At 45.4% G+C, this 72,089-nt stretch overlaps 1 protein-coding gene across 1 annotated transcript; it reads right to left on the minus strand.

Moving 5' to 3' along the window:
* Nucleotides 1–27,246: 27,246 nt before the first annotated feature.
* LOC143933990 (trypsin-like) lies at nt 27,247–54,494 on the minus strand. The gene is made up of 5 exons (XM_077457216.1): nt 54,340–54,494; nt 53,345–53,507; nt 52,008–52,267; nt 44,123–44,259; nt 27,247–27,451 (listed from the first exon to the last, which is right to left on the minus strand). Exons 1-5 carry the CDS (start codon nt 54,377–54,379, stop codon nt 27,302–27,304), a joined length of 750 nt encoding a protein of 249 aa, XP_077313342.1. The 5' UTR covers nt 54,380–54,494; the 3' UTR covers nt 27,247–27,301.
* Nucleotides 54,495–72,089: the final 17,595 nt, after the last annotated feature.

A 72,089-nucleotide genomic window follows, 5' to 3' on the forward strand; every position in this document is an offset into this window, starting at 1 on the left:
TAAAAACTTTTCATATAAATATTGGGAATTAACTCTATTAATTACATCCGTTAGGTGCTTGCAAAGTGTTCCATGCTTTAGCAATGGATAATTTTGCAGCTATAAGAATATGCAAGATTATGGTAATACATTTTACAGGGAAATTATCTATAACTGTGATTTAAGATATGAGAGAGAATACCATATTCCAAAAGCTTCGGAAGGACTTGCAATCCCATAGTATATGCAGTAAATTTCCAGTAAGGCCACATTGCCGCCAACACAAAGGGGAGGCATCAGAGTAAAATTTAGATGTGAATATAGTGTTAAGTATCCTCGGTATAGAATTTTAGGAGCCTTATCCAAATCATTAACGCAGTGGGTTACACTAATATTATTAGGTAAGGCATGCTGCCACTCAGTATCCGAGAAAGTTTTGCCAATTTCTCTCTCCCAAATTACCATGTGGGTTGATTTACTAAAGGGGTTAGAGTATTGGGACCAACTTAAGCTATCTGACTTATGAAGATATTAGTAAAAAGGTAATCACGGTTTGTTCATTACCTATAGCGATTAAAATACAGGTGCGTAAATTGTTTCCACCTGCCTCCTGGGTCGGGCCTTTTGGCTGTGACCGGGGGAAATCTTGATTTCTGGCCAGAGGGCATGGTCATGGTTTCACACATGACCACTCTTCATTATCCTCTCCACTTCCTTCTTCCCCATTTTCTTTTTATTTAAACCCATGTTTGTCACTTTCTGTATTTTTATGTTTGTACACGATTTTATGTGTGTGACCGGTAGGGTTCTCGGGCCTGCCATGAAAGTCTTGGGAGGGGGTGGACATGGCCTTCTGGCTTAGTTTTCCCTCTCTCATGGGATCTCCCTTCAGGGGAGCCCCACCTAGTACTTGGATGGGTCTGTTTTGGCAGATCCTCCAGAGAAAGGGGTCCATCTGGTTTTGAGCAGATGGATCAAGTGTAAGTACCCCAGTCCCGTCTGGTGCTTAACAGGGCAAGGCCCTCTGATTTTAGAGGGCTTGTGTACACCTGTTGCACTTTTTTGTGTTTCACTCTTTGTGTGTGCACATTTTTTTGCCTTTGGCTGGAGTTTTTGAGTGCGTTTCACACACCATGGGCGCTCAAAAAAAAAAAAAAGGGGGTTCGAGTTTTAAAGATATTTATAAAACCATAACAAGCCACCTTTGCTGGATACTGGCTGCTGTAAGTATTGCCACATTTTCGGATCGACTGTAATGTCTGTAAGGGGATGTTTTTGATGGAAAGCCTGTATCCGTCGGTAAGTATAGGTGTATTTCCCCGCTGTTTGTGGGTTTAGGTCTTGAAGGGAAGTAAGGCCCTTTTGAGTCCATGGGATAACTGTAACTGACTGGAGCAGGTGTTCGTAGGCTTTTAGTGGGATTCCTAGATGCTGAGTAAAGTGTAAGGGATTAAGGTGATCTATTAAGATCCTCCAGGCTTTTCTAGTGAGGCAGAGATAGAGGTTAGCAAAGGTTTATGAGTGGGATTGGAGATCATCTTGGCATAGAACGAGGATTGCAAGTCGTGGTTACTTGTCATGGCCCTTTCAATGCTCACCCAATGCTTATCCTGAGGTATAGACCAGGCTTTAATCTGGTTGAGTAATGCTGCATAATAATAATTGGTTAGCACTGGCAATCCTACCCCTGTGTTTAAGTAAAGCAGAAAAGGGAATCTTAGCCTTATTACCCTGCCATATATAATTATTAAGCATTCCATCAACAGTGCAGAAAAAGATTTTAGGGATAGGCACTGTACAGAAATAGTACAATATCTTTGGCAGAATCAACATCTTAAATGCGGTTGCCCAGCCATGAGAGTTCAAATGTTTGCAATATTAGAAAATCCCTTGGAAATAGACTGTAATAGTGTCTTGTACTTAAGCTTGTATGTCTGGGAGGTGGGGACAGTAACACAGATGCCTAGATATGTTAAACTATTAGTTTCCCATTGATATTGAAAACAAGTCTTAATGTCCATTAAAAGTTTTTTAGGTAATCCTATGTGAAGAGTGGAGGATTAACCTTGTATTAGGATATTTCACTATACCGATTTAGGACAGATACTACTGCCCTGAGAGAAGTTAGTGGATCTGTGAGGGTTAGGATCACATCATCTGCAAATAATCCTATTTTATGGGGATGGTTGCCACCATAATTCCCTTAATTGAGGGGAGAGATCTGATTAGGGCCGCTAGAGGCTCCATTAGTAGGGAGAATATCAGAGGGGATAAAAGACACCCTTGGTGGGTCCCATTCATAATTAGGAAGAGGTCAGAGAGCGCATTAGATGTATAGACTTGTGCAGTGGGGGAGGTATATAATGCTGCATTAGCATCCTTAATTAGACCTTTGAAGCCGAATTTTGTTAAAGTGGCATGGCGGTATCCCCAGTGGACACTGTCAAATGTTTTTTCTGCGTCTATCGCCAGAAAAACCGTAGGGAACTTGCGCACCTCCGCTATTTTCATAAGGTTGAACATCCTCCGCATGCCATCAGCTGCTTGCCTGCCCTTAACAAAACTTGTTCAGCTTGAATTAGTGTGGGAGTAACATTCAAAAAATTATTAGCAATGATCTTCGCATACAGTTTCAGATCAGTATTCAGTAAAGAAATTGGATGGAAGTTTTGAGGCCATTCGGGAGTTTTCTCCAGGTTAGGCAGAGTAACAATGATCACCCTAAGTATTTCAGGGGGAAAAAGGTCAAGGTCGCTGCCTTATTAAAAATCCTGCTTCCGGTTCCGGCGCCGCATGAGCTAGCTGCGTCTCAGCTTAGCTCCCGTCACAGAGCCTCCCGAATCGGCCTATAAAGCCACCGCCAGCGGACACAGAATCCTAATTCGGACCAGTGCGTCCCCCACTCGATCCCCGTCAACATGGATCGTTTTGTAGAAAAAACGGGGGCCCGGTCGTACGCGGCCGCAGTGGCGCCACCCGAACGGCCGCAAATCGAGCCCCCGGCTTGGGCTTACTCCACTCCGGCGCCGCAGGCCTCGGCTCCAGATCTCTCAGATGCTGCCATGGAGGTAAGCGGGCCCACCTCTCACACATCCCCTGCCTTCACCGGACCCCCCCAATCTCAGGGACAAGCCACAGGGACCCCGCACATTACACATGGGGATGCTAATTCGGCGTCCCCTGGTGAGGACAGCCATACCAAACGCATAGCTCAGGCGGTGGTGGCCTTGCTGTCCCCTATGATCACTGCCACGGTGGAAAAAGCCATCCAGGCTGGTATGAAGCAAATCAAGGCCCAGCTCACAGAACATAGTACCAGGCTCAATGAACTTGAGCACCGAGTTTCTGAGGTGGAAGATGATTTATATCAGTCTCAGGCCACAGAGCGGTCCCAGGTAAAAACAGTACAATATATCATACAGAAATTAGATGATTTGGAGAACAGATCCAGACGATCCAATCTACGATTTGTCGGTGTCCCCGAGGCTCTCCCCACGGCTGAATTGAACGACTTCTGCTCCAAACGTGTGCCAGAGACCATGGGACTTTCAGGCTCTTTCATAGTGGAAAGGGCGCACCGCATGGGCGCCTTCAACACTGACCGCAAAAATCCTCGCCCAATCATTGCCAAGTACCTTAATTATGCGGATAAAGCCGTTATTCTTCAAGCATTCCGGCAATCTCCATCCTTACTTATTGATGGTGTCAAAATTCTTATTTTTGCGGACTACTCTATTGAAGTGTCAAAGAAACGCAAAGCTTTTCAACCGGTCTGCTCGGAACTGTTTAAAATGCAGATTAAATTCTCCCTGGCATTCCCCGCAGTGCTCCGTCTCAAGTCCCCTAAGGGGGAACAACTCTCCTTCCAGGACCCCTCAGAAGCAGAAACATTTCTGCGTTCTCTCCGCTCAGACGCGCTGCCAGTTACACCCTCCAAACCGGCCTCATCACTCCGTGCTCTGGATCAGAGGAGCCCCAGGAAGGACTCACCAAAGCGCTTTAGAGCATCTGCCCCGGATCACCGACACCGCAATATTCCACGTTGAAGTCTCTCCTGCTCCCCAATGCTGACCTATCTTTTTTTTTATTCTTCCTCCGCCCGGGTCATAAGGCCTGTTATTCTCCAGTTCCGGGAGATGGTTTCCTACCGACCATGGAGGACTCAGACGCTGGGCACTGCAGGCCCCCTGTCTCTCTGCCCCACCTTCATGGTTCTTCTCCGAGCTCACTAGGACCACTCAGGTTATGTTTATTAACGCATTTTGTATTGTTTTATACTATGCTCGTTCATGTTTCTTTTTTATGTATAGTTCTGCTAAGCCATACATTACTGTGGTTACTACAACGTAACAGTTCTGGCATGACTCCACTGTGTATTCCTTCCCCACCGCTACTTCTCGGCCGCCACGCTGCGACTTTCGTCCCTAAATTACTTGCTTACTGAGCATCTTCGAAATGAACCGCTGGCACTCCATTTTCTTCCTGGGGCTCTGTTTGAGGAGCGTCCCTCCCTACACAGTGAACTCATGCGGAAAAAAGTGAAGTGTGTGTTTTTGTTTATTCGTTTGGTTATTCATTTATTTCCACTGTTTTACCCTTTCAAGCCCCCCAAACCCCCCTCCCCCCCGCTCCTCTTCCTTGCTTACTGGGGTTCCCCCCCCCTCATCCGTTTAGGACTCATGAACGAGGCTTACCTCTTCTGATCCATATTTTCTACAACCCAGGCCATCTAATCTCTCCTGCACCTTTCAGCCAGAATGCCAGCCTTCCACACCCCCAACCAATGCCTATCTTAGAGTAGTCTCTTGGAATGTCAAGGGCCTTCGCTCTCCTCATAAGAGGGTGAAGATCCTACGGCATCTTAAACGTCTCAAGGCAGATATTGCCCTTCTACAGGAAACCCACTTACTTGCATCCGACTTCCCGCGCATGCAAAAAATGTGGGTGGGCTCAGTCCATGGAGCTGAATCTTTGGGCCGGAAGGCTGGTGTCCTGCTTTTAATAAACAAAAACCTCCCATGCACTATCCTATCCACCGTCTCAGACGATAAAGGCCGTTTTTTTACCGCAACGGTACGGATAGGTACTAAAGAGTTGTTCATCACCAATATATACGCTCCTAACAACCCCACTACACAATTTTATAAGGAACTCTCTACATGGCTACTTGACTTCACCCACCTGCCTCACTTGGTAGGTGGTGACTTCAATGACGTCATGCATCCCTCGTTAGACAGATCCTCTCCAAGACCACTGATATCGGGCGCGGCTGTTTCAAATCCCACCCTATTCTCGTCCACCATGGACTCACTACACATGACGGACCTATGGCGTCTTTCGCACCCCGTTGACAAGGAATTCACATTTTACTCTAACCCTCATAGATCTCTAGCGAGACTTGATCATTTCTTTGGGTCGGACGATATCATAAACTTCATTTCTGACACCGAGATACACGACATTGCAATTTCGGATCATGCCCCTGTGGTAGTCACCCTAGATAGACTGGATCTCCCTCCTTACCCTAACCTTTAGCGCTTCCCCGCTTTCCTAACCAATAACTCAGATTTCCGCACATATCTAGACAAGGCCTGGGCAGAATACATGTCTGCGAATGCCACCCATTCCGCTAATCCTAACCTTTTCTGGGATGCCGGAAAAGCGTATCTTAGGGGTCGCATTATCAGCTATGCCACATCATTTAAACGCCACGCTCTCCAACACTACAAATTGGCCAGTGCCAGACTTCATTCTGCCCAACGGCAGCTGTCCTCCGCCAGTTCCCCTAAACACCACGACGAATGGGTCTCTGCCAAGTCCAATTTTGACAACTGGGCGAACACCCTTGAGCGCACGAAAAAGGCTCACCTAGATGCCACCCTCCACAGGTACGGTAATAAGGCTGGAAAACTTCTTTCCAGATTATGTAAAGGTAGTCATCGCCCTACACACATCACCGCCTTATCTGACCACACGGGCCGTACACTCTCTTCCCCACAAGCCATCAATGAGGCAATGTTAAAGTATTACACTAATATGTACGCTCCGGACCCCATCGTACAACAGAAGGCTCAACAATTCTTAGACACCTTGTCCCTCCCCTCTATCTCTCCGGATCAATTGGAGACACTTAATGCCCCCCTCACTCTCCCTGAGATAGAAAACACCATCCGCCATCTCAACTCACACAAGGCCCCCGGCCCCGACGGCTTTACTAGCGATTTTTATAAAAACCACATCAACATGGTGGCTCCCACTCTCCTCTCCGTCTATTCCGCTATCTGGGCGGGAGGTCCATACCTCCCCTCGGGGAACCAAGCTATCATTAAACTGCTTTCCAAAAAAGGAAAGGATCCATTACAGCCCGGATCCTACAGACCCATTTCCCTCCTAAATTTAGACGTAAAAATCCTCTCAAAGATTATTGCCACGCGTTTAGCTGATATCGTACCTCACCTAATTCACTCGGCCCAATCGGGTTTTACCAAAGGGCGAACAGCCACTTTAAATATCCGCAAAGTTTTACTAGCTCTTGAAGCAGCCAAACAAAACCCCAAGGGTTCCTACGCCATTATCACGTTAGATGCAGAGAAAGCCTTTGATAATGTTAGTTTCGATTGGCTCTCTCTAACCCTCTCCAAATTAGGTTTCACAGGCCCCTTCTCCCACCTCATAAACTCTATGTACGCCTCCCCTTCCGCCAATCTGGTGGCGGCTGGCCTCCTCTCACCCAGCTTCACGTTGCACAAAGGCACCAGACAGGGCTGCCCTCTATCCCCTTTACTTTTTAACATAGCCCTTGAACCTCTATCTAGACACCTGACCTATACTGCTCCACTCCACGGCATTGACATAGGGGGCAAGGAGCTCCGCACATCTCTGTTCGCAGATGATGTACTTATCTTCACATCTAATCCAGCAGCTGACATTCCCACTATTAAAAGTGTCTTTGACGAATTTAGGCTTTGCTCAGGGCTCCGCATTAACTATTGTAAAAGTGAGATTCTTCCTATTGGCTCCCACTCCACCCCCTCCTGGGCCGCTGGCTCCTTATTTTCGGTTGCCCCTTCTTTCATCACATATCTAGGCATTAAGATTGGGAAGCTACCTTCCTCGTTGTACCAGTTGAATTATCCTCCTCTGCTATCTAAGATTTCCCAAGAATTGACCAACTGGATGGATCTGCCCCTTTCGCTCCTGGGAAGGTGCCACCTTGTGAAAATGGTCAGCTTTGCCAAACTCTTATACCCTATGCAAACTCTACCACTGTTGCTTAAACATAAAGATGTTACTTTTTTGGATTCTGCTATCTCAAAATTTTTATGGCGCGGAAAAAGACCACGTATTGCCTACAGAAAATTGCACCTTCCCAGGGGCAAAGGGGGTATCAGTTTACCCAATGTTAGATTGTACTGTTTACTCAGAACTAGCCTAGATTGGATCACCCACTAGTCCAGGTACTCCAACTTTGATCTCGAAACTGCTATGGCCCACCCTTACTCCTTGACTGCCCTGCTGCATTGCCGCTGGAAATCCGTTCCCCTCCCTCACCAACACAACCTTGTTCTCAGAGACACAGCGATAGCCTGGAGGGAATCCAGGAAACTGGCCAATCTCCCACCCTTCATTTCTACACACCTGCCTATTCAAGGAAACCCTTGCTTTTCTCCAGGCCTCCACTGCAAGGCTTTTTCGTCTTGGTCTGAACGGGGTCTATCCCTTTTCACCTCATTGTGCGACCCGGCTACTGGCAGACCTCTTCCTTTCCACTCAGTGATGAAATCGTTCTCCATACCCGCATCGCACTTTCTGCACTACCAACAGTGTGTCAGTTTTATCACTCAAAGTTGCAAAAAAGAGCTCCTTCGTTTCCAACCCAGTTTCATGGATCACCTGCTACGGGACAAGTGTTTTAGGATCTCAGATATCTACAAACCCCTTCTGGAACGCTCAACGCCTCCGGCCTCCAGCACCTCCATTGCAAACTGGTCTTCGGCCTTCCCAGACCCCGACATCGTCTACAAGATTATGCTGGGTCTCAACAGAGTTCTGAGACTTACGCCCAACGAAATTTGGAGGGAGACACAGCTTAAGATTGCCCATAGGGCCTACATCCCGTTTTTGTCTCCCAAAGTAAAACAAGATGGGGCATCCTGCCCTCACTGTAAAGACCCAAAGCCATCCCTCTCTCATCGCTTCTGGTCTTGTCAGACAATATCTACATTCTGGGACCAAGTCATTGCATTTATTTTCGATATCACTCTACTGAAATTACCCAAGGAACCTCTGCTTCTAATCTTTGGATATTGGGACCCATTGCTGCTGCCATGGTCCACTCTACCGGGTGCTGGACCTATTTTAGGGCCCCATTCCCAGCTTGCTACAGTCGAATGGATCTTGTTATGTCTACTTCTGGCCCGTCGCCTTATACTTCGTTTTTGGCTTTCGCCTCCAGGCCCCTCGGCCTCCCAACTTCTCCAGGACCTGCTATCTCTTATGCATAAGGAGAGGCTTCTGGCTGACTTCTCTCATGCCTCCCAAAAAGCTGCCTTTTTCGCCAAATGGCGTCTGTTTATCAACGCATCCATGTCATCACTTGATCAACGTGCATTGGACCAACTGTCTTTTATTTACAATGACTTGCTCCACTCCTAACATATCTCCAGGATCTACTTAAATGCCTAGGCTGTTATGGTCCTTGTCTGCTCCTCAGGTTTCATCATTGTGATCACTGCATATGAACCCTTCCTTACGATATTATCCTTGTTCCTAGCCTGCCTGCTCTTCCCCCCCCCTGTCCCCTCCCCCTTCCCCCCCCCCCTTCCCGTGTCCCTCCCTACCCTCCCCTCCCCCCCTCCTATCCCTCCTACTTATCTGGATCTATATAATGTAATCTAGGCTTTTGCTCCGCTAGGGAGCCGGTATTAATACCTGCTTTACTTAGGGTTCAAAACAGTCCCCGATTCATCCGGTTGGTCCCCACTGTTTTAAGCTATTACTGTTCGCTGAACTCTTTGGTGTACCATGGTTTCCCTCTGCCCCAGGGCATGCCCTGGATATTTACATATTTTCTCCTTATCGCTGTTTGTGCCTTTTTGTATGCCTTTGTATGTCCTTATTTCTTTTCTTTGAATAAAATTTATTTAAAAAAAAAAAAAAATATCCTACTCAAATAAGGGAGAAGTATGCTGGAGAATGTTTGGTAGTACTCAGCCGAAAAGCCAAGCAGCTTTATTTTCTTTCTTAATTGAAACCAATTGAGAGTTTCCTTGGCTTTTTGTTTGGGATCATTGTGTTGCTGAAATGTCAACCCTTGTTTCATCTTCATCATCCTGGTAGATGGCAGCAGTTTTTTATCAAAAATGTCTTGGTACAGTTATCCATTCAGCCTTCTTTCCATTGATATGAAGTTTGCCAGTACCACACACTATGATGTCCCCACCTCCAAACTTTCCATGTATTTGTCTTATCCTATCCTTGTTACATCCAGTCCCCTGTCAGAATAGACCTTAGTGCTGAGCAGCAATTTAGCCTCCACTTAGTGCAGGGGTGCCTAACCAGTGGCCCGGGGGCCACATGTGGCCCGCGGAGCCCTCTCATTTGGCCCGCAACCTCCTGCTCTGGGATGGTGGTTTGGCAAGCCCAGATTGCAGGTTGCCTACCTGCTATGCCAGAGCATTAGTGTTGTAAATGAAGCCAGCGGTAAAGAAAGCAAGCAGCTGCAGAGCAGAGCCGCATAAGCCAATACTTCCTGTATAGCACGGGCTCCTGTCATAGGTGGAGTGATACCAAATGCACTCTGCCTTATTACTAAAATCAGTGTATATATGGACATATCTTTACTGCATTGGTTACTGGTCTGCTTTCAAACTGATCCACAGGTGTAGTGCAATGCACCTGCGGCTTACCTGAACTCAGCCATAAACTTCTGGTTTTACCTGTGGATTTGGTGCACTTTCAGAAAATAATAGAATTCTATGGCAAAGTACAGGTAACCTGCAGGAAAGCCACAGGTGCGCTGCATCCACTGAGTTGGTAGACGCAGACCATCAGTGTAAAAGTAGCCCTGGGCTTCTTTAACATGATCTGTCTGACCCAATCGGAAGTTCCATTCACCTCTATGGAGCAGCAGATGTAAACAGACTTGTGTCCGTTTACACCTGCCTATTTCCAAGCCGATCGGCTAAAAAAACAGAAATGGTTCTGTCCCCTTCCATTTGATCCGATGAGAGGGCTTATAGAGTTGCGTGGGCTGTGTCTGTGTCCGCTTTGCATACGCAGAGTGGACGCAGACCTGTCATCTCCACATTGTGGGCCACGACTGGTTACTAAGTTGCTTAAGTGGCCCTCGCTCTTCAAAAGGTTGGGCACCTCTGACTTAGTGCAAGCAGAGTATTTTAGGTAACACATAAATCCAGAAATGCAAAATAAAAGACATACTAACACCTAGGTTCTAAGGGAGTCTTAGCTGGTCACCTGCTCAATTCAGCGTATAAATAATTTGTGCCCAATAAAGTGGATTGCACTTATTAAACACGCTAACTGAAATGTATTTAATACGTCATACAAAATCCTTTGTTGGTAATGACAGCTTCAAGATGCCTCCTGAATGGAGAAACTAGTCGCATGTATTGCTCAGCTGTGATTTTGGCCCATTCTTCCACACAGTCCTCAAATCTTGACGGTTCCCTGGGTCTCTTCTATGAACTCTGATCTTTAATTATTTCCATAGACTTTCTACTGGATTCAAGTCAAGTGGTTGGCTGGACTTGTCTAGCAGCTTTATTTTCTTTCTTTAAAACCAATTGAGAGTTTCCTTGGTTTTGTGTTTGGGATCATTGTCTTACGGAAATATCCACCTTTGTTTCATCTTCATCATCCTGGTAGATGGCAGCAGCATTTTATCAAGAATGTCTTGGTATATTTTTCCTTTCACCCATTTTGTTACAGGAAGACCCTACAAATGCAACAAACACACATCTGTTCAAGTGTGTCGGACAAGGGACAAGATCTTTTGGAGGACCTCCGCATACAACACTACACATGCTCTCTGAGTTGAGGGACAGCCTAAATGTTAGACTTTCACATAACCGTGGCTCCTGCTTGGTACCGGGCATTGGTGTTATCCCTGTGCTAGGATGAGTGACCCAGTTCTTTGCCTGGGGTAGCCCAAAGAACTCACCCTGAGGTAGGCCTCCAATGTGACCCACACTTGACACTCAACAAGGTAATGGGGAGCATGAAGGTGTCACCTGGCTGCCTTACAAACACCCCTGCATAATATCCTATGTGTCCGTGCACAGGAAGGAAAAAAAGAACACCGCTAGCGCATCCAGGAGCAGCAGCGTTTTAGCAGGAAAAAAGCACCTACACACGTGTAAACACTTCTAAATGCTTGTTAACTTTTGCTTGTTAACTAGCTTGTTAACGCTTCCTTGTTCTACTAAAATCTTCCACAAAAATGACAAGAGTGACAGAGAAAGCGTGAAAAAAACCAAAGCCTTTCAAGGAACGAGAACAATAAACCAAATACTAAAGAGCACTCCTTTGAAGTCAATCTGTGCTTTGCAGGGCACAGCAATAGACTTCTCTTAAAGTGTATGTAAGTTCTAACTTTCCTTTTTTGCTCTTTTTTTGGTATTATGAAAATAAAACATACATAACAATGCAAAGCATTTTGTTATATCTAAGTGTAAAAAAATTGATTTGTTGAAGTGAATTAAGAGCTTTCCTGTGTCTTTTGCACACTTCCTATGTTAACTCAAAGATCTATTTAGCTCTGCCCGTTTTAATGTTGATGTGGGTTTCCAACTTGTGCTGATTTATGGTTAATAATCTTAAAATTTCATGAAGGTATATTTGCTGTTACAAATCTAGAGTATTTACACTGCTCAAAATAATTAAAGGAACACTTTGAAAACGCATCAGATCTCAATGGGGAAACATACGCTGGATATTTATACTGATATGGACTGGGTAATGTGTTAAGAACAAAAGGATGCCACATCTTTTGATGGAAATGAAAATGATCAACATACAGAGGGCTGAATTCAAAGCCACCCTGAAAATCAAAGTGAAAAAATGATGCAACAGGCTAGTCAATTTTGCTGAAATTTCATTGCAGCAACTCAAAAGGGTACTCGGTAGTTTGTATGGCCCCCACGTGCTTGTACGCATGCCTGACAACGTTGGAGGATGCTCCTGTTGAGACAATGGATGTGTCCTGTGGTATTTCCTACCAAATCTGGACCAGGGCATCACTGAGCTCCTGAACAGACTGAGATGCAACTTGGTGGTGTCAGATGGACCAAAACATAATGTTCCAGAGGGTGTTCTATTGTATTTTGGTCAGGGGAGCATGGGGGCCATTCAATGGTATAAATTCCTTCATCCTCCATGAACTGGCTTTATAGTCTCACCACATGAGGCTGGGAATGGTTGTGCACCAGGAGGAACCTGTGACCCACTGCACCAGTGTAGGATCTGACAATGGGTCTAAGGATTTCACCCCGATACCTAATGGCAGTCAGGGTGCCATTGTCTAGCCTGTAGAGGTCCCTCCATGGATATGTCTCCCCAGCACTGATACACCACCAAACCAGCAATGCTGAACGGTGTTACAGGCAGCATAGCATACTCCACGGCTTCACCAGACCCTTTCACATCCACCACATGTGCTTAGGGTGAACCTGCTCTCATCTGTGAAAAGCACAAGGCGCCAGTGGCCGACCTGACAATTCTGGTGTTTAATGGCAAATGCCAGTCAAGCTCCACAGTGGTGGACAGTGAGCACAGGGCCCACTAGAAGATGTTGGGCCTTCAGGCCACCCCTGTTTCTGATTGGTCAGAGACATTCACACCAGTGGTTTGCTGGAGGTCATTTTGTAGGGCTCTGGCAGTGCTCATTCTGTTCCTCCTTGCACAAAGGAGCATATACTGGTCCTGCTGATGGGTTACGGACCTTCTACAACCCTGTCCAGCTTCCTAGAGTAACTGCCTCTCTCCTGGAATCTCCTCCAAGCTCTTGAGACTGTGCTGGGAGACACAGCAAGCCTTCTATCAATACCACATATTGATGTGCCATCCTGGAGGAGTTGGACTGTCTGTGCAACCTCTATTGGGTCCAAGTATCGCCTCATGCTAGTAAGACAAAAACAATTCCATAGCACAATTCACCAACCAGTCTGCTGACCAACCAAATTAGCCTGTCTGTTAAAAGCAGGGGTTTCGTTTGCACACATTTGCAAACGCATGTGAAAGCTTCAAGGCCTCACCACGGCACCCTGTGTTGCTTGCAGTCCTAACACTACAAATTTATAAGTGTCTCCACAGTGGAAGCACATGCATGGAATTGATAGATGTGGGACAGGTGAGCCTGGAGGCTGCCCATGCCACCTTAACCACTTACCGACTGCCGCGCGACGATGTATCTCCCTTTTTTGAAGAGGGATATCTCGGTAACGGCAGCAGCTACTGCCACAACTGGGTTATCCATCTCTTCAGGCAGCGGTTCGAAAAACGATAATGGTGGTCTCTATGGCAGATTCACCGCGAGATCACCGTTATCGATGGCAGGAGAGGTGCCACCCCCCGCCACTCTCCCGCGCCCTCCACCACTTACCGGAGCTGTTGGCATCGGCGGAAGCGATCGGGTCCTGTCACGTCCTTGGTATGGAGACGAGTGAGGCTAAGATGGCCCTCACCTGTCTCCATACCATAGGAGGGTGCTTTTTTTCTATTTCAAGGGATGTTTACATTCCTTGTAATAGGAATAAAAGTGACCCAAATTTTTTTTTTTTTTTAAACAGTGTAAAAATAAAATAAATAAGAGACTTTTTTTTCTCTTATTGTCTTATAGGAGACATAGGGCTCCTCCCTCCGGGACAAGAAACACATTCACCCAAATGGTTAAAAGGAGGTCCTCCAGGCCTTCCCCTTCAGTTTCCACAAGAACCGCCGGAAGGCTCTGAAAGACATAACACACTGGCACAACATTAGTATATCCCCTTTTGCTCCAGCTATAAAACTCTGGGTGGGAAACCAGGCTGTCCTGGAAGACTCCTAGAAGCGAGTTACCGTTAAGTCTAACTTCGGTTTTCTCTTATCGTCTTCCAGGGCAGCCTCTAAGATGATAAGCAAGAAACTTACTCTGTTGGGGTGGGACCACTGCCTGGAGGGCCTTTCTCCCCAATGCCTGATCCTTACCAGCAGACAGGTCCAAGTGGTAATGCTTTGTGAACGTGGAGTAGCTGCACCACGTCGCTGCTCTGCAAGTCTCCTCTGGAGTGGCACCGGCCTTCTCTGCCCACAAAGCTGACACTGCCCTAGTTGAATGTGCCTTAACTAGAGGTGCTTGCCTCCCTGCCAACCTGTATGCTTCTAAAACCATCATCCTAATCCATCTGGCAATGGTGGATTTAGATGCCTTAAGTCCTTTGCATTACCCCGCAAAATTCACTAACAAAGATTCTGACTTCTTAAAGCCTTTGCTAATTTTTAACTAAACTAAAAGGCTACGCCTAACATCAACTATACCGAGTCCTCCTTCCTCATCACCTTCTGAGGAGGAGTAAAATGTTGGCAGGATAATGTCTTGAGTTCTATGAAAAGTAGAAGAAACCTTGGGGAGGAAACTAGGATCTGTTTTAAGCACAACCCTATCCTCCAAAATCAACAAAAAAGGCTCTCTAATCGAGAGCGCTTGCAACTCACTCACTCTTCTGGCTGAGGTAATTGCAATCAAAAAGGCTGTCTTTAAAAATACCCACTTAACATCAGATTTCTCCAGAGGTTCAAAGGGACTCCTTGTAAGAGCACTAAGTACCAAGGCTAGATCTGACCTTCACTGGCCTGGACCTGGGCCTGGAGAGGGCTTTAAAGAAATTCTTTACAAAACGATCTTGCTGCAGGGGAACCTGAAGAAAGACACTTAAAGCGGCAGCCTGTACCTTCAAGGTGCTGACAGAAAGCCCCAATTCCACTCTTGCCTGGAAGAAGTCCAGCACTTCTGGAATACCTGGATCTTCCTGCCCCTGTTCTGCCAAGCAGGAATTGAACCTCTTCCACACTTTGGTGTAAATGGCCCTGGTCACTGGCTTACAACATTCTAAGAGAGTCTTGATGACCCTTTCTGAAAAACCTTGGGCCCTGCTGTTCCTCAGATACCATGCTGTAAGTCTGAGGGTCTCTATTTGATAATGCCGGATAGGACCCTGTGTAACCAGATCCTCCCTCCTCGGAAGATGAATCAGAGGATATATTGCCAATCTCTTTAGGACTGCAAACCAGGCCCTTCTTGGCCAAAACGGGCTATCAGAATGAGATCCGTTACCTGGGTCTGAAATTTCTGAATGACCGGTGCAACCAGCCTTACTGGGGGAAAGGCATAGCACAGGTTGAAGTGCCATGCAGTGGAAAAGGCATCTATCCCTCTGGCTTCATCCTGCGAGTGCAGGGAGAAGAACTGAGCAACCTGCTTGTTGCTTTCTGAGGTGAAAAAATCCACCTCTGGTATGCACCAAGTCCTCACCACCTGCTCGAACACTTCCTGGTTGAGTGACCCATTCGTTCTGTTTCACACACTGGCGACTGAGAAAGTCCGCCAGCGAGTTCTGAGCCCCCTTTAAATGAACCACTGATAACAACGCTAGATTAATCTCGGCCCAAGAGAAAATTTCTCCTGCTATCTTCTGCAAAGCAGGGCTCCTGGTCCCACCCCTGCTTGTTAATATAGGCAACAACAACTGCATTGTCTGACCTTACTTGGAGGTGTTGTCCCCTTATTTTTTACTGGAAGGTTACTATCGCCCTCTGTACTGCCAGCAATTCCCTCTGATTTGAGGTCTGTCTGGCTTTCACCTGGGACCAGGATCCTTGAGCCAGACCTTTTTCCAGGTGTGCACCCCAGCCGAAAGAGCTGGCGTCTGTTGTCATCACCAGAGCTGTTGGTCTGAACCACAACAAAACCCTGTCCAACTTGTGACTGGTTCGCCACCACCACAAAGTCCTTTTGACCCTGGTGGGTATCAGCATGGGTTGATCCAAACCCTGCTGGCTGTCATCCCAGCAACGCAGAAGAGCAGCCTGCAGTGGGCGCTGGAGAATCCTTGCCCAAGGGACTGCTGGAAAACAGGATGTCATTAAGCCTATCACTCTCATGACATCTCTGACCTGAGCTTCCTGATTGGTCTGAAGCCGTGCTACTGCCAGACCTACCCTCTCCATCTTCTCTGATGGGAGAAAAACCTTCCCTTCTACAGAGGAGATTCTGTAACCCAGATACAGTACTTCCTGGGTTGGGATCAACTGGGACTTATCCAGATTGATCAACCAACCAAGAGAACGCAGGAAGACTTGCACCTCCTGTAGATCCTCTTCTAGCTGCTGGTAAAACCGGGCGACAAACAGAAGATCGTCCAAATAAAGGATCACTGTAATGACACTGACACGCAGCAGAGCTAAGGCTTCTGCCAGGACCTTTGTAAAAATCCTGGGAGAGGATGCTTGGCCAAACGGAAGCGCCCTGAACTGGAAGTGGAGAATTTCCAAGTCCACCTTGACTGCCAATCTGAGGAATTTCTGGAATTCCTGTTGTATCGGTACATGCAAATATGCGTCCCTGAGGTCGATTGTTGCCATAGAGCAATCGGGAAATTGGAGGTTTATTATCGTAAAGATAGACTCCATCCTGAACCGCTTGTACCTGATAAACACGTTCAGGGGCCTGAGATTGAGGATCAACCTGAATTTGCCTGATGGCTTTCGAAATACTACGAACACGTGGGAATATACCCCCTGTCCTCGTTCCGCATCTGGTACTCGGCTGATGACCTGTTGATCTAACAACTCCCAACAGCAGACTCAGAGCTTCTGCCTTCTCCCGGTCTCTGGGTAACTTGGTTACTAGGAAGGTAGGTGAGGGAATGGCACTGAACTCCAACTGTTTTTTATTATCTCCAATATAAACGGACTTGAAGTTGCGTTGGTCCATTGTGGGAGGAAATCCCCCAACCTTCCTCCCACTGGAACACAGGAGTCACTGGGACTATGAGGTAGTTTGAGGAGGATTGAATAGTATTCCTCCTCTGCCACGCCCCTTGTGACCCGACCAGTGTTTTTTAGGCCGACCCTCTCTCTCCTGCTGGGTTTGTTGCCTAAGCCCTCGAAAACTACGTCTGCTCTCAGGCTTCTTCTTTTTCTATGAAAGGCATTCTTTTTGTCCTGGGTACATTCCAGGGCCTCCTGGAGCCCAGGGCCAAAAAAGTGGTCGCCTAAGAAAGGCAATCCACAAAGCCTGAGCTTTGCTGCATCTCCCAACCAGACTTTCAGCCATACAGCCCTTCTTGCCGCGTTAACCAAAGCCGCAGACCTGGCCTCTAGCTTTACTGACTCTGGCGAAGCATCGGCTAGGAACCCAACTGCCTTAAATAATAAGGGAAAGGATTTTAGCAGCTGTTGTCGGGACATGCCTGCAGAAATATGAGACTGTAACTGAGTTAACCAGCATTCCAAATTTCTAGCCACAAAGGTGGCTGCAAGGGCAGGCTAGAGCGCAAATAGAGGAGGCATCCCAAGCCCTCCTTAACAGCACATCACCCTTTTTGTCCATTGGGTCCTTAAGGGATCCTAGATCATCGAAGGCTAAATCAGTCTTTTTGGACACCTTCGCTAGTGGTGCATCCAACTTAGGAACCTTGTTCCAAGGCTGGGCCGCATCCTTCTCGAAGGGCTGCGTTTGAGACTGCCCAAAAAGAACGGTCTCCTCTCAGGGTGCTCCCACTCCAGCAAGATCGCTTCCACTAGAGATTTGTGCACAGGAAAAACTCAGGATTTTTGGGCAGAGACCCCCTGATACATGAGGTCATGCTTAGAAAGCTGTACCGACTCCTCTCTGATCTCTAGGGTGTCATAGATCGCTTTTAACAAATCCCCCACATCGTCCAATGTCAGTTTGTACCTGGACCCTCTGGAGCAATCTTCCTCTTCCTCAGAGTCAGACCCTGAGTCCACCTGAGAAGAGGCCAGCGACCTGGGCTCCCTCTCCCTATCTTCCCTATCCTCCTGACTGGGCTCAGACAGGGAGGGCAAACTTGTCGCTCTAGATAAGGGCACAGAGGGACCCTGCATCCTATCCATCATTCCTCTAAATGATTTGAAGGTGGATGCAATCTCGTCTTTTACTGACGAAAGGATCTTTTGACACTCAGTCATAGAGTCATCCTTAGATAAATTACCGACACATTTGGGGCAAAGCGGCTTCTACCAATTGGGCCCAAGTTTGTCCCTCAAACAACACACTTTCTCCTTGGTAAGCTGTATCTGAGATCTGTCCTGTGCTTTACCCTGAAGGCAAAAGAAAAGACAAAAAACAAATCATGAAAGCCTGTTCCCCACCATCACCACCACCACCACCACCACAGTGAGGGGGAAGGAGAGAAGTTCCCAGCCCTTCACCTGTGGTTCCCCACCCAGGGAATGGCCTCAGTCACAAGGACTTTACCCCCTCCCAGAGTAAGCCATGGTCTGCCCTCACCGCGATTACCTGAGAGGTGTCGGTGCCAGAAGAACCAGAGTTGACCGCTTGAACTGCTGCAGTGCCCTCCATGGCTCCTTAGTGCCACAGCCTCTGCTGGATCTAGACAGGCTCCGGACGCCCAACAAATCACACACGCTGCACCTGGAGACTGGAACCTTTGTCTCCTGGGGCCCCCTGATGATGCTGTTCTGCCGGAAGCTGCGTCACTTCCGTTCTTTGGAACGCAGAAGCCCTTCCTCAGACGCACGTACATTCGTTACCATACCTGGAACGGACGTCCTGCATGCCTCGTGATTGCCGTTCATTTTTCCGATGAAGGACAACGACAGGTTTGTGCGAAAAAATGGAGGTAGGGGATCCGCCGCTCTTCAGAGGTCCAACTCTCCCCGAGCTTATAGGCAGCGGTGTACAAGCAGCCCTCTCTTCACTGCACTAGACAGAGGGGCGCTTTGGGCAGAGGAGAAGGTACTTCAGAGGCTCCCCCCAGGGCAGTCCTGGAATATGGAGCTCCCCAGGTTCCTCACATGCTTCCTTCCCATCCGGCATGTAACACAAAAACTGAAGGGGAAGGCCTGGAGGACCTCCTTTTAACCATTTGGATGAATGTGTTTCCTGTCCCAGAGGGAGGAGCCCTATGTCTCAGAGGCTGTACTGGAAGACTCCTAGAAAAAGAGTTACCGTTAAGTCTAACTCCGTTTTTTTTAAAGCGCCCCTGTCCTGACGAGCTCGCACTCAGAAGTGAACGCATATGCGAGTAGAGCCCGCATATAAAAATGGTGGTCAAACCACACATGTGAGGTATCACCACGATCGTTAGAGTGAGAGCAATAATTATATCACTAGATCTCCTCTGTAACTGAAAACATGCAACCTGTAGAATATTTTAAATGTCGCCTATGGAGATTTTCAAGGGTAAAAGTTTAGGGCCATTCCACGAGCGGGCACAGTTTTGAGGCTTGACATCTTGGGTATCAATTTATCTTTCACAATATAAAAAACTAACTTTACTGATTTTTTTGTTTATTCAAAAAAGTGAATTTTTTCCAAAAAAAAGTACGCTTGTAAGACCGATGCGCAAATACGGTGTGACAAAAACTATTGCAATGACCGCCATTTTATTCTCTAGGGTGTTAGAAAAAATACATAAAATGTTTGGGGGTTCTAAGTAATTTTCTAGCAAAAAAACGTGTTTTTAACTTGTAAACACAGAGTCTCAAAAAGAGGCCCTGTCCTTAAGTGGTTAAAGGAACAGGAGCACACTGGACACCCAGCAAGAGCACAATGGCAGCGAAGGTGTCCAGTGTGTCCCTGACCCATGCTACCAGTAGTGATACTGACCCTAGCCAAATGAAAAACTAGTAAAAAAACTGTCAGAAAAGATGAGTAGGGGAAAAAAATGTCAGTGGCCTCTACCTGTAAAACCATTCCTGTTTTGGAGGTCGTCTCATTGTTGCCTGTCTAGTGCACCTGTTGTTAATCTCATTAACACCAAAGCAGCTGAAGCTGATTAACAACCCCCTCTGCTACTTAACTGACCAGATCAATATCCCAGAAGTTTAATTTATATGATGCCATACTGATTAAAAAATGTTCCTTTCATTTTTTGTTTTGAGCAGTGTATATGAAATGAATCATGGTGGGGAATGGTTGAGGTATTAGATTTTAATAGTAGTTGTCTCCAGAGGCATTATGAATGACACACATTCTTCTAATTCTTGCAGGGAATGAGGTCCATGGGTTAATCTTATTGATCAGGGCTATTGTGTAATTCATTTTGTAAATGACCACATTATTAAGGTTAAGGCTTTTTCAATATAGGTTGTGGTGGTTTGCTTTGGAGCAATATTTAGTTTTGTGTTGTGCCCATCGCCATCGGTGATTGACCTTTCCTACCATGTCTGGCATTGCAGAACATTATGGCTTAAATAATGCTTAGACTACCAGTTTCAAGTCAATTAATTAAACATACAGCTTTCCTCCATGTGAAGTGCAAGCTTTGGAACTAGCATTGAACATAGAATAAAAATAAAATAAAAAAAAGGATATTCATACAACAAGAAAGAAGTGCAGAACTCTGGAAGCAAAGTTGAAGCAGCTGTGCTAAATGGGGCAAATGCTCTACAAGTCCAGTAATCAATAAGTGCATGCAATTTTACAATATGAGTGGATTTAAAACCTTAGGCCGCGTACACACGCGGGGACTGTTTGCCCAACTTTGTCCGCTGAACAGTGTTTCGGCAAACAGTCCGCTCGTGTGTGGGCTTTCAGCGGACAGTTTCAGCGAACAGTCCGCTGAACAAGGTTTTTCGGAAATTCCGAAAAACTGTCCGCTGAAACCTTGTTTCAGCGAACAGTCCCCTCGTGTGTAGGCTTGTTCGTCAAACTAAGTTCCGCGCATGCTCAGAAAGGATTTACACGCCGAAAGTTATAATGCAGTGTATAGGACGTCGTATTTTTCGTCCCGTCGTACGTGCCGTTCACGTCATCGCGCACGGTTTCAGCAAACTGTTCGTCCGTCGTGTGTGGCCATGTCCGTTCATGCTAATTTTGAGCGGACTGTTTGCCGAAACTGTTTGACGGACAAAGTTGGGCGAACAGTCCCCGCGTGTGTACGCGGCCTTATAGCTTTGGGGATTTTTTGGGAATGTTATACATTTTTTATGTGCATTGATTGAATTTACTCATTGCCAATTGTTTCCCTTGCAGAGAGCGTGCGCCGTTCAGCAATGCGTATGTGTTGACGCTAAAGTCATCATTCTGCTGTTTTCTCTTTTGAGCATGTTTGTAGTCGGAGCATCTGCAATGCAACACAGCCTCAGGCTCGCCTTTTTCTCTCCGTCTATTGCCATGGAGGTGTATACAGTCCTGATATTAACACAGGCCTTTTTTGGGGGTAATTATTCATGATTAGGTCCTTGAATTAACTGCATTTGATGTTTCTAAGGAATAAAGTTCAGCTTTAAAGCAATTATATGTAAGGCCCAGGGGTGATGGCACGCCTAATGATGTTAGCTTTGACGAAACGGCCGTTGCGCATACATGCAGTGAGAGTGCGCAAATTGCTTTTTTGGAGATTAGCAGAGCCTTTTTATCTTTTTATCTTTGCAAGGAAAGTTTTTATGCATTGTGAACCTGTTGGTACATTTTTTTAATAAATTAGTCAAAGCTATCTCTGCACTATTGGAGTCTTTTTTTTCTCCTCATAACTTTTTGCGGAAATCCATTGGATGACCAAATCCCACTGGTGGAAGGAAACGTCCATTGATGTGCAGTGATCGTCTCCTGACAGAAGCACCTTTGAACCCACTTTCCACAGACGTTGGCCGATTACCTGTGAGGGCAGTCAGTGGTACTTCAACAGCAACCCTGCTGTTCTACTATGCCTTTTGTGACCCCCCTGAACAAGGGTGGTCGCTGGCTTTTCTGTAAGCCTCCATTGCTTATACCTAGGTGATGGGCTGCACTAGTGGTGGAGACTTATTATTTGGATTTCGTTTGTGAACACTTCTTTGTTGAATTATTTCACCCATGAACTGTTTTTGCGTTTGATACACGTGTATGTTGCTCATGGATTGATCATATTAACACATATGGACTATTATGATGATTTTTTTGATCACTTAATTATTTACTCCTTTGCATAATCAAGGTTTTTATTCATAATCACTTGCATTATTAGATTATTACCCAGCGCAGCACTTTTTGTCTATTTATTTTTCTTTGTGCCCTATATCAGTGTTATAGTGCCTAGCTGCAGGGTATCCTTCACGGTTTATTTATTCATGTATTTATGTATTGTTTATTTCACACCTAGCGCAATTCTTTTCTTTTTTTAATTTAAGCAGAGACAACTGTCCAAGTCACTGCTTGCAGATCTAGGCTGTGGTTCCAAGAGAGTGGTGACTCCTCCCTCTCCGCTATTTAACTGCCCTCCCAGCATTCTGTCTTCTCGTCCAGCCAGCTTGAACTTGTAGTCCACAAACTGAGGTTCCAAAATGCAACAGAATCTGTGCTGGTCACTAGGGGGAACAATCCCCTAACAACCAATGTGGATACATGTCCTCCTGTCAGCAGGTAACCTAGCCAGCTTCTGGCTACATATATACTGTCTGTGTATGTACAGTATATACTGTTTATACAGTGCTCAGCATAAATGAGTACTCCCCAATAGACTTGTGCACAACGGAAAATTTTGTTTAGTTTCGGTTCGTTGTCATTCGTAAAATACATAATTTTGTTCTGTCATATTCGCTACGTTACGTTAATAAGTTTTTGGATAATTCGTTATTATTCGTAGAGTGTCAAATTCATTAATTCGTATTCGTTGAAATTCGCTATTTATGTATGTATAGACATTCGTGATAATGATTCGTAGTTTGTAAAGTCGTTTGTTTATTGAATCTTTTAACACACACAATGACAACGTCTCTTCTCCTCGGCTCAAATACAATACAACACCCTTCTCACTCAGTTCTCAGGAGTGCACTTTGCCAGTAATCCATACTCCAGCACAAAATTAATTAGCTGATTGGACTATCAGATTTACTTTGAGCTGACCTTTTGTTTCATTAGATCTTTAAAGAATTACTGAATCATGTCAAATTCATTTGTTATATTTCTTTCGTATTCGTTGTTATTCGTTATTTTTTTATTCGGACATTCGGATGCATTCGAATGTCCGAAAGATGCATAATTCGGCCAAATTTCGATTTGTTACGAAACGAATTGCACAAGCCTACTCCCCAACAGATTTGAAAGAAAACCTTTACTTTTCTTTCAGAATTAACTTTTTCTATGGGACATTAAATTACAAAATATCCCCATAATTGCGGACCATTGATTGCAACCAAGATCTGTTCATTTACATGCACAAAAAAGTATTTTTCCCAATAAATTCAATCAAGACCATATTGCAAAATGTAATACACCCCAATGAAAGTCTTTAGAAGGAAAGCTACATTTTAAATAACAAGAACTACAGTTGAGTCTATTCATGAACCTGTTCCCTAGCGCTGTATTATAAAAATATGGCGGCAGGAACTATTCCTCACTCCGGGTGGGCGTCATATGACGTATTCTGCTTCCTGCCATTGTGAAGAGCGCACGCGCTGCCGGGGGCACACGTGCTCTCCGCACCGATGGGGACCCAATGTAGGTGCCTGGCGGCTGCGATGTCCGTCGGGTACCCGCGATTGCCCGGTAACAGAGCTGGGACATGTATCTGTGTGTGTAAACACACAGATCCAAGTCCTGTCAGGGTAGAGGAGAACTGATTGGATGTTCCTTGTACACCGATCGATCTCCTCCCCTCATCAGTCCCGTCCCCCCACTGTTCGATTCACTAACTGTTAGGACCCACATTTAACCCCTGTAGAGCCCCCTAGTGTTAACCCCTTCCCTGCCAGTCACATTTATACAGTAATCGTGCATTTTTTATAGCACTGATCGCTTTATAAATGTGAACGGTCCCAAAATAGGGTCAAAAGTTTCACACAGATCACATAATATGCACTAATTTGGGTTATTTTTTTATCAAAGATGTGTAGCAGTATAAATTGTGGCAAAAATGTATGAAGAAAAATTGCTAATTTGCAAAATTTTAATCACAGAAACTAAGGAAAATGATTTTTTTTTTTTTTAAATCTGTCTTTTTTCATTTATAGCGCAGAAAATAAAAAACCCAGAGGTGATCAAATACCACCAAAAGAAAGCTCTATTTGTATGAAGAAAAGGGCAAAAAAATCATTTGGGTATAGTGTTGCATGACTGAGTAATTGTCATTCAAATTGTGAGAGCACTGAAAGCTGAAAATTGGTCTGGGCAGGAGGGGGGTTTAAGTGCCCAGTAAGCAAGTGGTTAATCATAAGTTATTGCGTACCAGAGCACACCAAGCAGACCCTGCTAAACAATCAAAGCCTCGCTTTGGCACCTACCTATGAGGGTGCTACAAATGTATCCATATGGCCGATGTGTTCCAATAGGAAACATACAAGCAGCTCCAGCTGCATAAACAAGGCAATTGTTCATCATGTAGGGGCCACAGCACCCATCTGAATGAAGCCTAATCAGCTTGTTTAGTGAAACAGTAGGAAAAAGGGGGCTTGGAGTCGCCAACTCTAGTAGCTCTGTCACATAATTACTTGTTAAGCCCCGTACACACGAGAGGACTTATGTCCGACAGACTTCCGAAGGAGTTCTGCCGGAGTTCCGACAGAGTTCTGACAGACTTTTCGAATGAGCGGACTTGGCCACACACAATCACACCAAACTCCGATGGATTCGAACGTGATGACGTACGACTGGACTCGAATAAGGAAGTTCATAGCCAGTAGCCAATAGCTGCCCTAGCGTCGGTTTTAGTCCGTCGGAATAGCATACACACGAGCAAATTTTTCGAAGGGACCGGGTCCGGCGGAGTTCCGTCGGAAAAATTTGAAGCATGTTCCATATTCTAAAGTCCGTCAGACTTTGGCGAATCAAAAGTCCGTTGCAGCCCACACACGATCGAATAGTCTGATGGAATCAGTCCGTCGGACTTTGGATGTTGAAAAGTCCGCTCGTGTGCACGCGGCATTAGTGTTGTATTTAAGTTGCTCTCCTCCTGCGAGCAAACAGGCCAGTAGAAGGTTCTGTGAGCCCCGAGCGCGTAGCCTGTACATTCTTAAGTTGGTGTCTAGATGTCTCCGCCGAGCACTGCTAACGTCACTTCCGATTCCCCGTTCCAGGGTGGTTAGTGTGGAGCTTCCCACACCATGGACAACGCAGAATAGCCGCTAATAACCAAGACTAAAACATCTCCACAGCAAAATGACTGCCAGCTGAGCCTGCACCCCAGCACCAGCACACCCTTGGAGATGCCAACCCCTGATGGCCACCACCACCTTATGAACCTGTGAACCAGTAAGTCAAACACTAGCAAGTAATTATGTGACAGAACTAATAGAGTTGGCACCTCCAACCCCCCTTCTTTTTCCTTTTGCTTGCCTACAGAGGTTATGGACACCCTTTGAGGATGGCTGCCTCTTCATTTAAAAAAAAATATTTATTGATTTAAATTAGCTATTTAAGCTAATATTGCACCATTTTACCAAGACATTACAATATTTGGAGCTCCGGAATCCCTTCCTTTTTCTAATATTTTGTAAAATGGTGCAGGTGGTTAAATGCTAAGCGCAATGTCTAGTAACCATAGGAACCACATAGTTTCTATCATCTATTAGTAAGAATTGAAAGAAATTCAGTTCTCTTTAGTTACTGCATTAGTGTGTTCATGCACTGTTTATTTTGTAAGATTGTTAAAGCATACCACTCCTAGCATAGGAATATTAAGTCCTACAGTATTTGTTATCACTAGGGATGACCGGGGTGACTGAAGACATTTATGGGGTGCTGTGATGGTGCTGGGAGTATGCTGCTTGCATAGTGTACCTCCTGCCCCACACTTGTAGGCATGGCGTGACCAAAACATGGGTGTTTCTTAATAGTTTATGCTTGTAGTGTGCCACCTTTCTTCCTTTGTATAGACAAAACAGGGCCTTGTGTTTCACAGAAAAAGTACAATAAGTTCAAATGGGACCAGCGTTGCTAACCACTAGCAAGTGTCAGGGACAGAAATAACCCCCAGCATATGTCAGGACCAGCAAAAAACCCCAAAACAATAATTAACTCCCGGCACAGCACAACAATTAACATCTGGAATAGCACAAAAATTAACAATCAGGCACATTAATTAACCCCTAGCTTGGCACAAGACAACAGGCTCCTGAAGGCATCCCTTGATGACAAAACGCATTGGGCAGGAATTTCTGGTGACATCACATTTTTCCTCATTGGAGCACACACTGGTTACCTAACAGCAGTATTCCCTGTACTACATATTCTTGCTGATGGCTATATACCATGCTCTCTTTTAATGAGAAATTGTACTTTACCACGAAAAAGCTTCTCATTTCTCTTCTTCATCATGGCTAATATCTGTTTATGGGAGATTAGCTCTTTACAAATACTCAAGGAGGAATATTGGAGTTGGTTCACTCACTTGTTAATACAAGAAGTCAATTTCTTCCAGTGAGTGGTAGAGCAAGTGGGGATCACCTGGACTGCACTTGGGGTGCACCAAAGAGGCATTCACTTTGTATTGGATTTATTGCACATCGGATATATATGTCATGAACTGAATGGATTTTTTTAGCACTTTTTTGGATTTTGTTATATTGACAGCACTTTATTTACTCATATATCGATTTCATTTAATTGTTTGGGCATAATGTTGTGTATTTACTATTAGAAAATAGTTCTACAACCCCAGGGCAGTTTTTGTTTGCTCAGTTTTCACGTGGCAACAGCTGGGTATAAAATTGTAAGGTAGCTCAAGTGTTGTATGTTTTTTAAGATGATTTATACACTGTGAAGCCTATGTAATACCTCTTAGGCTAGCTAATAACCAACAAATTCTCAATACAACATACAGAAGTAGAAGCACACACGTATCTGGGCATTAGGTGGTTACCTTCATGTTGTATTTAGATTTTCTGAAAAACCCGTGTATGTACAGGTTCACATTCTTTGTTTGGATCACATCAACTTGGTTGGTAAAACAACCACATGGCTTAGTAAACATATAACAATCTCCTTGTGTAAAAAACCTTGGTGACTTAAAGACTTGTGTTGAGTTACGTGCATGAGAGTTCTAAAAACCACAGACAGTATAAAGCGACACACAGACACTGAGATGCTGGGAACTTGCACTATGCTTTATTGTACATTTGTTTCGGTGTAAAATTGGCTTCAGTTTTGCTCTATAATGTTCTTAATCCAGTCAAAATAGCTGCAGACTTTGGTGTAGACACCAGGAGAGTTACGGAGTGCACACATTCGACCCCAGGAGACCACTCCATACAGCTTTCCATTGCAGACCAGTGGTCCACCAGAATCAGCCTGTGAAAACAAGAGGTACATCAGTGCATGAAAGTACTTAAAGGATAAGACCACTAGTAATTGCATATTGTGTTCACTTGTGTGGATCAAACCACCTTCCAGCTTCTATAAGTAAATATTCAACAGAGTACCTCAAAACCTGACTAAAAAAGATATAGATGCGATAAATTTAAATTATTAAACAACTTTATTTTAGTTATATCTTACTATATATTTGTATATTTTAAATATCATGCTGATGTAGTACTCCTACTAGCTAGGCTGCTAGGACAATTTTGTTTTTAGGTCCCCCTTTAAGGATCTACCTGTGGAGATTGGGTGGCAGACAGCTCCAAGGACTCCTTGTGAGCAAGGATCTTCTTGGGGACAGAGTTGCATAGATGCGAAGGGGAACCAGTTGCTAACAATTGCCATTATAGCGTACATACATACTGCAATCCCCAGCTACCTCCCTTCAGAGGTAAGGGCTATACTTGGGCACTAAAACTTTCAAACAAAGCATAGTAGCCTAACAAGATAGTCATGGCAGGGACAGAGCCGGTGCATCAACAGGGGCCATGACTATTCTCATGGGTCCAAAAGACCCCTAACACACATGGCAAGTAGGCAAACCTGCCAAACTTAAACTGATTTTTTAAGGAAGTAAAGAAGATGGTTAAATAGCAGGACATTGTTCCTCAGTATCAGTTAATGTACAATAAATTATACCACATATAAGCTTCCAGAGGTATAGTGACTAGTGATGGACGAACTTCCGACGGGATGTTTCGCGAACGCGGCCGATAGTTCGCGAACCGGAACGTTCGCGACGGGCCCCATTGACTTCAATGGGAGGCGAACTTCGCAAACCTACAGGTCAAATTTGTAGCCACAAAATAAATAATAGCTGTGCAAACATAGTCCCACCACATGGCCAATGACATAACACATTTATGAGGTGAATCTGGGATCGACAACTACAAGCATTCTTTTTTTATATGGGAAATTGTTGTGACAATTCAGGACTGTGAAGCGCATGAAGGCAATGGAGGAGAGGGAAGGTCAGGGACCAGGGTAGGCAAAGAAGAGGGTGCAGGAGATGATCACCAGCAGCGTGACATACAGCAATGACACCTGCACCGTGATAGAGTCATCTGACAACAGCACCGTGATAGAGAGCACTGACATCAGCAGCATGACATAAAGCACTAACACCAGCACCGTGAAATACACCACTGACAGCAGCACCGTGATAGAGAGCACTGACATCAGCAGCGTGATATACATCACTGACACCTGCACCGTAAGCAGCCCCAGGAGGAAGTCAGCATAGCACAGGGATGGTGGGAGCCCCTCATAATGAGCATAGCACAGGGATGGTGGGAGCCCCTCATAATGAGCATAGCACAGGGATGGTGGGAGCCCCTCATAATGAGCATAGCACAGGGATGGTGGGAGCCCCTCATAATGAGCATAGCACAGGGATGGTGGGAGCCCCTCATAATAAGCAGCCCCAGGAGGAAGTCAGCACAGCACAGGGATGGTGGGATCCCCTCATAATAAGCAGCCCCAGGAGGAAGTCAGCAGAGCACAGGGATGGTGGGAGGCTGGGAGCCCCTCATAATAAGCAGCCCCAGGAGGAAGTCAGCACAGCACAGGGATGGTGGGAGCCCCTCATAATGAGCATAGCACAGGGATGGTGGGAGCCCCTCATAATATGCACAGCAGAGGTACAGCCCCAGGAGGATGTCAGCACAGCACAGGGATGGTGGCAGCCCCTCATAATAAGCAGCCCCAGTATAAATATGACACCGCTCAACCTCTTCAAAGAGGAGGGTACGGGCATATAGTACGGTGTGCTTTTTTTGGACAAGGAAGTGAGCCAAATCAAGAAAGAAGGTCTGTGTGCTCGATTTAAAAAATTGTTTATAGACATATACATGGTCTACTGGTCACATGTGTTGAATTCCTCCGAGATCCATGCCTCATTCATTTTTAGAAATGTGAGGTAGTTAACACTGTCGTGAGCTAGGCGAGTATGCTTATCGGTCACGATCCCCCCTGCTGCGCTGAACGTCCTTTCGGACAGGACACTGGATGAGGGGCAAGCCAACAGTTCGATTGCAAATTGGGCAAGCTCTGGCCAGAGGTCAAGCCTGCCCACCCAGTAGTACAGGGGTTCATCACTCCTCAGAGCGTCCACATTGGCCGTTAACCCGATGTAGTCGGACACCTGACGGTCTAGGCGTTCCCTGATGCTGGATCCGGATGACACCTGTCGATGGGTCGGCTGAAAGAATGACCTCATATCCGAAGTCACCAACACATCTTCAAACCGGCCTCTTCTTGCAGGCGCTGTTGGATTGGTACCCACAACTCCTTCTCTGGGAGTGAGAATTTCTCCTCTGCCAGCGCACGCAAAAGCAGAATGCAGCATTTCTCGAAGCAAGGCCTGGAAGTGCTCCATTCTGCCAGCCCTCTGTGACGGCGGTAACATTTCCGCCATTTTGTGTTTGTACCGGGGGTCTGAGTAAGTTGCCACCCAGTACTGGTCCTTCACCCTTATGCTTTTTATACGGGTGGTCCCTATTAAAACACTGGAGCATGAAGGCCCCCATTTGCACTAAACTGGAAGCGGTGTGGTGGCCTGGCTCCTGCTCATCATCCAGTATAATGTTGTCCTCTTCATTCTCCTCTCCCCATCCACGCACAACAACAGGGGTCCCAGAAAGGTTTAAAGCATGCTCTTCTTGCTCCTCCTCATCCGCCCCGGCATCATCCTCCTCTGACTCCTCTTCAGACTCCTGTTGTTGACTTGTCTCAGATAGAGTAGCCCCCCCTGGGAATTCATCCAGCATTGCGACTTCCTCATCTTCCCGCTCCTGCTCCTCCATAGCTTGATCAATGACATGACACAATGCACGCTCCATAAAGAAGGCATAAGGTACCATGTCACTGATGGCGCCATGGCTGCGACTGACCAGTTTGGTGATCTCCTCAAATGGGCGCAGAAGTCTGCATGCGTCGCGCATGAGCAGCCACTGGCGCGGTGAAAAAAACCCTAGCTCCCCAGAACCTGTTCTGCCGCAGAGTTCATACAGGTAGACATTAACTGCACGTTTCTGCTGGAGCTGGTTGAGTTCCATCTCGTCGGGCAATCGCAAATAAGACGTCTGACCGGCAGATTGTGTCGCCGCTGAATGTCAGCAAGGCGAGCCATGGCCATGTAAGATCTTCTGAAATGGGCCGAGATTTTCCTTGCCTGCCGCAAGATGTCCTGGACCCCAGGGTATTTGACAAGGAATCGATGCACGACCAAGTTTAAGACGTGTGCCATGCATGGCACATGCGTGATTTTGCCCTGTTTCAATGCGCTAAGCAGATTGGCACCGTTGTCACACACCACTTTACCAACTGTCAAATTGAGCGGTGTTAGCCACTGATCTGCCTGTGAACGCAAAGCTGAAAGGAGTGCCGGGCCAGTGTGGCTCTTGGCTTCCTGGCACAACAGACACAGCACGGCATGGCAACGTCTCACCTGGCATGTCAAATAGGTTCTGGGGAGCTTGGGCGGCGCAGCGGAAGAGACGCTAGCAGCGGAAGAGATGCTAGCAGCAGAAAAGGAGGAGTCAGCCGAGGAGGAGAGGGAGGAGGATGGAGTAGGAGGAGGAGGAGAAGAAGGGCCAGGCCTGCATGCAATCCGTGGCGGTAAAACCAAATCTACACGGGTGCCACGGGTTACATGCTTGACGGCCGTCAGAAGGTTCACCCAGTGGGCAGTAAAAGTGATATACCTTCCCTGCCCGTGTTTGCTAGACCACGTGTCTGTGGTCAGATGTATCTTGGCACCAACACTGTGTGCCAGAGATACATTCACTTGCCGCTGAACATGGCCATATAGCTCTGGGATGCCCTTCTCTGAGAAATACTTCCTTCCTGGAACCTTCCATTGTGGTGGTCCAATGGCCACAAATTTGCGAAAGGCCTCCGAGTCCACCAGTTTATATGGCAGTAGTTGGCGGGCTATGAGTTCTGACAAGCCAGCCGTCAACCGTTGGGCAAGAGGGTTATCCGGCGTCATCATTTTTTTTACGCTCGAACATTAGGCCCATGGAAGCCTGCCTTTTGCAGAAAAACGTGAGCTTGGCGTGATGGAAGGTGGAGTGGAGGACAATTGTGAGGAGAGAGGAGAAGGAGAAGTAGAAGACGAGGCTGGACGGTGAGAGCCTGGAGTGTGGCTTTGTGTGTTCCGTTGCTCCCACTCGGCTCGGTGATGGCTGCTCATATGCCTTCTTAAGGCGGTTGTCCCTAGGTGAGTGTTGGGCTTACCGCGACTAATGCGTTGACTGCAAAGATTGCAGATGGCAACGCTATTGTCAGCAGCGGACACGTTAAAAAAAGCCCACACTGCGGAGCCATGTGCCGGTGTCCTGGGAGCGCCAGATGTGACCGTACATGGTCGATGACTCGCTCCTGATACATTTGCAGTCTGCTTTGTCCCTCCTGTGCAATGTAAGTTATTCCTGCTTCTCCTCCCTATCTGCTGGTCCATATCTCCCTCTGAACTCCCCTCCTCTTCCTCTCTTGTGGGCACCCACGTGACATCACTAGACACGTCATCATCAACGTCACCTTCCCCACCGCTATAAGTAGAGATCTCGGAGTAGGCAGCAACACCGGGGACCAACCTCCTCCTTGGGCTGATCTGGGTACTGTCGTCTGACTACTGAGTAGCGGTTGTTGCTACCTCCTCTTCCTGATCCAATACCAAGAGTGGCTGCGCATCAGAAATGTCTTCTTGATATGGATCGGAAAATAATTCCTGTGACTCAAGCGGAAGGTATGTGGTGGTGGTGGTGTTGTTGGTGGTAGTGTCTTTGGGGGTGCACATAGAGAGTGAAGAAGAGGGTGCAGATCGAGAGGATGAGGAGGGTGCAGAAGAGTAAGGTTGAGCGAGCCACTCAACCAAGTCTGGTGTGTCCTTTAAAGTAATTGAACGCACCTTCTGCAACTTCCCACTTTGGCTCAAGCCTGTTGCTCCTGCCCTACCCCTACCACCCCTGCGGAAGGGCCTGCCTCTTCCTCTGCCTGTCATTTTTTAAATGACCCTGTGACAAAACTCTCAGTCCCTATACCGATAAAGGACTGCTGCAGTATAGGGCAGCGGTCAGCAGTAGTGCACCTCAACCCTATGTATTGTGAACCTATACCAGTCCTTATAGAATGGCAGACTGTACCTCACTCAACCCTATGTACTGTAGAACCCTAGACAGACCAAGTTACCAGTCCTTATAAAGGACCTTTGTGGAACAAGTAGGTTGTGAGTGATTAGCAGACTGTACGTCAGTCCCTATACCGATGAAAGACTGCTGCAGTATAGGGCAGCGGTCAGCAGTAGTGCACCTCAACCCTATGTATTGTGGACCTATACCAGTCCTTATAGAATGGCAGACTGTACCTCACTCAACCCTATGTACTGTAGAACCCTACACCAGGTTATTACCAGTCCTTATAAAGGACCTTTGTGGAACAAGTAGGTTTGAATGATTAGCAGACTGCAGCAGAAGGGCAGCAGTCAAGTATAATATTCTTTCTATATTTGGAAGAAAGAATATTATACGTGTACAAGCCTATTACCATACCAGTCCTGAAAAGAACCTTTGTGGAACTAATAGTAACAGCTACTGATTAAACTGACCCTCACTGCCTCACACACTGCTTCCTGCCTGTCCCTATATAAACTGACAAAACAGAGGCTACTGGAACAATAACTGGAATCGCACTTTTGTGGACCTGATAGTAACAGCTAATGACTAAACTGACTGTCCCTACAGCAGACACACCATCCTGTCCCTTTCTTTGAACTGACAAAAGACGCTCAGGCTGCTGCAACAATCAGTAGCAAAGCAAACCTATATACACCTAACACCTATACCAGTCCTGAAAAGAACTTTTGTGTACCAAATAGCTAGCGATTTGGGTCACTGCAATCTCTCCCTGCTCCACACAGCAACCTCTCCCTATAGTGACAGAAGAAAGAATGTAAAATGGCCGCCGGATCGGGTGTATTTATAAGTTAGGGGGAATGTCCAAGTGTCCATGTGCTGTAATGTCTCAATTGGCTGTCCTGTACCCCATGATGGATGTGTCATCATAGGTCAAAGTTCTTTTACATAGTAAAAACACGGAAGTCCGCCGGGCGAACGGCGGCAATAGTCCGCCGGTCGGGCGAATCGCGAACAGCCGAAATTCGCCATGAAACGACCGCCGGGCGAACCGTTCGGCCATCACTAATAGTGACTTTTTGTACAATGTTTATTTGTATGAGTGGTGCTGCAATTATAACATGAAACATAGTGGGTATCAATTGAATAGGAAGAAGTCCGCATTCCACAGAATATGCTCCCATTGAGCCTGGTCCTGCCAACTCCAGCCTTGCATTACAACTATCACTCCAACTTTTCTTTTATTTAAATTGGAATTTAACACTCCTATCTCCTCTATTGCGTGTTGCATGAACCTGATATTTCTTCTTTAGGTTCCCTGCAGCCAGCGGCGGATCCAGGGGGGGGGGCAACGGGGCAATTGCCCCCTCCGAGAATATGGCCAGCGGGTGCCAGCGCGACCGGTTCCACGGCTGGTTCCGCGGGTACCAGTGCGGCCGGTTCCGCGGGTACCAGTGCGGCCGGTTCCGCGGGGTACCAGTGCGGCCAGTTCCGCGGGTACCAGCGGCCGGTTCCGCGGGTACCCGTGGCCGGTTCCGCGGGTGCCAGCGCGGCCGGTCCCGCTGGTGACTGGCTGCGCTGAGTGGACGGGTGAGGGGGGGGCAGCTGGGTGGCTTAGGAGGGCTGCTGGCCAATCAGTAAGCCAGCAGGCAGGGGAGCAGGGAGATGACATCATCTCTCACTGCTCTGCATCCCTCCAGTTCCGCCCTCACTGTGCAGGAAGCTGTGTGAAGCAGAGAGATTACATCATCTCTCTGCTGCCTATCTTCACTCTGGACTTAACAAAAGAACACCTTAGCAGAAAAGTGACACAGTAGGTGACAATCCGCAATGTGTGGCAGGCTACGTGGCAATCCGCAATGTGTGGCAAGTGACAATCCGCAATGTGTGGCAGACTACGTGGCAAGTGGCAATCCGCAATGTGTGGCACGTGACGTGGCAAGTGGCAATCCGCAATGTGTGGCAGGCTACGTGGCAAGTGACAATCACCAATGTGTGGCAGGTGACGTGGCAAGTGACAATCCGTAATGTGTGGCAGGCTACATGGCAAGTGACAATCAGCAATGTGTGGCAGGTGCCGTGGCAAGTGACAATCCGCAATGTGTGGCAGGTGACATGGCAAGTGACAATCCGCAATGTGTGGCAGGTGACGTGGCAAGTGACAATCCGCAATGTGTGGCAGGTGACGTGGCAAGTGACAATCCGCAATGTGTGGCAGGCTACGTGGCAAGTAACAATCCGCATTTGGTGACAAGTGACGTGGCAAGTGACAATCCGTGTTTGGTGGCAGGCAACATGGCGAAAGACACCCTCAGGGCCCTCACTGATTCTGCATTATGGTGAGTTGAACCATTTAATTTTATATTACAATGTATTAATAGAAATAATGCGCTTAAATCATCCTGACACCATAACAGCCATGGTGCCGTAATGATTGAAGTGCCAATACCAGCCATTTCCCATATAAATTGCCCCCAAAAACACATATTTTATAGAAGTGCCCCTCCCGAGACTAGACTCTGGATCCGCCCCTGCCTGCAGCTCCCTTCATTTAGCTCATTACTCCTAATACTTGCCTGTGGGCTGTGGCCACCTTTTTTTGCATAACCACAGAATCAGTTTGAACAGGAATGCCAATCTACCAGACCAGTGAGACATTCACGCTCTTACAACTTTAAATGAATTCTTACAGGATCTTATCAGACTTTTCCATGACTTATGGGAGAAAGACCTCCACGTTACACTCTTCTCATAGCCCCCTGCCCAATCCTACAGCATTTTTAGATTTTTAAGTTCACAGCATTGTTCAGATATTCACCAACTGTACCTCCCCAAAAACTCTGCTATTTTTCAAACTGTACCATAATACATTCTCTCTAAAGACCTACAAGAAATCAGTAATAAGATACTTAGTTAACTTGACCAGCTCCTACATTCTTGCTATGCTGAAATCCCCTTTGCCTCCACTTTGCTGTGTTGAGGCTATCAGACTCATGGAGGAATTAACTAGTTAACTTAAGGGCATGGGTGCCAAGTTCTGTAACTTGAATCTGATCTATCCATCTGCTAACCTTTCATCCTTAACATCATCTATCACCTTTGAGACCTTTTGAGCCCTTCATCAACAAGGCTGATTCTGCCCATTTTGTTCCTCATTTTATGCTTAAGAGATGGTAGATATTCCCGCACAGTGCACCCTCTATCTCCCTATCTACGGTATATGCCTCCATCCTGTTGTAGCTTCCTCCCTTTTTTTTTTTCAGTCAATGGCAAAAGGGATCATACAGCATATTATACAGAATGAGCAGTGGGAAAGGGAACGTACAACATGGTATACAGAATGAGGCATTGCAGAATAGGGAATATAAACAAGACATACAGGATGAGATTGTGTATTATATGGAACAATATATTGTGAAATAAGCAATATACATGTAGCCCCCTCTAGTTAGTGAGGTGCTAGCGTGAGGTTTTTCTCTGGTGCCATAGGTAAATTTAGGCAGGCCTAGCTACTTGCTGGGCCTGTTTGATTTGATTCTGGGCTGGGAGTGGCTCAGTAGGCAGCGTCACTTCTTGGTCACCTCCCTTTTCCCTCTAGAAAGTGCTGCCTGTTGTATCTTGGGGAGCCCTGACCAATCCCCAAATTGGATTGGCAGGGGGAAGGCCTCCTCAAATACCTGTGGTCAGCCTAGCTGGGGAGGAGTTGTCAGGTGGAAGAGCCTGAGTGAGAGAATGTGGAGGCTGTCGGGGGCCCATGGGGAGCTCGCCAGTCTGGGGGGTGACCCTGGGTTGGGACCCAGGTGCATCCAGGAGGAGTGAAGAGATCCTGGAAACAGAGGCATGTGAGAGAGGACAGGGGGAGAGAACACTTCTAAGACTCTCCAAGGGGGACTACTGGTCGCAGCCAGGAGGGCTGGTGAGTGAGCACAGTTGGGAGGACTGGGGAGGCATGTCTGAGAGAACTGGGAGATTTCAGTTTGAGAGATGGGTGCAGAACCAGAAGAGTGGACTGTGGGAAGGGCAGTGGAAATGGGTCTTTGCAGACAAGCCTAGCTGGTAGGGCCTGAAGAGAGCTATCTGGGAGTGGTAGCTGAATAGAGGGCAGCTAGCACCTGAACTATTTCTACACCACAGGAGCCCGAGGTTCCTGCCCGCAAAAGGCAATTCATTGAAGCCTGGCTGAAGCAGTGTCAGGCCTACCCATATGGTGCTAGCTAGTCTGTAGGAATGACAGTCTGCAGCAAGGGAAGTGCTGGTGGAGGAACAGTCTGCAGAAAGTGAGGTTCTAGAGGAGGAATGTTGTACAGCAAGTGTTCATGCTGGAGAGAAGATTGAGGTGTATTTACAGGTTGTGTACATAGTAGTCCCAAATAATTGCTCTAAAATCTACAATTGATAGCTCTAAAATCTCCAGTTGATTGTAACACAATTCTTGGGCATCCCAAATTCCTATCCACGTTTAATCCCCTAAATAAAACAAAACAAAAAGCAACAGACTGGTTTATGCCTCTGAGTGACTGAGAAATGGATGTTTGGCTGAGCAGGGTGACGAGTGAACCACTACTTCATCAACCTCTACAGGGTCATGGCTACATACAGTGGGGTAACTGTTTTAAGATTTGTGGAATAATGGAGATTACAGATTTGCATATGGAATGAGGATTGTGGCCTTGGAAATGCACAGCATGGCAGGCAAATGAGAGAAGAAACGGGGAATAAATGGTATGGCATACAGAACAAGGGGTGTGGAATAGGGAATGTACATTATGGCATTTGCAATGAGGCACTGTGGAATAGGGAATGTGCAAAATTTAAACACACAACATAAAGCAGCGTTAAAAAACACACAAAGTCAAATACAGAGTGTGCATTGATATATAGAAGAAAAAAGTACAATTAAGATAATTAAGTCCACATATGCCGTAGTCTTACACTGTTGAAGAGCACTGTAATAAGTGAGATTAGTCCAAAAAGGGTTCAATGCCACAGATAGGCAGGAAAGCTGTCACCAAACCTCCATGAGTGAAAAAGAGCCGCCCCCTCTAGATTAAACTCTTACCAGCTCTATCGGACGATCTCTTCACGGATCAGACTGCAGCGGGAGACTAGATTACATGCTAATGGACTCCTTAAAAGAATAAAAAAGATACAGCTCCATAGCGTAATCTTTTTATAGTTGTATTTTAATGATTCTTGCCCCCTTTTAAGAATCGCACTTACAAACAATTAGAATAAAGCAAGCATAATATGTTTCCAGTCAATGTACCAATAGGAATCCTGCAGGTGTCTCCTACTGCACTCATCACCGCTCTCTGGTGCTGCTGATAACCCCCGATAGGCGTGCTGACTTCAATATTGGGCATCGTATGGCCCCACACTGAAACGTTTTGTCATCCTGACATCATCTGAGGGTGTAGCCACACAGCAAGACTTATCGGCTTAAATAGCCAATGGTTAAACAGTGTTAACCGTTCATAGTTGTGAACGTCTACCGATCAGGATGTCTGCACACTTCAACCGATCGTGTTATCTCTGAGCCCCATAGAATGACAGTATTCATACAAAATTTGAAAAGATTAATAGGAATACACAAAAGAAAACAGTCAAAAAATTCCATAGGGATTTAGGTGATTTCAGGAATGATTTAGTGTATCTGTGGTAGAATAAAGTTATCCCCTTGATAGTTCCTACAATTATTAATTCCCCTCAGATCAGAATGGGACAGAATAATCATACCCTAGAGGTTCCCTCTACACTTCGTAACCCTCCCTATTATTCTGTGTCCCAACCCCATAATGGTAGGCATAGGGGTGGCAGAGGGAGAGGGGAGAGGGGAGGATTTAGAGCTAGAGGAGGCTCCCAGTATAGGGAACCATTTACATATAACGAGTATCAGTATTCGGTGCCCACTCATACCAGATTTGACCCCCTTATCCAATATGACGAGTGGGGGAACATTATGTCTCCACGTCCTTTTTTTAGGGCGGGGGAGTTTTTTTTGGGGATACTGGGGAACCGTCAGAGGAAGACTACCGGGTCCATCAGGTCCCCCTTCCAACCAGCAGGGTTGGTGGAAGCCCTAACACGAGGATAGATTAAACACCCATAGGTAGTATTAAGAAGGGAGGGAGAGGCTGTAGAGCTGGTCGGAGGATCCAATCTAAACAAAAAAAGGAGGAGGGAGGTAGAATAATGGGTATATATAATCTCAGTAAAGTAGAATTGACTCATAAAGAGATTAATATTTTGAACTGAACTAAAATTTTAGTCTGGACTAAAGTGTGCCCAAAAAAAAACCTTTAAATAAATTTGATATGTATGTGGATATACATAAATATATAAGAATAATTTAAAGAAATATTGTGACAGGTATAGACAGAGGCTTGAAAAAAAAAAACGTAGTTTAACCCAGCCAGCTCTGTAAATCAACATGTAGAGGTTTTTAGGACTCTAGTATTAAAAGATCTAGAGCATATAGTCCCTAAGGAAAATATAAATGCTAGACACATCCAGGAAGGCATTGAACAACTTTAGGATAGAAATAATAATATTATCTGCCTGGCAGATAAGGGGGGGGGGGGGGGGTGTATTTTAGATAAAATATTTTACGACACCCAATTGAGTAATATGTTGGCAGAAGATGATACTTATGTAAAGCTGAGGTCTGATCTCACTTCGGCTTATCAGAAAGACCTGCAACGATTAGTCAATTTGGGATTTGACAAAAGGGTGCTTAATAAAACGTAAAATAAATATTTAGTACCAAGTTTTTGTAGAACTCCTACAATATACACCCTGCCAAAAATACATAAAGACCCTATTAATCCCCCCAGCACGTCCTATTGTGAATAGCATAGGTTCAGTAACAGCGAGACTTGGTCAGTATTTAGATACTTTCTTACAAAAAAGTGCAAAAAACTTTTTACAGTTAATTAAGGAAGTTCATTTATCATGGGAAAAGGAAGTGTATATGGTAACAGCTGATGTGTCATTGTTGTAGACCATTATTCAGCATGATGATGCCTTACTTCTACTAAATTGAGCTTTAAGCCAAAGGGATGATATACCTTTTGAACAAAAGATATTTTTGAGACAGGTATTAGATTTTTGCCTGTCTCATAATTATTTTTGGTATAATCATAATTTTTACTCACAGAAAAAAACAGGTGCGATGGGCGTGGTAAGACAAATTTGTGTTTGCAAAAAAGAAAGAAAGAGTCTACTTTTTTTTACAAAAGACAGTGGCAGGACTACCAGGGTCGCAGCAGTTGCACTTGCGACTGGGCCCTGGAGTTCTGCCACTGTGAGGGGGACTTCAAGACCCAGCATCTCCCCCCTACAACTCTGGCTGTCAGTTTGGTATGCAGTGGGGGGAGGTGGGAAGGGCCGATCGGCCACTCTGTGGTGCCCACGAGTGGCGTGATGTCCCTGGGGCTAGTAGTTCTCTTCCCGAGTGTACACAGTGGAGAGGGGAGAAGTCTTTGACCTGAACATGTATCACATTTTTCCCTTTTCAGAGTCACTCTGCTTGTACATTCTTGCTGATACATGCCTGGGTCAGAGGCCCCTCCCCTCTCCACTGTTTACACTCGGGAAGAGAGTTACTAACCCCATAGAGGTGCTCAGCTGACACCAGCCAGGTACATGGAGAACCTCTGGAAGGGGGCGGCTGTCTGGGGACCCTGAAGTAAGGAAGAGGCTCTCTGGGGACCTTGATGTAAGGAGGGGGTCTCTGGGGACCCTGATGTAATGAGGGTTGATCTCTGGGGACCCTGAAGTAAGGAAGAGGCTCTCTGGGACCCTGATGTAATGAGGGGGGCTCTGAGGACCCTGATGTAAGTGGGAGGCTCCCTGGGAACCCCTATGTAAGCAGGGGATCCACACTCAGATATGAAATTATATATATATATATATACATACATACACACGTATATTATATACATGTGTATGCCCTCCCAAGCATATGACTCTCTTTACTTCCCTGCTATGGGCTCTAGCCCCTGATATTTTGTAGACCTAGCAATGCCCCTGGTGGAGACCCTTCATGGTTTCTTGCACTGCAGATTCTAGTTATGCCTCTGACAAAAGATATATACATGATTTTTTTTTTCATTTGGGAAGGAAATGAGATCGCCCTGCAAGAGAGAAAACAGATGGATATATTTAACCACTTTAGCCCCAGAAGATTTTACCCCCCTCTGACCAGAGAACTTTTTACAATTTGGCACTGTGTCGATTTAACTGACAATTGCGCGGTCATCCAACGCTGTATCCAAACAAAATTTGCATAACTTTTTTCCTACAAATAGAGCTTTCTTTTGGTGGTATTTGATCACCTCTGCGTTTAGGTTTTTTTGCGCTATAAACAAAGAAGAGGGACAATTTTGAAAAAAAAAAATATTGTTTCTACTTTTTTTGCTATAATATACCCAAATTAAAAAAAAAAAATTCTTCATCAGTTTAGGCCGAAATGTATTCTTCTACATATTTTTGGTAAAAAAAAAAAAAAATTACAAAAAGCGGTTGATTTGCACAAAAATTATAGCATTTACAAACCATGGGAAAGATTTATGCCTTGTTTTATGGCATTTTTTTTTACCAGTAATGGCTGTGATCTGCGATTTTTAGATGTACTGCGACATTGCGACGGACAGATCGGATACTTTTGACAAGTTTTTGGGACCATTGACATTTATACAGCGATCAACACTATACATATGCACTGATCACTGTATAAATGTCACTGGCAGGGAAGGGGTTAACACTAGGGGGCGATGAAGGGGTTAAATGTCTTAGTAGGAATAAACATGTCTCCTCTCCCCTGACATAACAGGGATTTGTGTGTTTACACACACAAATCCCCATGCTTGAAGTTGTGCGCGTGATCGTGGCACCAGCCCCACACATTGGGTCCCCCAAAGTGCAGCGGGCGCACACGCCCTCTGGTGGCTCTTAAAGGGAACCCTGTACCCGTATGGGGTTTCGTGCAGGGGTACCATTCTGCCCCCTTAAAATGATGTGTGTCGGTCGGGAATCGGTTAATGTACACATTAAAGTCTGGTGGTATGAATATAAAACTAGACATTAATTGTTACGTTAGCAATTACTAATCAACTTTAGGGAATATGATGTTATGGACAATTGAATTATTTCTAGGATGATTGGATTGGAGAGGTTTATTGATTACCAAATTGAGTGTATTATCAAATTGAGAGTTTATCATGAGGTTATTTTAAGCTATTCACTGTTTTTGATTACGTTTTATTATTTCATGAATTATAATATATGTGGGTTGAAGTCAAGCTATAGAATGCTGTCATTTCATATGAATTTGACATTTATGTTACTTTGAGTTATGCATTGTGTGCTATGTCATATAAATGAAGAGGGCATATGTTTATTTTTTTTATTTTAATTTTAAATATCCCCTCTTGTTTCGGTGCAGAGTGGTGTCTGTGCGAAACAGAGGGTTAAATTATTTGAATGATCTCTGGTGCTTGGAGATATCCCGATTGGTTGATGTGTGGTGACATCCCGATCAGTAGACGTTCAATATAGGCTGTGAATGGTTAATGCTGTCCAATCAATGGCTAGATAAGCCGGTACGTTGTGTCATGTTGCCACACCCTCGGATGAGGTCGGGATGACGAAACTCGTTAGTTTGAGGCCATGCGACAACCAATACTGACACCAGCACCCCAATTGGGAATACCAGCAGCACCAGAGAGTGGTGAGGTGAGCGGGAGGAGACGCCTGCAGGATTCCTATTTGTACATCAACTGGAAACATAATATGCTTGTTTTATTCTAATTGTTTTTAAGTGTTAAAAAGGGGGGGGGGGTTTGATTCCAATAAAACTTTAAAAATGAGATTACGCTATGGAGCTGTCTCTTTTTTTCTTTGGATGAGTCCATTAGCATGTGATCTACCCTTCCCGCTGTAGTCTGATCTGTGGAGAGATCGTCCAGTCAAAGATCTGTTGTTTATGCTTTTGACCAAGCTAGAGCTGAGCTAGAGTTCAATCTAGAGGGGGCGGCTCTTTTTCACTCATGGAGGTGTTGGCGACAGCTTTCCTGCCTATCTGTGGCATTGAACCCTGTTTGGACTGATCTCACTTATTACGTTGCTGTTATGTGGCCTTAATTATCTTAATTGCACTTTTTTTTTTGGTATTTGACCTTGTGTGTTTTTTAGTGCTGATTTATGTTGTGTGCTTAAATGTGTTTAAGAGTACTTACCATTGATAGGTTTATATAGTATGGTGCAGGGAATGAGGTGCTGTGGAATAGGCAATGTATGTGGTTGCTTACCAAATGCGGGCTTGCAGAATAGAGAATGCACAGCATCGCATATGGAATGGGGAATGTACATTGTGATATATGAAATAAGGCATTGCAGAAAAGAGTATGCACAATACAATGAGCACTTATAAAGCACCTTCGATATGGTTTACTAAAAATGACTTACTGTACTTCTGCTCAGCTGTCCCCATTCTGATCTATATAAGTTTGTGCGGGGCACAGTCAGACTCACAACCCAGGAAGATCTCCTGTTCTGCCAGGTACACTGGGTTGCCTGACTCCTTCCAGACCTCTATCAGCATGGTTCCTACACAGGACCTGACATCTCATCAGAGCATAACGGTCATTTGTAAACACAGAAGCTGGCAGAGGAAGTCTTCCACTACTCACTTCCTCTGCAAAATATGTCATCAGTCTGAGTTACAGATGAAGTGAATAGGTTAAGACTTCCTATTCCAGGTTCTATGTTTACACATGACAGCAGCAAACAGGTGAGCTAATAAATCCTGTGTGGTACTGTACTGATAGAGGTCTGGAAAGTGCCAGGAGGCATGTGACCCTCCCAACCTCAGTTAACAATGCTGTGCCAAGGCAAATATCCCTACTCACTCCCCCCCATCCTTTTCATCTTTGGCTGTGATCATGAATATACTCATCTTAGGAGGAGAATACTCTGCATTTCAAAGTCCTGCACTTGCCTCATATTAACAGAGAAGAACGAGGGGAGTAAAAGCACAACACTAACAGCTGCTCAAATAACAGAACGCCGAGCACCAGACAGACAGTAAAGCTGGACTACACCCTCCTATACTTTACAGCCAAGGAAGCTGCCATGTTAGCTTCTGTTTGATCTGCAGTTACTATGGCTTTACAGTTCAGTTGAGAGCATAAGCAACTGTGGCGGTTATCGTTCACAGCATATCTTGAATACAATTGTTTTGCAAAACAGTTAAATTAATGGGTTCAGTTCTGCTTTAAGTGACACAACTTACCCCTTCTGGTCCTGACCAGGCCCTTCTCTGCCCTGGGCTCCATAGACCAGGCAGTAGTTCTGCCATTGGTCCTATAGCAGTCATATGGTTTGCTGTGGATATTCTTACTATTCTAAACATACAATATAAAGACATTTATGAATATTCATAATTCTATATGTTTTCAATACTTACTGCACATGCGTCTTTGCCACCTTCTAGAAAACCAGCACAAAACATATTTGTAGTGATCATGTTTGAATAAGAAGCTTTACAGCTGGAGTCCGACAAAACAGGGAGATCAAGACACTGTAATTTTGTAGCATATTGCACTGAAAAAAAATAATGAAAGTTTAATATATTATCAGCTACTACACAATGCCATATCATTTAAAGTGATTATAACACTCCCTTCCTGATCCTCTTCTTCTGGGGTGCCCCGTCCTCTCTTCATCGGGTGCCCCCCATGAAAGCTGCTTAGAATGCATAGAATGCATTACAGTGGAGTTCTGAAGAAAACAAAAATGGAGTCAGCAGCTACAAATACTGTAGCTGCTGACTTTTAAAATAAGGACACTTACTTGTCCAGGGCACCCTCGATGTCCTCACCTGAAGCCCGCCTGTGCTTCGGCTCCCAGGTGCAGGCATCAGCATCTTCAGTAAGGGAACCAGGCTTAACAGCCTGGTTCCCTACTGTGAATGTGCGAGCCACGCTGCGCATTCTGAGTGGTCCATGCTGTCTTCTGGAACCTGTGTGTCTCTCAGAAAACAGTGGGAGGGATGGATTAGGGGCCAGACATAGCGTAGATCACCATGGAATCGGCAGCGATCTTTCACCGTAAGTGGGAAAAAATACCTGTATTAGACAGGTATATGCTCCCCCTCTCCCCTGAAAGGTGCCAAATGTGACACCGGGGGGAGGGGAGGGGGGGAATCTGAAAAGTGGAAGTTCCATTTTTGGGTCGAACTCCACTTTAAGGTGAAAAACCTTAAAGCTTTACAAACCACTTTAGGGTAAAAGTGATGTTATACGCAACATTTTTACAAAATCATTTACATTATTCTGGGAGAGAACAAGAGCCATTTTTCTTCTAAGTAAGTATTTTAATTAAAGTGGAGTTCCAGTTAAAACGGTTTTGTTCAGTTTTGCATAGTGTGAGGGAGGGCTAGAGCCTCAAGCAAACTTGTATTTAGGTTTGTGTCCCCAGATCCCCCCCTCCCCCCCGACTTATGGTCCTGGTGATGAAAATATAAAGATAAAGACCTGACAGAATATACAGAATATATAACCTTTCCCCCTTTACTAAAATCATAGCAAAAACACTGGCAGAAAAAGGGGTTGATTTACTAAAACTGGAGAGTGCAAACTCTGGTGCAGCTTTGCATAGAAACCAATCGGCTTCCAGGTTTTTTATCAAAACTCAAATGAACACACTGCAATTAGAAGCCGATTGATTACCATTCACATCTGCACCATATTTTGTACACTCCAGTTTTAGTAAATCAGCCCCAAAGTGTGGCAAAAATACGTCAAGGAACCAGAACAATAAACCAGAGACAAAGAAGCCTACATTTTGCTTAGAGAGCAAACTGCCCTTCCAGTTCTCATGTTGATGTGGGTTTCCAATTTGGGCTGATTTATGTTAAATAATCTTATACTTTCATGAGGTTATATTTGTTGTTAGAAATATATTCATATACAATGTTGGGGAATGGTTGAGGTATTAGTTTTACTGGTGGTTGTCTTGAGGGGCATTATGAATGTTGTGTATTATTCTAATTCTTGTAGGGAATGAGGTTCATGGGTTTGCCTTAAGCCCCATACACACGATCTGATTTTCTGCTGATTTTTGTCTTGAGATTTACCAAAACCACGTAGTGCAAGGGCCTGCCTGATTGCATACACATTGGAACTTCTAAGGCCGCGTACACACGCGGGGACTGTTCGCTCAACTTTGTCCGTCAAACAGTTTCAGCGAACAGTCCGCTCAAAATTAGCATGGACGGACTTGCCCACACACGACGAACGAACAGTTTGCTGAAACCGTGCGCGATGACGTGAACGGCACGTACGACGGGACGGAAAATACGACGTCCCATACACTGCATTACAACTTTCGGCGTGTAAATCCTTTCTGAGCATGCGCGGAACTTAGTTTGACGAACAAGCCTACACACGAGGGGACTGTTCGCTGAAACCAAGTTTCAGCGGACAGTTTTTCGGAATTTCCGAAAAACTTTGTTCAGCAGACTGTTCGCTGAAACTGTCCGCTGAAAGCCCACACACGGGCGGACTGTCCGCCGAAACACTGTTCAGCGGACAAAGTTGGGCGAACAGTCCCCGCGTGTGTACGCGGCCTAAGGTTTGACCTTATATTATATGGTTTTGGTAAATCTGAAGGAAAAAATCAGCAGAAAATCTGATAGTGTGTATGGGGCTTTAAGTGATGTTATTGGTAACGGAGTAGGACTATTGTATAATACATTTTTGAAATTACCTCGTTATAAAGGGTAAGATTATTTAACTATAGACTGAGGTGGTTTTGTTGGTTTGCTTTGGAACAATATTTAGTTTTATGTTGCCCGTTGGTGATAGCCCCTTCTTACAAAGCCTGACATTGCAGCACATTATGGGTTAAGTAATGGTTAGACTTTGGGGAAACCTACCAATTCTAAGTCAGTAAATTAAACATACTGGTCTTCCCTCCAAGTGAAGTGCAAGCTCTGCAACTAATATTGTAATATAATGCCTATAAGATCCTATTTTACACATACAATTATTTTTAAAAGGATATTCCTACAGTGCAAGAAAGAGGGGCAGAACTCTGGAAGCAAAGTAGCAGCATCTACTCTAGTTTGGACAAATCCTCTTCAAGTTCAGTATTAACTCAATAAGTAAATTTAATCGGTGCACATGTGCATGCATTATTACAATAGGAACAGATTTTTACTTGCTTTTGGAATTGTTTGAGAACTTTAAAGGTGTTGTCTGAAAGTTTTTTACTTTAATGCATTCTATGCATTAAAGTGAAAAACCTTCTTTGTTGCAGCACCTCCCCAGACCCCTCCCCCCTTTTCCTTATTTGAGCCCATTCCAGCACCTTGCACAAGCCTAGTGGCTCCAGCCAGCTCCAGCCGCTGACTCTCATCTCATTGGACAGATTGATAGCAGCAGGAGCCATTGGCCATTTCAATCAAATCCAGTGACATGGGAGCACAGGGCATGGCCCGAGTCCCACTGTCTGTCAATGGACGCAGCAGCATGACTTGTGAGCCTGCCCACACGGGTGTCTCCAGGGAACGTGTGCCTGGGGGCAATCAAACAAGAAAACCTGCTGCTTCAGGTGAGACCAGGAAGCCTAATGATCCAGTGGGTGCCCGCCCCGGTTTGCCTCTGCACACAATGAAATAGAAGAAATGGCCGCACATCACTGTAGATCAAAATCCTTTATTAGGACATCCCAATACTACAAGAACAAGAGTGCTGGGTAGACGCCTTTCACACACACTTCACGTGTGCTTATTTATTATCCTGGGGGCACCCGATGAAGAGGAGGGGCCAGGAGCGCCAGCGGGGGATCCCAGAAGAGGATGGCTGCTATGTGTAAAAACCCTTGCACAGAGCACATAAGTATAACATGTTTGGTAATTTTATTTAAAAAAATTAAGCTTTACAACCACTTTACACGTTTTTGTGTGTGCTTATTGAATTTAACCATTGACATGTTGTTATTTTCCTTGCTAATATATCTCTAAATCCAAATCTAAATCCAAACACAAAAATGTAATAAATACTAGCTTACCAGTCCTTAGATGCCACATTTTTTCAGGGTAATGACATTTTCTGAAAATGCAGAACAATTCCTGTAGATTTAGTCAGAAATTTGGTGCTTTTTCTTTTTTCTTTTGTGTACTGCCAAAGAGGTCTTTATAGCCCAAATTAGAAGTGCAGCCTAGGGTGACAATGTTGCTCCTCTCTAGGTGCAATATAGTATGTGAATGTTGTCACTCTAGGCAGGGGCGGACTGACAACTCATGGGGCCCCTGGACAATAGGAGATTATGGGGCCAAATCACACAGGTTACACATACATGTACACACAGTATACACAGATATGTTTCTATTGGCTGAGAAGGTATTGGAGAGGTGGGGCAGCTATAATCTCGGGATTTTTAGACCAAAATAATGTCAGCAAGGGACATTTCAGATGGCAGATGTAAAAAAAACACAGATTTTTACATACTGCCCCTGGTATGACTGAGGCTTGCAACCCTGATGGGACCCCCTAGTGGCTTGGGGCCCTCAGGCCGTGCCCGAGTTGCTGAATGGTCAGTCAGCCCCTGACCCTAAGACAGATGTGTGTTATTGGCAAAATTGCCAGGTGGAAATAAAAACTGAAACAAGAAAATCATTGCTGGCATCACATCTGAGGACTGGTAACCTGTAAAACTGTTTATTACTCTGTTTTGGGGTTTAGATATTCTTTAAGGTAACCCAGGCCTGCTGACTGGACAGTAAAGGAGCAGCAGAACACTGATGAGTCGGCATTCTCCTTTCAGTATGTTTGTAGTCAATACATGTGCAATTAAACATAGTCTCACCCTTCCTCTTCCAATCTCTACCCAGACATCCCAACCTGCAAAAAACAATTTCAGGGAGGTGGTGCTCAGCCTTGTTGGTGTGCTTTGGTGAGATATCAGGGTTCTAAACAGACCCTGACATTTCACCCTTGAGACAAGGAAAGGGACTGAGAACAGAGATTCCTCAGTTCTTTTCTCAGCACTGAAGATGAATGGACAAGAGACAGCATGTCAGAGAACCATCGTAACAAACGTTTGTTCCCGTATGCCAGCCACCAATCTTCGTTCCTCCAATGCAAACGTGCGCACTTAACGACGTAGGCAAGAACAAACGAGTCCCGGACCAAGCATGCGCACCCACGCGAACAGGTGTGCGTGTGCATGCGCACACGGTCGCCAACTAATCATGGCACACGGCACCCTATTTAAAGGAAGAGCTTACTCGGTGTCAGTGCTGGATTGTCTTCAGCTTGTTCCTGTGTACCCCGTTGCTGTCTTGCTTGATTGATCCTGATCCTGAACACCTGGCTTCGCTTGACCACTCTCTCGGATTATCCCTGCATCCTTAATAGAAAAACTATTCCTGCGCCAACCAAACGAATAAATCAAATACTGCTGCACACACTGAGGGAAATGTCAGAATCTAAGTCAGTAAATAGAGTAAAAGATAGTGATGCGCTGTACATAAATAATAAAGTGCAAATGTGCTCTGTATGAGAAACACTAAAAGCACTGAAGGAGGCAATACTTGTAGTATACAAACATAAAATAAGGTGCAAATGTCACATATTATCCATTAGATTGAAACGATGATAAACTATTAAAATAAAATATGCAAAAATATTAATGATAGTAATAAGTCCTTTTCAGAAGTGAATAAAATATAATAAATGTGTCCGTAAAGGGTTCCTTTTGGTAAATATATATACGGTGCAGCATATCTAGTGACTGTATATCAACAAACAGAAATAAAGTGCTAATGCTGGTGATCACTTTCTGCAATGTAGTGCTGATTATAGGTGGCTTCTTATCCTCTGTGAAGCTTAATATATGGGTTTCCCCTTACCTTACTGCTGGAAGGTAACAGCATGTAAATATTTGTCTTTGGTATGGAAACCGTTGTAAATATCCTGGTGGTCATCCTATATTGGCGTCTCCGGCTCTTCTGGTGTATGAGTCCTGGTTACAATCAGCATCCAGTTTTAATTCCCTGGAGGTCTCTGGAGCGGGTGAGCCTCACCAATAGGTCATGGGCAAATGTAAAGAACAGGAGGATATTAATATTTAAAAAAAAAATACTACATTAACAACAGAATAAAGACAGGTACTCACATTGAAGTGTATCAAACTGGCAATAATAAAAACGAGCAGCGAGTTAGCCCATGTCACTTCCAGTATCTAGTATTCTCAGGGAATATTTGATACTGGAAGTGACATGGGCAAGCTCGCTGCTCGTTTTTATTATTGCCAGTTTGATACACTTCAATGTGAGTACCTGTCTTTATTCTGTTGTTAATGTAGTATTTTTTTTTTTAAATATTAATATTGAGCATTCCTCCTTTTCTTTACATTTGCCCATGACCTATTGGTGAGGCTTACCCGCTCCAGACACCGCCAGGGAATTAAAACTGGATGCTGATTGTAACCAGGACACATACACCAACAGAGCCAGAGACGCCAATATACGACGACCAGCAGGGGATTTACAAAGGTTTCCATATACTATTTACATGATGTTACCTTACAGCAGTAAGGTAATAGAACACCCATATATTAAGCTTCACAGAGGACAAGAAGCCACCTATAATCAGCACATTGCAGAAAGTGATCACTAGCACTTTATTTCTGTTTGTTGATATACAGTCACTATATGAATGAATGAAATACTTGTATAGCGCACAATGCGAACTGAATCACCTCTAGGCGCTGTGGCGAGCTTTGATCATCTGCTAAAAGAGGAAGGTCTTGAGTTTTTTCCTAAAAGCCTGGTGATTTTCTTCCAGGCTGCACCGTATATATATTTACCAAAAGGAACGCTTCATGGACACATTTGTTATATTTTATTCACTTATGAAAAGGACTTCTTCTTATCATGAATATTTTTGGATGTTTTATTTTAATATTTTATCATAGTTTCAACCTAATGGATAATATGTGACATTCGCACCTTATTTTATGTTTGTATACCACAAGTATTGCCTTCTTCACTGCTTTTAGTGTTTCTCATACAGAGCACATTTGCACTTTATTATTTATGTACAGAGCATCACTATCTTTTACTCTATCCCTGCATCTGTGTCTGCCTCTGCTACCTACATCGACCCCATCTTGGACTTCTGACTGCGGTTCTGTCTCCTGATCTTGTACTCCACTGCCAGTCTGTTGCCAACCTCCGCCTGTCCCTGACTATGAACTTGCTTTCCGATTATGTAGTTCACTGCCAGCCTGTTGCCAACTCCTGCCTGCTCCTGACTCTGCAAGTGACCTTGTTAGACTTTTCCTGGACCAGTCCAGTGATCAGTGTCTCACCTCCTACACAAAGGCTTCGGTGTTCTTGATCTTCAGCCACCTATCTGCAGGCACCTGCACCTTTCCGCTGCCCTAGAAGTTCCTGTCTCAACCTCCAGGGGTGCTAGGACTGGGACCCTGCAAGAGGCCGCCTTCATCATTTCGGACTCCGCTGTAAGGCACATGACACAGCGGCTCCTGTCCATTCATAAACTGAAGCAGAGTAAACCTAGTTTAATAGGAGCAATCGCTCACTGTGTCCAATTCAGAAAAGAACGGGGCCAATAAATTGCATATTTACTGGTCCCTTCCTCCATTCTTCATCCTGACCAATCCCCTCGGCATGACAGGAAGGAAGCCGGCTGTGGGGGATGAGGGGGCGGAGGAGGAGGACAGTGAGCCAGAGCAGAACGGGGGGCAGTGGGGAACATGGAGGGGGCTGTAGAAGGAGAAGAGGGAGCCAGAGGAGTGGCCAGAGGAGCACACAGGGGACTGGAGGAGGATAGAGTGCCGGAGAAAACGGGAGGTGGGGGAGGACACGGAGGTGGGCTGGAGAAGGGTACGGAGGGGGGCTGGAGAAGGGCACAGAGGGGGGCCAAAGGAGAAGTCAGAGGAGAAGGACACAGGAAACAACCAGGGATGATTGGGAGGGATAGCTGTGAACACTGATCCCCCTGTATAGCTTTTTAGCCAACAGCTATGGGGAGGGAGAGAAGGGGAAGCGGTTGTCAGCTAAACAGCTTTACAGGGAGATTGGTGTTCACAGCTGTCCCCCCTGCTGCACTGCTTGTTAACCAGGGAACCATCCAGGATAGGCCCTGCAGCCAGGAAATTGGGAGGCACTTGTGGGTGTCTGGGAGCTGCAGCAGAAATGCGGTAGAGTCCCATGCAGGTCTGATATTAAAACATGCATTAACTGCAGCTGGTGTTTATTATTGAATAAAGTCCAGTTTTAAAACAATTATTCTTTAAAACCCAGAAAATTAGCTTACCTCCAAAGATTTTCATGTTTCCCCAGCCAGACACCAGACACTGACTTCCTGCCGTTGGACAGGAAGTGGCTATAGAGATGGGTTGGACATACTGGTTGAATTGGGCAGGCTTAGCTAGTTTGACCAGCATGAAATCATGATCAGCGGATTCCTCATCATAGAGAGGGTGTATTATAGCATCTTCCACCTGGATACGCTGTTCCGTTCCCTCTTGTATAGTAACATCATGTTCCCCAAGGTGAGCAATGAAAGTTTTGGGCCTGTATAAGTTGGATATGAGAATAAAGAGGAGCTGTAGCTATCAAAATTTAAATAATTAAAGGTGGCTACAGATAATGTGCAAAATGTAGAGGATTTCTATCAATTAATTTCATGGCAAAACACGGTGTATAAATAAGGTGTAAGGTGTGTGACTGTGTTTTGCTACCTCCATTTTTTTTTGGTAGCACAAAATATGGTACTCTAGGCCACTGTGGGTTGGCTATAAAAAAAAAAGCAAAAAAAAATAAAAGCTCCTTTGAACACGACCCAATAAATATTTCTCTTTTGATAGTAAAGAAATACTTGATCACACCGCTAACCTTATTCTACCAGCTAAATAATGAACTTGTTTCCTATCATTATACTCTATTCTGTTTTCAGTATCTCATGACTTTGTGGCTACTGCCACTACTAACAAGCATCGCAAATAAAAATACAGGTGATATATTAAATAAACCATAGAGATAAAATGGCAGCTGGGTTTGTGGGCATAGCGCTATGTGTGAATGGATTATTCATTATTTTTTTAATCATTTGAAAATGTAAACTATATGAATAAAAGCCAGCCATTGCTGGCAAACCTTCCAGTCCTAAATGGATAATCCAAACCTCTCTAGCTTCCATTTTTACTAGCTCACTTGGCCTGTTAAAGAAGTAGAAAAATAATAAAATTGTGTGCAGGATCAACAGGTAATACAACTGAGGTGTTAATGTTAATAATAGACTACATTAAAGATATATATTTTTTCATTTTGCCCATAGCTACTCTTTTAGGTAAAGCATAAAGTGGACAGTGGATTTCCCATTGGTCTGATTATTCAGACAATTATATATTCCCTTTTTATAGCCGACATAGTATTCTCTGATCCTATTCAGGAGCCAAAACTATTTCAGCCCTGGGCCACTGGCTTGATCTGTATTGCCAAGTATTAGAAAAAATTATATATAAAGTTGCGCTGAATATACGTGAAATCTATAGTGTAAAGAGTAATGAAATCCAATATAAATTATATATAAAACATGAATCAAAAATTGCCAAGTATTACCAATATACAAAGAAGAATCTCGGAACTTACGGCTGATAGCAATGAGCTGCTGATATGATCCACCGTGATGAAATCAGGGATCCACCACACCATTGTCCTCCATTGTAGCTGATGTAAACTTGCCAAGGTTGGGAATGGCGGGTACATTCGTAGCCATTAATAATCTTATTGTCGTCATACTGAGGAGCAGCAGCTGCAAAGGAATGAAAAAGAGTTTATTTACAAATACGTGGTGGAACAGAAACCTAAAATGTGCTACCAACCTTTGGGAAAGTTAAAATTTTATTCCCACGTGCCAAAAGCCTTTATTCACATTTCCTTTGACCCTTACTTCTATGTTCAGCCAGCATGGGTAAACAAAATACTTCCAGGTACTTGGGGTATGAATGCTCATGCATGCTGACTCTATGTGCTAGCACTGGGCAAATCATGAAGGGCAAGGCCTGTCTCATCGGGAGAGTCTATAACCTTGGGTCACCTACAATTTGAAATAACTAGGTGCAGGGCAGCTTCTCTTGTTTCCAGCAGCTGTTTGGTGTGAAGAGAGGGAGTGAAAGACGGGTCAGTGTGTGCTTCTGGAGGGAAGGGGAGGGAGGTTAAGGATTACAATTCACCTTTTGCTTTGCTATGAGAATTATGTTAAAGAGTCTGCTTTTTGAGAATGCATCATCATCCAACCTCCTGCCTGAAAATCAGATGCCCTGGGCATGTCTGTGTCCCATCAGGAATGCAACAGAAAGTGAGTGGAAATCTCCCACCCCTTATCTTTTGTTCTTACATCAAATTTAAAATGTTGGGTTTCACAACAGTTATATCTTGGTATAAATGGTGCCTAGGATAAATAAAGATGGCTAATCTACCTAGCAGACACACATACAGTAATACGAACCTATTAAGATGCTAATACTTCTGCATTCTATTCAAAACAGAAAAAAGTTTTGGATATCCCTACACTAAAAGATCACACAATTTATGGTTTCAGCTGCAACAGAGATGATATGAAGTGTAATGTGATTAGGTTTTACCTGCAAGCCCCAGGAACAAGCATATCCAGATATAAAGCATAGTGAGCTGGTGGTAACTCTTCTTTTTTGAATTGATGGAATTTTGAATGGACCGTTGTCAGCTTAGGACAAGGTTTATAAAGGTCTGCATTGCGAGCAGATTGTCCATTCCCATGACTCACCTCCCGACACCTGACCATTCCCATATTATCTACACAGATATTTCAGCCTATATCTAGAAAACAGTGACTAAGAGTATTCGTCATAAACGTGTTTGGTTTGTATTTATTTTAGTTATATTTGCATACATAACCTTGGAGAATATTTAGTGACGCAAAGTTAAACCTGGAACACTTTCTAGTACATCTATAACTTATAGGCACCACGTAGGACTGCTGTTGTTTGGAAAAGCCAAGGCTCTCATGTAGTACTGAAGAATGTCATAGCACAAACTCTAAAACAATGCTAGGCTTACAAATGTGCCATTAACTATAATGACACAGGTAAAAACATGCCAGGAGTTTGTCCAAAGAGTGGTGATAAATAGCGTATCTAGGAAATGCTCCGGAGTTGTGAGCGGAGTGCCCCAGGGTTCTGTTTTAGGTCAAATTAACCCTTATATAGAGGTTGGCTTAGCTAAGCAGGGAAATACTCTCACAATAGAATATAGAAACTTTACAAAAAGACCTTAAAAAATAAAGGGGCCAGCAACTACATGGAAAATAAGGTTCAATTTTGATAAATGTAAAGTAATGCACTTGAGGGCAGAAAATTATGAATGCAAGTTACCCCTGGGGGGAGAACCTCTGAGAGAGAGGCCAAGGCCAATAGACTATTAGCACGCATTTAAAAGGTTACCTTCACTGGTCCGACTGCATCTTGAGTATGCTGTAAAGTTCTGGTCGCCAGTCCACAGGAAGGATGTGCTGGAACTGGAGAGAGTCCAGAGAAGGGCAACAAGCTAATAAGGGGACTGGAGGACCTCAGTTATGAGCAATGACTACAGACATTAAACTCATTCTTCTTGGAGAAGAGATGCTTGAGAGGAGATATGATAGTGATATACAAATATGGAAATGGTTACTCTAGCATAGGGAGGAAACTATTCAGTCCCAGGTTGCTTAAAGTGGAGCTTTGGTCTCCACAATGAAAATGGACCGACAAGTAGGCTTTTTAATGCAGAAGAGATGTGCATTGTCTCTTCTGCATTAAAGCGGTTGTAAAGTCAGAAGGTTTTAAGGCATTCTATGCATTAAGATGAAAAAAACCTTTGTGCAACAGCCCCCCTCATACTTGCCTGAACCCCATCTCTATACAGCGATGTCCAAGAGTGCCTCGGCCTTACGAAACTCTCCTTCCTGATTGGCTGAGACACAGCAGCAGCGCCATTGGCTCCCGCTAATGTCAATCAAACTTAGCCAATGAGGAGGGAGAGGGGGAAGGGCTGAACCATGGCTGTGCCTGAATGGATAGTGGATACACGGAGCTGTGGATTGGCTCGGGTGCCCCCATAGCAAGCTACTTGCTGTGGGGTCACTCAACAGAAGGAAGGGACCAAGAGCTTCAGCCAGAGACCCGAGAAGAGGGGGATCTGGGTTGCCCTGTGCAAAACCACTGCACAGAGCAACATGTTTGTTGTTTTAATAGAAAAAAAAAAACCTAGACTTTACAATCACTTTAACCTCCCTGGTGGTATAATTATGTCTGATTTTTGATGCTGAAAGCGGTACATTGTTTTGCAGGGAAATTTGGCGTTTTATATTTGTAGGCCTTTAATTCTTAGGAATAACTCACATAAATCTGTACAAACAAGAGTCTAGTAGACATCCCGGGTATGATAAAGTTTGAAACACAAGATCATAAATTGTAATCTAATAAATAACTATAATTATAACAAATAATAATATAATACAAATTATTCAATAATGTAATCAAATCAAAAACACTGAAATTTGCTCAGTTGCAGAATTTTCGCTGTCTTAATTAGTGTTTGATGGCGAATTTCCCCACGAATCACTAGCTCTCAATTCTGCAAGAGATTATAATTTACTATCGCTGTTTTCTAGCTGGTCTAAAACCGCTTTTGACATAAATGGACACTTTTTGGTTGCCATGGACAATCTCAAGTTTCCAGGCAAAAAGAACAGTATAGATAATATAAAACTGCATGCAGGGCACTGGACAAAGCATTATGGACAAAAGGGATGTGAAATGATTTGACACAGTAATGTGTAATCTGTAAGATTACAGTGTACTGTATGTGATTTTGGCACTTTTTTAATTTGTTGCTGGTCTCCTCCCCCCCCATGTGTCACACCGCTTGCAGGGAGCGGAGCCCGGCACACAGTACATCTGGTGGAAGACACAGCCTGCGTAGACAGCGGGAGGACATCGCAGGATCCTGGGGACAAGGTAAGTAACTTTGCCTGGATCCTGCAATCCAATTTCCGAGTGTGGCTTGGGGTTAAAAAAGTATAAAATTTACCCCGAGCCACACTCTGGATTAGGGATGAGCCGAACACCCCCTGGTTCGGTTCGCACCAGAACTTTCGAACGGACCCCAAATTCGTACGAACGTTAGAACCCCATTGAAGTCTAAGGGACTCGAAAGTTTGAAATTAAAAGTGCTAATTTTAACGGCTAATATGCAAGATACTGTCCTAAAAAGGGTTTGGGGACCTGGCTCCTGCCCCAGGGGACATGGGTCAATGCAAAAAAAAGTTTTAAAAATGGCCGTTTTGGCGGGAGCACTGATTTTAATGACGATTAAAGTGAAAAAAAAGTGATATATTCATTTAAATATCATGCCTGGGGGGTGTCTGTGGTATGCCTGTGAAGTGCCACGTGTTTCCTGTGTTTAGAACAGTCCCTGCACAAAATGACATTTAACGGAAATAACGTCATTTAAAACTGCTTGCGGTTTTAATGTTATATCTGGTTCCTGCAATATGGTTGAAAATCATTGAGAAAAATGGCATGGGTAGCCCTCCCTGCCCATTACCAGCCCCTTTGTGTCTTGTACACATATTAAGGGGAAACCCGTACCTATATTAAAAAAAGGAAATGCGTGTGGCCCCCAGGCCCTATATACTCAGAACAGCAGTATACAGGCGGTGCAAACAAGACAGGGACTGTGTAGGTTTGTTGTGTTAATTTGAATCTGTTTGTAATTTTCAACTGGTACATTTTTAAAGTGTAGCTCAATCTCCTAACACTGACTGCAAGCTCTATTTAAAACGAGCAAGATAGTTAGCTATATAGGTGGATATAGCGGTGTATACTGCGTTAAGAGCACGCAGACAACATGCATATTCTCCTAACACTGACTAAAAGCTCTATTTAAAACGAGCAAGATAGTTAGCTATATAGGTGGATATAGCGGTGTATACTGCGTTCAGAGCATGCAGACAGCACGCATAATCTCCTAACACTGACTGAAAGCTCTATTTAAAACGAGCAAGATGGTTAGCTGTATAGGTGTATATAGCGGTGTATACTGCGTTCACAGCACGCAGACAGCACGCATAATCTCCTAACACTGACTGAAAGCTCTATTTAAAACAAGCAAGATAGTTAGCTATATAGGTGGATATAGCGGTGTATACTGGGTTCAGAGCACACAGACAGCACGCACAATCTCCTAACACTTACTGCAAGCTCTATTATAAAAGATAGATATAACGCTAGCTATATAGGTGAATATAGCGGTGTATACTGCGGTCAGGGCACGCAGACAACAACCACTACAGAAGAGCAAGAACGAAAAATCAGCCGATAACGATCGGTGTATACTGTGTTGAAGGTACACAGAACACCCACTAACTGCTACAGACGCCAACACACTACACAAGGCCACCACGCTGGTGGCCTTATATAGTGTGGGGCGTGTACTACACAGCCTGAGCTATGATTGGCCACAGGCATCCTGCCTGTGGCCAATCATGGCTCTCCTCGCTGCCGGTGCTGTGATTGGCCAAGCATGTGGGGTCACAGTGCATGCTTGGCCAATCATTAACCAGCAATGCACTGCGCTATCGCAGTGCATTGTGGGCCGTGAGCGCCACACGAATTTGGCGCGAACGGCCCATAACGTTCGGAATTCGCCAAACGGGCGAACAGCCGATGTTCGAGTCGAACATATGTTCGACTCGAACACGAAGCTCATCCCTACTCTGGATGGTTAAAGTTGCTTAGCTGCCTGTCCACCCCTGTACAGTAAGCTTCGTCTGCACAACTCACTGCGCAAATTCAGAAATGCCAAATTTGAAGGAACTCTCTCACATGAGCTGGAGCAATGTCATCTTTGCCCAGCCAATGCCAGCAGCTGGCAATCCAGACCTGGAAGCCAGCCATTTAAAGATGTCAGCGTCCATCAGTGAGTTCCAGGGATATCACATCGCTGGATTCTATGGAAGTATAATTCCACTTTAGGAAGAAAAGTCACCATTTAATTAAGTTAGCTGAGAAGTGGTTTAACCTTAACTGCTTAAAGGGTTCTTTACAGTTAAAATAATGATAATTTAAAAGGTTTTAGATGGGTATCTTAATGAACACAATATACAGGGAAATGGTAGAGACATAAATACATACAGACACGTACACCCACACCCACACAGGTTGAACTGGATGGAGTGGTGCATTGTATTGCATTACTGCTTTATTCAACCTTACCAACTATATAACATAATTTGCAATTATTTATAGCTTAGTGGAATTTTATATTTAAATCAGCTAAATACATTTCAGTGGCTTCAAAGCAAGAGGAGTGCATAGTCTTAGTTTTTCATTAGAAAGCAGGTAAAGCCTGAGTAAAAAAAGCTTAACCTAATGGCAGCATGCGGTAGAGAAGGATCCTTTCTCTCTGTAGAAGTCCAATACATCGCTTGATGAGTCAGACCTCAACGTCTGTAAGGAGCAACATTTGTGCTGCTGATTGGAAGGATTTAGTTCTAACTTGGCAGAGTCAACTGCTTCCACAGAGAGAGCAAGGGTCCCACTCCATAGATTGCTAGCTGCCGGACAGGCTTTTCTACTCAAGCTGTGACTGCTATTTAAAGAACATGAACCATTAGACTTTCCACACATGTTGTTTTCATACACCTGCAATGTGTTAGGCTGATTTAAATTAAAAGTTCAATTGTGCCTCAAACAGAAACGATTATGGTTTAATTTCACATTTGATTAACCCTTTCACTGCCAGGTCCATACGACGTACGGACCTAACGGCAGGGTTATCACGCACAATCCGGTGGCTGCAGCCCCCAGGATTGTGTGTGAAACTGACAGGCATATGAGAGCATTCTTGCCCCCCTCCCACCACCGCGCCCCGCCATGCCGGCAGGTAGAGGGGAAGGAAAAGAGGGGACACAGGTCTGCTCTCCTTCCCTTCTTCTTGTGACCCGAAAAGCAATGTCACTTCTGGGTCAAGCTTACCTCTACTTACCTGCATTACAAAACATTCAGTGGAGTACAGGGGAGACATGCAGTGTCTTTTAGACCCTGCATATCTCAATAAAGAGAACCTGTCACCTACAAATGATCACATAGGAGACTGACTGTCCCCTATGTGATGAAAAAAAAAGTTGCATTAAAAAATAGTTAAACCCAAGCACATAACCCCCCCAAAAAATTTTAAGCCCCCCACACCCCCACATATTTCCACGGACGAAAACGTTAATGCATGCATTGGGGCGCCTATGTATGAAAACGTTGATTGCGATACACGTTACATATCGTGGTGCACTCCGGAGACTCAAAAAGACTCAGGATTGGCAGGGACAGAGCTGGAATGTCAGCAGGGCACGTGACAATTTACTTGCATCTCAAAGACCTCTTACACAGATGGCATGTAAGCAAACCTACCAAACCTATTATATCACCCAACAGTATCAAATGACAAGGAAAAGGTCCAATTCTAACTGCCATTTCTAGTCATGTGTAAACACCTGGCCATCACTTCCACCTGGCATTTATTTGTTTTGACATTTAACACTCCCATCACCTCTATTACCTGTTGAATTACCCCAGCTGTAGAAAAAAAGAGGCACACACCCCTGTTGTAAGTAATGGAGTATTTTTATGATCGAAAGTATGTTTGCAAAATATATTGAGGGTGTATATAGTGATATATATATGTCAGGATGCTTATACTTCAATATTAAGCAGTTTTATATTTATGGAAAAAAGCAAGGATCTATAATTTAGGAGTATTGCATGTATTTACACAAATAAACAAAATATCTCAAATTAGTTTATCCACGCTAACTCGAAGACGAAAAGGAATACAGCAATATATACAAGCTGTACTTCACATTGTAGCAAAGTGTAATTGTTGTCACATGAAAAGCTATAATAAAATATTTACAAAAATGTGAGGTACTGTATGTACCAGTGTAAATTTGCTGTCCCCTCAAAATAATTCAGCAAACAGCCATTAATCTTTAAACCAATGGCAACAAAAGTGCGTACACCCCTAAATGAAAATGTCCAAATTGGGCCCAAAGTGTCAATATTTTGATGGCCACCATTATTTTCCTGCACTGCCTTAACCCGCTTGGGCATGGAGTTCACCAGAGCTTCACAGGTTGCCACTGGAGCCCTCTTCCACTCCTCCATGACAGCATCACTAAGCTGGTGGACATTAGAAACCTTGTGCTCCTCCACCTTCCGTGTGAGGATGCCCCACAAATGCTCAAAAGGTTTTAGATCTGGAGACATGCTTGGCCAGTCCATCACCTTTACCCTCAGCTTCTTTAGCAGGGGTTGTCTTTGAGGTGTGTTTTGGGTCATTATCATGTTGGAATACTGCCCTGCGGCCCAGTCTCTGAAGGGAGGGGGATCATGCTCTGCTTCAGTATGTCACAGTACATGTTGGCATTCATGGTTCCCTCAATGAGCTGTAGCTCCCCAGTGCCGACAGCACTCATGCAGCCCCAGACCATGACACTCCCACCACCATACTTGACTGTAGGCAAGACACACTTGTCTTTGTACTCCTCACCTGGTTGCCGCCACACACGCTTGACATCATCTGAACCAAATAAGTTTATCTTGGTCTCATCAGACCACAGGACATGGTTCCAGTAATCTATGTACTTAGTCTGCTTGTCTTCAGCAAACTGTTTGCAGGCTTTCTTGTGCATCATCTTTATAAGAGGCTTCCTTCTGGGACAATGGCCATGCAGACCACTTTGTTGCAGTGTGCGGCATATGGCCTGAGCACTGACAGGCTGACCCCACCAAATTAAAAAAACACCTGCTCCCCATTCACACCTGAGACCTTGTAACACTAATGAGTCACATGACATCGGGTAAGAAAAATGGCTAATTTGGACATTTTCACTTAGGGGTGTACTCACTTTTGTTGCCAGTGGTTTGTGTGTTGAGTTATTTTGAGGGGTGAGCAAATTTACACTGTTATACAAGCTGTACATTCACATTGTAGCAAAGTGTCATTTCTTCAGTGTTGTCTAGGGATGAGCCGAACACCCCCCGGTTCGGTTCGCACCAGAACTTTAGAACGGACCCCAAACTTTAGAACCCCATTGACGTCTATGGGACTCGAACGTTCGAAATTAAAAGTGCTAATTTTAACGGCTAATATGCAAGATACTGTCCTAAAAAGGGTTTGGGGACCTGGCTCTTGCCCCAAGGGACATGGGTCAATGCCTAAAATGTTTTTAAAAATGGCCGTTTTGGCAGGAGCACTAATTTTAATGATGATTAAAGTGAAAAAAAGTGAAATATTCCTTTAAATATGGTGCCTGGGGGGTGTCTGTAGTATGCCTGTGAAGTGCCACGTGTTTCCCGTGTTTAGAACAGTCCCTGCACAAAATGACATTAAACAGAAATAACATCATTGAAAACTGCTTGCGGTTTTAATGTTATATCTGGTTCCTGCAATATGGTTGAAAACCATTGAGAAAAATGGCATGGGTAGTCCTCCCTGCCCATTACCAGCCCCTTTGGGTCTTGTACGCATATCAAGGGGAACCCTGTACCCATATTAAAAAAAGGAAATGCGTGTGGCCCCCAGGCCCTATATACTCAGAACAGCAGTATACAGGCGGTGCAAACAAGACAGGTACTGTGTAGGTTTGTTGTGTTAAGTTGAATCTGTTTGTAATTTTCAATTGGTACATTTTTAAAGTGTAGCTCCAGTCAAAAAACTATTTTTAAGCTTTTTGGAAAACATAGGGAAGGGTTATCCCCCCTGTATGATTTGTTTTGTCGTCCATCTTTTTTCGTCTCACTTGCTGTTGTCTCCTTCCGTTTGCAAGTAGATGTTTGTAAGTTGGATGTTTGAAAGTAGGGGCCTGCCCTATATGCTCTGCAGAAATGGCGGAACATGGTGTTGGTTTGGCCACAACATTGTAAGCCCTCAAAGTGACTCTTGCTGGGCGCTGGAGCGTCCTGCTGTGAACGATTATATCAAGAATTGTAATTACATGCCATTGTTGAACAGTGGTAGAAAAATGAACCTTTGGTGGTTGTGGTGCTGGTGCCACAACACTATAAGTCCTCACAGTTACTCTGGGTGGGCACAGCAACAGGCCCTCCTGTGAAATATTATATCAAGAATTGTAATTACATGTCCCTGTTAAACAGGTGCAGAAAAATTGGGCCTTAAGCACTGGTGCTGTTGCCACGACACTGCAACCTCTCCCATATACTCTAGTTTTATTGCAGGAATTAGCCCTGCTGCAAAGCATTGCATCAAAAATTGTAATTAAACGCCCCTGTTAAACAGGGGCAGAAAAATTGGGCCTTAGGCACTGGTGCTGGTGCCACCACACTGCAACCTCTCCCATATACTCTAGTTTTATTGCAGGAATTAGCCCTGCTGCAAAGCATTGCATCAAAAATTGTACTTAAACGCCCCTGTTAAACAGGGGCAGAAAAATTGGGCCTTAGGCGCTGGTGCCACCACACTACAACCTCTCCCATATACTCTAGTTTTATTGCAGGAATTAGCTGAAAGCATCAGTCAGACGGCCACCTTCTCCACCGCTCCTTCTGACCGATGCCTCAGCAACACGTTGTCCAGGACCAGGAGTTTGTAACCTCCCAGTCTCTGGGAACGCGTTGCACAGACCTTTCTGCAAGGCCTCCCGGAGATGTCTCATCCTCTGCTCCCTCTGCGATGGCAAGATAAGGTCGGCAACCTTACCCTTGTACCGTGGATCAAGGAGAGTGGCCAGCCAGTAATGGTCCCTCTCCTTGATCCGAAGAATACGAGGATCCTTCCGCAGGCTTTGCAGGATCAGGGAGGCCATGCAGCGTAGGTTAGCTGAGGCATTCGGTCCGGAGTCCTCTGGGTCACTAAGGGCAACATGATCCGCAGCTACCTCCTCCCAGCCACGTACAAGTCCACGTGTTTCTTGGGACTGTAAATCATCCCTACAAGACTGCTGCTGCTGATGCTGAGTGCCAGCCTCCACCTCCATGCTGACACAATTATCCTCCTCCTCCTCTTTCTTCCTCCTCATCCTCTTCCTGTGTGATGGGTGGCACAGCAGGAACACTGTCTGGATAAAGGGGGCCTTGAGAGGCAAGGAAGTCCTCCTCTTCCTGCCTCTGTTCTGCCTCAAGTGCCCTGTCCATTATTCCACGCAGCGTATTCTCCAAGAGGTGGACAAGAGGTACAGTGTCACTGATGCATGCACTGTCACTGCTCACCATCCTTGTGGCCTCCTCAAACGGTGACAGGACAGTGCATGCATCCCTGATCATGCCCCACTGGCGTGGTGAGAAAAAACCGAGCTCTCCTGACCCTGTCCTGGTGCCGTAGTCGCACAGGTACTCATTGATGGCCCTCTGCTGCGTGTGCAGCCGCTGCAGCATGGCCAACGTTGAGTTCCATCTGGTGGGCATGTCACATATAAGGCGGTTCTTGGGCAGGGTCAACTCCTTTTGGAGCTCAGCCAGCCGAGCACAGGCATTAAATGATCGGCGGAAATGCACACAGACTTTCCTGGCCTGCTTCAGTACATCCTGTAAGCCAGGGTACCTGCCCAAGAACCACTGCACCACCAGGTTAAGGATGTGAGCTACACAGGGCCCATGGGTTAGTTGTCCCTGTTGGAGGGCGGAGAGGAGGTTGGTGCCATTGTCACAAACCACCATTCCTGGCTTAAGCTGGCGTGGCGTCAACCACCTCTCGGCCTGCCCCTGCAGAGCTGACAAAACATCCGCCCCAGTGTGGCTCCTGTCCTCCAAACAAACCAGCGCAAGCACGGCATGGCATCGTTTTGCCTGCGTACTTGCGTAGCCCCTGGAACGCCTACGGAGCACCGCTGGTTCTGAGGACAGAGCACTGGAAGAGGCCATGGAGGAAGAAGAAGAGGAGGGGGTGGAGGAGAGAGGTGTGTCACAACCAATAGTAGCATTTTGGAGGCGTGGTGGCGGAACAACCTCCAACACTACTGCACCTTGTCCTGCATCCTTCCCAGCTGCCAGAAGAGTGACCCAATGGGCCGTGAAAGACAGGTAACGTCCCTGTCCATGCCTGCTGGACCATGAGTCAGCGGTAATATGCACCTTACCGCTGACCGCCCTGTCCAGCGAGGCAAGGACATTGCCTTCCACATGCCGGTAGAGAGCCGGAATCGCCTTCCGTGAGAAAAAGTGGCGTTTGGGGACCTGTCACTGAGGAACCGCACATTGTACAAACTCACGGAAGGGGGCCGAGTCTACCAACTGAAAAGGCAGCAGTTGAAGTGCTAGCAATTTAGCCAAGCTAGCATTCAACCGCTGGGCATGTGGATGGCTGGGAGTGAACTTCTTTCGCCGGTCCAGCAGCTGGGGCAGGGACATTTGCCTGCTATAATCGGACGTGGGTGTACCGCTAGCAGAGTTCCCGGAAGCACTTGGCTGTGACACACCTAATTCTTGACTTTCATTCCTCTCAGAGCAGGTTTCAGAGAGGACTGAAGGTCTAGTGGGGTTGGAGATGCTAGCTGATGAGGAGCAAGGAGAGGTCCGCTTTGTTCTTTGGTGTGGGTCTTTGAGGTACGCTTGCCAACGAGCTGCATGGCAGGTCAACATATGTCTGGTCAAGCATGTGGTGCCCAAGCGGCTGATGTTTTGGCCACGCGAGATACGCTTGAGACATATGTTGTAAATAGCAGCGGTGGGATCTGATGCACTCGTCTCAAAAAAGGCCCACACCAAAGAACTTTTAGAATAACGCGCAGAGGCAGCGCCCTGCACAGGCAGAGCTCTGCCGTGTGATTCAGTTGGTGTGCTGCCCCTAATCTGGCCCCCGGAGGGCATCCTGCCTCGTTGGACATGTGCCTCCTCCTCCTCCTCCTCCTCTCTCCTACCAGGCACCCACGTGGAGTCAGTGCCCTCATCATCCCCTCCCTCTTCATCGCTGTAGCAAACCTGGCAGTATGCTGCAGCTTGTGGAACATGACTGCCAGATTGCTGTCCTTCTTGAGCATCCCCTCTCTCTGCACTCATGCTACTGCCTTCCTCTAGCTGAGTGTCATCATCAGAACCCACAAAACACTGGGCATCCTCCTGGAGCATGTACCCAACACTGTGCTCAAAGAGTTCAGGAGACTCCTCAGGAGGACGTGGTGGTTTTAGGGAAGGAGTCACTGATGATGACATTGAGAGGAGGGAAGACGATGCGTTGGCAGCTGCTTTGCTAGTACCCTGAGACTGGGTGAGAGAGGATGAGGAGGATGAAGAGGGCTTGGTCATCCACTCTACCAAGTCGTTGGCATGTTGCGGTTCAACATGTCCAGCTGCCGAAAAGAAGGACAAGCGTGTCCCATGGCCACGTGCTGATGACAATGCACCGCGTCCACGACCAGCACTGTTGTCTCTAGACACAGAGCCTGCTTGCCCTCTTTTATCGGCTCGCGCCTGTCTGCCTCTCCTTGCTGGCCTTCCAGACATGGTAATGGCCTGAAGGGAGTTGGGTAAAACAGCAGTGTAATGGAGTCACACAACACCCACTAAGCCCTGCAGATGGCTCTATTAGAGAACAGCAATAAACGGTAGATACAGGTGTATATTGTGCTGGAGTCACACAACACCCACTAACTCCTGCAGATGCCTTTATTATAGAACACCAGAGATAAAGGGGTATACTGTAATTGAGTCACACAACACCCACTAAGCCCTGCAGATGCCTCTATTAGAGAACAGCAATAAAGGGTAGATACAGGTGTATATTGTGCTGGAGGCACAAAAAACCCATTAACTCCTGCAGATGCCTTTTTTTTTATAGAACACCAGAGATAAAGGGGTATATACAGATGTATACTGTGCTGTGCTGGAGGCACACACAACTTCCAATAACTCCTGCAGATGGCAAGTGGGCTCAAATAGAGAAGAGCTATGTAGGTGGATATAGCGGTGTGTACTGGGTACAGAGCACGCAGACAGCACACACAAGCTCCTAACACTACTGACTGCAAGCTCTATTATAAAAGATAGATCACTAGCTATATAGGTGAGGTGAATATAGCGGTGTATACTGCGGTCAGGGCACACAGACAACAACCACTACACAACAGCAAGATCGAAAATCATCCGAAAACGATCGGTGTGTACTGTGTTGAAGGTACACAGAACACCCACTAACTGCTTCAGACGCCAACACACTACACTAGGCCGCCGCGCTGGCGGCCTTATATAGTGTGGGGCGTGTACTACACAGCCTGATCTATGATTGGCCACAGGCATCCTGCCTGTGGCCAATCATGGCTCTCCTCGCTGCTGGCGCTGTGATTGGCCAAGCATGCGTGGTCACAGTGCATGCTTGGCCAATCATGAGCCAGCAATGCACTGCAATGACGCAGTGCATTGTGGGCCGTGAGCGCCACACGAATTTGGCACGAACGGCCCATAACGTTCGGAATTCGCCGAACGGGCGAACAGCCGATGTTCGAGTCGAACGTATGTTCAACTCGAACACGAAGCTCATCCCTAGTGTTGTCACATGAAAAGATATAATTAAATATTTTCAAAAATGTGAGGGGTGTACTCACTTTTGTGCGATACTGTATATACAGTAAGTGAAACCTTTTTATATAGAGCATTTTCTTTATATTGGATCAATTTAACATAGCTGTTTACTTTGTACATTATAGTATGATATCTATATAATTCCTATTTACAATTTACAGTCACACGTTAAAAATAATTTAACATTTAAAATCAACACACAAATCAAGACATTTCCTGCTTAATCTGTTATTAACACAATTCAAACCACTCAATGACTGCCTGTAAGATTTCTCTTTGGCCTGATTCCTGCAACTCCATCAAAGTGATATTGATTTGCAAATAAATCTGTTGCCTATTGATTATCACTATCACTAATATTAGCTATTACTTCACTTTCATTACCGTATATACTCGAGTATAGGCCGACCCGAATATAAGCCGAGGCCCCCAATTTACCCCCAAAAAAACTGGCAAACTTATTGACTCGTGTATAAGCCGAGGGTGAGACATGCCTGTCCATCCCTGTGTGTGTGTCCGTCCATCCCTGTGTGTCCGTCCATCCCTGTGTGTCCGTCCATCCCTGTGTGTCCGTCCATCCATCCCTGTGTGTGTGTGTGTCCATCCATCCATCCATCCCTGTGTGTGTGTGTCTCCATCCATCCATCCATCCATCCCTGTGTGTGTGTGTCTCCATCCATCCATCCCTGTGTGTGTGTGTCTCCATCCATCCATCCATCCCTGTGTGTGTGTGTATCCATCCATCCCTGTGTGTGTGTGTGTCTCCATCCGTGTGTGTGTGTGTGTGTGTGTGTGTGTGTGTGTGTGTGTCCAGCCTACCTGTGTCCCGAGCCTTTGTCCCGAGCCTCCGTCCCGTGCCTTGCCTCCTTGCCTCCGTCCCGTGCCGTGCCTTGCCTCCGTCCCGTGTCGTGCCTTGCCTTGCCTCCGTCCCGTCCCGTCCCGTCCCGTGCCGTGCCTTGCCTTGCCTCCGTCCCGTGCCCTCTTCGTCGGCGCCTCGGCGGCCATTGTAAAATTCAAAAGCCGCGCCTCCGCCTTCGCCTGTGATAGGCGGAACACTGAATTTCCCAGCAGCCTGTGTTCCGCCTATCACGGACATCGTATCATCCTCGTCCGTAGTACGAGGATGATACGATGTCCGTGATAGGCGGAACACAGGCTGCTGGGAAATTCAGTGTTCCGCCTATCACAGGCGAAGGCGGAGCCGGAGGCGCGGCTTTTGAATTATAGAATGGCCGCTGTCTGTCTGCTCGACACGCTGATCGAGCGGGCAGACAGCGATGACTCGAGTATAAGCCGAGGGGGGCACTTTCAGCCTCAAAAAAGAGGCTGAAAATCTCGGCTTATACTCGAGTATATACGGTAAGTGGCTTTATTATGTATATTTTCACATAACTTCTGCAGTCATACATGTCTGAAATATCACAACTGATTCAAATATTAGAGGATAACTATGTAAACCCAATCACTAAAATACAAAACAAGCTTTTAACGTGTTATGTCTGTTCAAAGGTAATTTTTATACCTTAAAATCTGAAGAGGTTAATTAAAATAATCCCTTGTGATCCTGCCATGAAGATCAATGTTTCCGACATTTCCTATTACCGTATATACTCGAGTATAAGCCGAGATTTTCAGCCTCTTTTTTGAGGCTGAAAGTGCCCCCTCGGCTTATACTCGAGTCACCGCTGTCTGACTGCTCGATCAGCGTATCGAGCAGACAGACGGCGGACATTAAAATTCAAAAGCCGCGCCTCCTTCTCCGCCTCCGCCTGTGATAGGCGGAACACTGAATTTCCCAGCAGTCAGTGTTCCGCCTATCACGGACATCCGTTCATTCTCATACTACGGACGAGTATGAGAGGATGTCCGTGATAGGCGGAACACAGGCTGCTGGGAAATTGAGTGTTCCGCCTATCACAGGCGGAGGACGGAGGCGCGGCTTTTGAATTGTAGAATGGCCGCCGAGAAGAGCGGCGATCCATCGGCACGACACGGGACGGAGGAGGCACGGAACGGAGGAGGCACGGGACAGAGGAGGCACGGGACAGAGGTGGCACGGGACAGAGGAGGCTCGGGACGGAGGCTTGGGACACAGGTAGGCTGGACACACACACAAGGCTGCACGGACACACACACACACACACACACACACACACACACACACACACACACACACACACACACACACGGATGGATGGATGGATACACACACACACACACACACACACACACAGGGATGGATGGATGGATGGATGGATACACACACACACACACAGGGATGGATGGATGGATGAATACACACACACACACACACACACACACAGGGATGGATGGATGGATGGATACACACACAGGGATGGATGGACGGACACACACACAGGGATGGATGGATGGATGGATGGATGGACACACACACAGGGATGGATGGACGGACACACACACAGGGATGGACGGACACACAGGGATGGACAGCCATGTCTCACCCTCGGCTTATACACGAGTCAATAAGTTTTCCAGTTTTTTGGGGGTAAATTGGGGGCCTCGGCTTATATTCGGGTCGGCCTATACTCGAGTATATACGGTATACGGTGGCAACTCTTTGATTGTTTTTTTTTTCCCCACAAATAGAGCTTTCTTTTGGTGGTATTTGATCACCTCTGCGTTTTTAATTTTTTGTGCTATGAACAAAAAAAGAGCGACTGTTTTGAAAAAAATAAAAAGACAATATTATTTTACTATAATAAATATCCAATTTTTTAGCAAAAAACAAAAAACTATTTTTTTCCCTCAGTTTAGGCCGATATGTATTATTCTATATATTTTTGGTAAAAAAAATCCCAATAAGCGTATATTGATTGGTTTGCACAAAAGTTATAGCGTCTACAAAATAGAGGATAGATTTGTCATTTTTATTATTATTTTTTTTTACTAATGGCAGTGATCTGTGATTTTTATTGTGACTGTGACATTACGATGGACAGATTGGACACTACTGACACTATTTTGGGACCATTCACATTTATAAAGTGACCGGTGCTATAAAAAATGCACCGATTACTGTATAAATGTGACTGGCAGGGAAGAGGTTACCACTAGGGGGCGCTGAAGGGGTTAAATGTGTGTCCTAGGGAGTGATTCTAACTGAGGGAGGAGGGGACTGATGAGGGAAGGAGACCAATTGGTGTTCCTCTGTACAAGGAACATCCGATGAGTTCTCCTCTCCCCTGACCCGACGTGGATCTGTGTGTTTACATAGTCATTGTTGTATGGTGCCCAAAGGACACAGTCCTAGGGTAAATGCTGGTCCACCCTGCCACTGGAAGTCCCTTATAAGCCTCTGGGGTTGAAAGTACTAATTTATAATGTTTTTTTTTTATTTGCTTGCTTAAATTGACACTAGTTGAGGTGCCTGAAGGTGCCAAGGGTCTTTTAGGGCCATAGCAAGGCCCTTGGGAAACCCTATATGTTTATTTAACTTCCTGTATCACTTCCCCCACCTTTATACAGAAATCTCTTAAAACTACAAGTCCCATCCTCCACCATGGCAGAAAAACTTAGAATTAATAATGTCACCAATCTTGTGCTCCATTGAGAATTACGATTATTTAGGGCTCTGGCCAGGGATGTCATTAGCTGGCCCATGTCCAAGATGGTGGCTACAAAGGCAGGTAGGTGGGTACTCTACTCAAGAAAAGCAGGGTGGGATTGATACAGCTGTGGACAGCATCTGCCCAATCCCCTCATCCTTGCACAGATAGCATAAGACCTGCATTCAGAGACCTTCATCCCTGAATACACTGAGCACAAACACAGGTACCACTCAGTGCCTTATTCAGTCCGATCCAGCCACAGCCTGCCGTAGACTTTGAAAAGCTACATGCATGGGTACACTAGAAAGCCCAGTTGGATACACTGGCAAGGGGTCTTAAAGTGTATTAGAACCCTATAACAAACCTCTTATATGTAGTGGTACCCCCGTAGGGGCTGCTGGTAATTGTAGTCCGTCTGTCACCATGTCCAGCCAGGCACACAATTTTCAGTCACTCTCAGACAGAAAACAGTCTATGCACTTTGCTTAGTATTTTTATTAAGAAGATTAAACTTGGATGGGTATAGGGTAGTTATGAGATGCCCAGTTGATTGCCGAATTTGTTAGGGACTAAGGAACTATATACACCTCATGTATATACACAACCTCCAGCACAATCTCACCATCTCACTCTCCAACACTTAGCTCTTAAACCCACTCTCTAGGACCAGTTAGTACTGATGTGCAGGCCTGACACTGGCGCAGGCCTAAATCAAATGCCCTTTGCAGGCAGGGACCTCAGGCCCCCATGGTGTAGTCCCAGTGCTAGCTGTCCATGTGGCTACTGCTCCCAGTACCACCTCTTCAGGCCCTGCCAGCCCTCCTGGCTGCAGCTGTGTCTCTCCACTGCCTGTGCCACTACAGTCCACTCCACTGGCTTTGCCCCCATCCCAGACTACAATCTCCCAGTCCTCTCAGGCGTGCCTCCCCAGTCCTTCCAGACTGTGTCACTCACCAGCCCTCTTGGCTGCGACCTGTTCTTTCCTCGAAACTTTACCTAGAAGTGTTCTCCTGCTGTCATCTCTTTGCTCCCGTACCACCTGTCCAGGACACCTCCGTGTGTCTTGAGAAGGGTTCTGTCCTCACCATCACCCCCATACCCAAGGCCACTCCCCTCCCCCCACACTGGGCAGCTGCCTCTGGGCCATGACAGCCAAGCACTCCATCTCCAGCTTCCACCCTGAAAAACTCCTCCCCAGCT

Source organism: Lithobates pipiens, unplaced genomic scaffold (assembly GCF_037356315.1).
Source record: "Lithobates pipiens isolate NorthernLeopardFrog02 unplaced genomic scaffold, aLitPip1_a1.2 Scaffold_27, whole genome shotgun sequence".
Classification (NCBI taxonomy): Eukaryota; Metazoa; Chordata; class Amphibia; order Anura; family Ranidae; genus Lithobates; species Lithobates pipiens.

Coding starts and splice junctions, on each gene's coding strand:
- LOC143933990 (XM_077457216.1), bottom strand. CDS start 54,379: ATGCTTTATATCTGGATATGCTTGTTCCTGGGGCTTGCAG. Junction 53,508..54,339: donor CTTGTTCCTGGGGCTTGCAG/GTAAAACCTAAT, acceptor ATTCCTTTGCAG/CTGCTGCTCCTCAGTATGAC. Junction 52,268..53,344: donor GCAGCTCATTGCTATCAGCC/GTAAGTTCCGAG, acceptor CAACTTATACAG/GCCCAAAACTTTCATTGCTC.